Consider the following 72,089-nt stretch of genomic DNA (forward strand, 5'->3'; position numbering starts at 1 on the left):
CAAATACAATGAAAAGTATTTTTCCAGTCTCACCTGTGAAAGGTAATCCCATGTGATCTCATTTGGACGGTAAACCTGTTGGTACAGTTAAACACAGCACATGAATGAGGCATCTTTATTCTCCACTTTGACCCATACAATATGGCGGCGAGGATGACGTATGATTCTACGCGGAAGGCGGCGTCTTTAATGGTCCGGAATAAATTGAATGCTACACGTTGATGGATTAATTTGTTCTTCTACGTCCTTTTTGAGGAATGTATTGTAGGACTTAAACCAACATCTGAAGAGGTGAGATCGCTCCTTTTTTTCCCTATTTTCGCTGGCGGGATTGACTCTGCCCTAAGGGCTATTTTCTCTCTCTTTCTCTCACTTTGCACCATTACACAATAAATCTTCACAGTGAAAATATTTTGTAAGCGCGTTTCATGAACCAAGTTATAGGATTTGTTGACAACTCGCATCGAGTTCGTTACACTTCTACCCGGCGTGAAGCACATGTGGTTGTGACGTCATCGTAAACAAATCCGTTCTACTCATCCAGACGACTTCGCAACGGCAACGTTGCCAGATCTTTCCACTCTGGGACCCGTTCTCAAAAGATTGCGTTTTGGGGCACCCAAAACGCCGGTGCCGTGTGGACGCCAGGCCTAAACGATAAACAATTGTATCGGATTCACCTGAATCCATTGCCGTGTGGACAGGGCCTAATATACTGCATGCTAATACACAGTAACTAATATACTGCGAGCTAATACACAGTAACTAACCTCCTGAGTGCTAATACACAGTAACTAATACTGCATGCTAATAGATAGTTTTCACTGACGTCACGGCATTCCGGGGAACGCCCCCCAGCCGCCATCTTGGAGGGCAAACAAAACGGACCATCGCCACTACTGGCTACGTTATCTCGGACGAATTTATGAAATTATATAGTCAGTTTTCTAAAATAAAGATCAATGTTGGCAAAATCAAGCAAACGGAAGTATATAGATACATTAGACGACATCTCACGACAACGGTATGCAGCCAAACTGGCCTTGATTGGGGGAATTGACCCCTACGAAGTGGACAAAGATGCATTTTCAAGTGACTATCGCAGGGCTGCCAAAGCCTGAAACTGCCAAAGCCTGAAACTGACTTCATCAAACTTTAAAGGCTGTCTGATATATACAACTTTATATATTCACAGTGCGCCTTTTGGCGGATGCCGCCTGAATCGCGCAGATCCGATTTTTTTTTTTAGGGGGGGCGTTGGAGTGTCTGATTATAATTTCAAAGTAAATTCTGTATTAAAATTACTAAATAAGCAAATCCATTACAGTCCATGAAACAGGAAGTATAAGGATGAGAAAAAAACAGTTTAAATCGGGAAGCTGCGCACATTTGTGCAGCCTGAGCGGTGTGCAGGACTGCGCAAATGTGCGCAGCTTCCCGATTTAAACTGGTTTTTTTTCTCATCCTTATACTTCCTGTTTCATGGACTGTAATGGATTTGCTTATTTAGTAATTTCAAAATAAAATTATAAATAAAATTATAAAATGATCGGAGCAGACTTTGCTGTGTTTGGAAGGCTGATAATCCTTGCGGTTGATTCTCGCAAGCCATAGATTTCTCCTTTGTATGCTGATTCAAGTGGCATCCGCCAAAAGGTGCGCTGTTTGCATCCCAAACACAAATTAAATCATCCAGAATAGACCTAAAATGTTTTTCAAAAATGACCCTTGCGTGAGTGAAGTGACAAGTTTCAAATAGAAACGTGACAAACGAGCGATATTAAGTGTACATTACAATGTAAACGTACACTCAGCGGTTCCAGTTAGGCATTCTCCAGAGATTGTTCACATGATGTTTTGGTTTCCAAAAACAAACTTAAACACAATTGATTGTTTATTTAAACAACTTACCACTTATAAAATGATCGGAGCAGACTTTGCTGTGTTTGGAAGGCTGATAATCCTTGCGGTTGATTCTCGCAAGCCATAGATTTCTCCTTTGTATGCTGAGTTTGTTTGCTCGCCTTCGTGCTCCCGTACAGTGGGAATTCCATAAAAGCTCCGCTTGACTTCATCATCTGACCTATTACGACAGCCGTGAATACAACAAGTGTGCACCATTGCTAGCTTTAAATAGTAGTAATGTAACTATAAATGTAAATAATATATAAATGAATGTAACTTGCGCGCTACAATGTGTGCTCAGTGACCCGTACGGTAAGCTAGCCCTCCAAGATGGCCGCCACCAGGGAATCCCCGACTCTGTGACGTCATGTGAAAACTATCTATACACAGTAACTAACCTCCTGAGTGCTAATACACAGTAACTAATATACTGCATGCTAATACACAGTAACGACCTTCCTGAGTGCTAATACACAGTAACTAATATACTGCATGATAATACACAGTAACTAACCTCCTGAGTGCTAATACACAGTAACTAATATACTGCATGCTAATACACAGTAACTAATATACTGTGAGCTAATACACAGTAACTAATATACTGCATGCTAATACACAGTAACTAATATACTGCGTGCTAATACACAGTAACTAATATACTGAGTGCTAATACACAGTAACTAATACTGCATGCTAATACACAGTAACTAACCTCCTGAGTGCTAATACACAGTAACTAATATACTGCATGCTAATACACAGTAACTAACCTCCTGAGTGCTAATACACAGTAACTAATATACTGCATGCTAATACACAGTAACTAATATACTGCGTGCTAATACACAGTAACTAATACTGCATGCTAATACACAGTAACTAACCTCCTGAGTGCTAATACACAGTAACTAATATACTGCATGCTAATACACAGTAACTAATGTACTGAGTGCTAATACACAGTAACTAACCTCCTGAGTGCTAATACACAGTAACTAATATACTGAGTGCTAATACACAGTAACTAATACTGCATGCTAATACACAGTAACTAACCTTCTGAGTGCTAATACACAGTAACTAATATACTGCATGCTAATACACAGTAACTAATATACTGCATGCTAATACACTAACTAATATACTGCGTGCTAATACACAGTAACTAATGGACTGTACGCTAACATACATAGCTATCACACAACGGGGACCACCTGGGGAGGGTAAGTGCAATTTTAGTGATTTACAGGGTACGCGTTAACGTTAATCATGTCTCCATTAGCCTGCTTAATGTACAGTTTGAAATTGCAAACTGAAAAACGAGTAATGGAAACATGAATTTTGAAAACAACTCTCAAATATCACTGAGGTTTTTAGCTTGCATGACGTGGTTTTTCAGACCATTGGATAAAGTGATATTTTGCAAAATTAAAATGGAAATACATTTTTCACAGTTGAATCACATGACATGACAAAGTACAATGGACATGAAGTACCTTTCAGAAAATAGAGTACTCTCTCAGAGCTATCGCGAGAGAAGGAAACCCAGCGTTAATCACATAACATCACTCAATGGAAACACAGACCATTCACTATTGTTTTTATTTTTTTTTTATATCGCTCCTATTTTGTGCAAAACTGCAATGGAAACCTGGCTTGTACCACCATCATCCCTCCCACCAGAGATGCTGTATGGAAGAAAACAAACCACTTCAAAAATCCTGAATAGAAATCGATGTGAAAAGTCCGTAACACCAAAGATGGCGGTTGTATGCACATGTCCCGCCCCTTCTCCCAGCAAGCCAATCAGGAAGCAGATTAAACCAGTTGTGTTGCTGCACTGATTCAAGCACACAGTTGCACATGTGCAGTAGAATTATAACCCACAGGGGGAAAAAGCTTAAAAAATTATTTTAGGGAAAAGTCACCAAACCTTTAAGCATTATTTTTAATCAGTTTTAACTGGTGACTCTACACTCACCGGCCACTTTAAGAGGAACTTGTTGTTGATTCTAAGATTCCTGTTCTTGGCTGCAGGGGTGGAACCCAATGTACTTTTCTGCTGTTGCATGCTGAGATGCTTTTCTGCTCACCACGGCTGTAAAGAGTGATTATATGAGTTGCTATATTTTTCCTTCCTGGTAGTTTGAACCAATCTGTCCATTTCCCTCTGACCCTCTCTTATCAACAAGGTGTTTGTTTCCACCCACAGAACTGTCGCTCTCTCACTCAGTGTTTTTTGTTTTCTGCACCATTCTGTGTAAACTCTAGAGACTGTTGTGTGTGAAAACCCCAGGAGATCAGCAGCTTCTGAAATACTCAAACCAGTCCATCTGGATCAAACCAACACCCAGACCACAGTGAGAGAAAGTCACACTTCACTGTGAGATCACAGTTTTTCCCGTTCTGATGCTTGAACATTGTAAACATTAACTGAAGCTCTTGATTTGTATCTGTACGATTTGATGCATCGTGCTGCTGTCGAGGGATCGGCTGATTACAGAACTGCAGATAAACAGACAGCAGGTGGATGGATGGGTGTTCCTAATAAAATGTCCGGTGGTGTATACATGCAGTTTTTATGTCCCAGTGGACATTGAAAGTGCTGTTATTGTTATCTTCACATTTATTTAGACAGGGGCCTGATCTTGTTAACCTGGGCATGCTACCAAAATGGCTGCTGAGTGGTGAGACTCGCCTATAAGGACTTTGCTCCCACTTAGCATGCCCAATGCTCTCTTGGACTCCTAGCATGATTGGAACTTGCGATAAGGTGAACGATATTCAATCCATATTTGCGAAATAATATTCAACTGTGAAAATATAATTGTCCTCTAAGATAATCTCCTCTTAATCTAAACAGTCACGAGGCTTCATGGGATGCTGCGTTATACCAACCATGTGTACATACGATGTGTGTTGGCGTGTGAAAGCTCTAACTTTGACTCTTTTAGAACATGATTTAGGACACAAGGCCCCGTTTCAGAAAAGAAGTCGCCTTTATTGCTGATATATTAAAGTCTGGATGTCCATCGCACTCATACTCTTTAAGAAAGGAAAGGGAATTTTTTTAATACAGCATTTATTTACAGCTTCTATACATGTGACAGTCACTAACACAGGACAGAAGGGGACATGTTCAGCCATGTCTATCTGCTGCTTCCACTCCTCTTCGGACAAAAATGCACATATTAAAACATGGCACGCCACCCTTGGTGAAGAAGAAGAAGAACGAGAAGAATAAGAAGTAGAAGTATAGTGAAAAAGCGTAGGTCTTTGGGAATTGCTTCCATTGAAAAGACATAGTTTATTCTAGATCTAGAAGAGCTTTTTTTTCTACCATGTGGCATGGCAGCCTGGTTTAAAACAATCAGACAAACAAACAAACAAACAAACAAACAAAATGCACATCTGAAGCGAGAGAAAGAAAATACTGCAGCATGACAATTCTTTGTGTCTCCTAATTGAAATGAGTACTAGGGGAAAAAAGAACAATGGAAAATTTGAGCATGATGGCTGTATTTCTAACAGTACACGCTGAACACTACTGCTATACAGGTAATAAAAGTTGAGTGCACCTAGTATATCAGCTCTTTTTCTTGGTACTGTGGAGCAAATGAACCTTTCGCTGCCCGCTCAGCAGGCCCGCCTTGTCAATTTAGAAAAGTCCCAAAGATCCAAAGAGGGGCCAGGAGTGGATCTTCTTTATATGAACCAAAAAAAATAAAAAATCTGAATAGATAGAACCGCATTCTTTTGAAGCAAAGGACTATGTATATGTGCACTTGATTATCCTAAGTGGCCATGGCTTTTTCGTTAGCCAATAATACCTCTATAATTATTTAATTATGCTCTTCCACTTAACACAAGGTTCTAGTAGTGCTATAGGGATGAATAGGAGAAAAAAATGAGGAACAAAGCCTGATACGTGTTTAGCTATTTCTTTTCGTAACATGTAATGCGCAAGATACTTGATGTTGTTACTGTTTATTACTCGATTATGTGAGATTAGTGCCAAGTATTGCCTGTTGTGTGCCATTTTCAGTATACTCAGAACACATTTGGAGTCATCCGAGTTATGACATTGAAATTTGAGTTACACACTTGAGGTGTTTTGGAAAGGGGGGAGGGGACGGGACAAGAACAGTGATCAGGCACTCTGATTGGACCCCTTATTTCTTCCTGTAGTTGCCCAGCTGAACAGCGGAGCGGTCAAAGACGCAACGGAAGGTCATGGGTTGGACCTCCCAGTAAGGCACGGGGTTGCTGAACAGACTAATGCCAGAATACATGGCCTTCTTGGTGTTGAAGCTGGGAGGGCAGAAGTCTTCTGTTCCCACAGAGGCTATCTTGTTGGCGTGAAGATAGATCACCTACCAGTACAAGAGACCACACAGGTTTACCAGCTACTCTCAAGAAGAGCAGTGTAATAAGGATGTTCATGTTTGTATTGGAGAACATGTATCTTATGAAAGTCAATGCTCACCTGGATGTACTTGTGGTCAGAAAGCCCAGCAGGCACACTGGTTAGAGCATTGTGGTCCAGATGGAGCTCCCTCAAGTGTGGTACCTTGGCCAGAGTCCCATTCTCCACAACACTGATCTCATTACTGCTCAGGCCAAGCCTACACACACACACACACACACACACACACACACACACACGCGCGCACACACAGGATGGATAAGATGCATGTCAATCACCAGAGCTCATGCACATGCACTCATTCACACCTAGGTCCAATATAGCAGGTATTTGGGAGGTGGGAGGAAACCAGAGAACCCAGAGGAAACCCAAGCTGACATGCAAACTTACTGCAAGCTCAGGATCAAACCAGGAATCCTGGATATTCTTAGCATGATATATTCTTTTAATTATGGCATGTATTGGTGTAGCTAAATACTATGAGCTGGACTAGTGGTTAGTGTGTCCACCTCTCGACCGGGAGGTTGTGAGTTCTACTCGTGGTCGGGTCATACCAAAGACCATCATAAAAATGGTACCTACTACCATCTGACAAGGTATGCTGCAATACAGATGCAAGTGGGGAGTCAAACTCTCACGGTTACCAGAGGACCTGCTCCCCCACTGTAACACTAGCTGTATAGGCGAGAGGCCAAGGGCTATAGAAGTGGAGATTGGCAACACCCAATGCGCCTAAGGGCCTGGTTAGTACTGGGATGGGAGACTGTCTGGGAAGACCAGGTCCTGGCATGGGAAGGACTTTGATTTGTAGCAAAATAATGCTACCCTCAACCTCATTCAGTACCATAAAGAAAATCTTTTGGCTCCTTTAGTTTTTCAAATAAAAGCTGTCCATTCTGACCATTCTGTCTTGGAAGGAGATTCAAGTTAGCACATGAATAGGTTCTTAAGGTTCTTACTTGGCCAGGTGCTTGAGACCTTTCAGGCTGTCGGCAGTGACCTTGGTAATCTTGTTCCCATCCAGGTGGAGCTCTGACAGCGAGATGGGCAGACCTGCAAGGATTGGTATGCAGGATAAAGAAATGAACAGTAATGTTAAGTACAGTTTAGTCATCAGTTCAAATTATAGGATGAGGAATAACAGGAATCGGAAATGGGGATACAGTCGTGTATGATGAATGATCTCCTGAGTGACCCTTTTGTCTGGAATAGCCAATTTAGCTGAACTCTTCTACATAACTACAAACATTACTGCAGTCTGACACTAGCCAAAAATAATCGACAGAATTCTACCCCCTAAAATCCCTGAAACCTGCAGTGTGGATTCCTGACCTTTGGGAATGCTGGTAATGTTGGTGTCAGCGATACGGATATAGGAAACCCTCTTCAGATCCTTGAAAGCATCTGCGTCCACACCGGAACTGGTCAAGGGGTTGGAGCCAAGCTCTGAAAGGTCAGAATTATTGTTTTACTCATTATTTAAGCATAATTGCATGCCACAAGATAACAGTACACTCTTTCCCGTGATGTCTTTGATATGCAAAAGTGAAATGGCTGGAAATTTATTTGCATTTATAAGCCAATTGGCTGATTTGTGCAGGTGCGTCGAACACAGAGGGCAGCGGCACTGTGGCCGTAGCTGTGCTGGAAGAGTCCTCTTACACACGGCTGAGCAAGTCCAAATGGAAAATGGGTTTTTATTCTGTTCAGCTGAATAAATGCATATGAATGAGAAGTGGAAGTGTTCTGCACTGTAATGGAAAACCATGAAGTGTGTAATTATATGTAAGAGAGCATACAGGCACTGGAACACACACAATCACTCAGAAAAACTCAGAAGAGAACTCAGGAAAAACTCCATGATGTGAGGTTGTGTTAGGTTTTCATTATGCCACATGCAGCATGACTTGTCAGCGCCACTCTTTAAAGGAATTTGGATAGTTACAGGCTATTAACTGACAACAAGCTGAAAAGGGACAAGGTGGAGAAAGAAGGATTGTAGATTTACCCATCTAATTATTTCTAGATTTAGCTCTTCATACACCGAGGAAAAAAGTTCCTTCAAATGTTCTTTGGTTAATTCTTTGATTAGGGATTTTAACTTTCTTCAGCAGAGCTACCCTTGATGAAAGGAAAACCTTCTACTGTAGGGCTCTACACAAAACCATTACAGTGCACTCTCAGAAAATAAAGTACATTATTATACCTTTAGGGGTACAGTGGTGTGTCACTGGGGCAGTACCCTCTAAGGTACTTATTTGTACCCTTTATATACTGCTTGGGACCATGTACCTTTTGGGCCCCAAAAAGTTCCACATATTGCCCTTTTCCACTACCCTTTTTCAGCTCACTTCAGCTCACTTCAGCCTGACACGGCTCGCGTTTCGACTACCTCAGAGCAGCACGACTCAGCTCACTTCAGCCCTACTCAGCACCCAAAACTCGCACGGTTTTGGAGTGGGGCTGAAGCGAGCCAAACCGAGCTGAGTGGGGCTAGGGGGGTGAGGAGACACTCCCCTGTGCACTGATTGGTGAGGAGGAGTGTCCTCACATGCCCACACACGCCCCGCGAGCATGCTGGGATCTGTAAACACCGTAAACCCGGAAGAAGAAGAATTACAAATTACGAGAATTTCTGAAGCCTTATGCGCCTCGCCTCATCTATACGTTCTTGCCAGTATCTGTTGGCGTTGTCGGTGACAACAAGCCACAGCACCAAGACCAGCAACACTAACGACTCCATGTCCTCCATGTTTATTGTTTACTATCTGGGTTGTGAGACTACCGCTTAAAAGGTCACTGATGTCACTGTTTGCGCCGCCTAACGACAACACGTGACGTCCACCTACTTTCGCTAACTCCACCCAATGTGTCCACCCACTTCCAGCCAGCACGGTTCAGCGTGGTTGTAGTCGAAATGCAACTCCAACAGCCCCACTCAGCTCGACTCAGCCCAACTCAGCACGGCACGGCTCAGCCCAACTCAGCTGCGCTGGTAGTGGAAAAGCGGCAATAGTTACCTTGAGGTCCAATAATGAGTCTAGGGGGTACATTAGTCTAGATTTTACCTTGGGGGACAGAAATGGACTTCTACTGTACCCCTATTTCTGACAGTGTGGTGCTGGTTGAAAGGAAATCACTCTTACCCCATTCACACACACTAAAAACCATATATTTATACTACTACACTGTAATGGTGTCATGTTGGAATTGGAGCAAGACAGCAAAGTCAAAACATTAATCTATCCCCTGATGACCTTGTAACACTTATGGGATTCTTTTGCCATGATTCCAGTGGGAATAGGAACCAGCGGAATAACGTGTTCTGACCAGTCATGACATTGCCAACATACGCCATGACATAAATGATGACATAGTAATATTGCGATGGAACTACTCATACCACCTCAATGTAAAGCAACTGTTAGTAAACTCAAAACAACAAACAAAGAAAACACCAGCAGATATGGCTGGAAATTGGAGCGACACCAAATCAAAGATCTGTTGGCTGCTCATACGGAAGATGAAACTGCTCATCAGATATCTGGTATTATATCCCTCATCAAAAAATTCCTATGCAAGGATTGGCCAAGGATGGCTCACATGACATAAAACAGTTCCACCATCATTGACGCAATGTATCTCGTGACACCAAGAATAAAATAAAAATGGATATGGTGTAAGTCAGTCATGGTAGATCCTGGATATTCCATGAACTGATGTCACAATTTCAAGCTCTATGGCTGACTCGAGTCACAGCTGTGGCTCCGTGAGCATTTCTGTGTGTGTAGATCTATGTATCATGATCATGCCTAGCGAGGCAGGTGATAGCATGGTACATTGCACATGCGCAAGTCGAAGGTTGCACCGATGTAAGCAACAGACATGGCTGCCTCTAGTGAGTTTATGCCGAGATTCAAGCTTAAAACTTTTAGTTTGGAATTTTTTTGATGAGGGATATAAATCAAATATACCATGCATTGAGAGACACCAGGAACTATGGAGTCTCTTCAGTGACTGACATCGTACTGCGCCCCTCACAAAATAGTGCTTTGCCAGTCACCTCAGAGAATCCATAATTTCTACCGGAGCCTCTCAGTGCATGGTTAATTTGATTACTTTTCATGATGCTGCGGTATTTCTAACTAGCTCATGTCTCTGCTTGGGCTTTTCACAACAATATCGACTTGCCACCTTGTGATTTATACATCGTCTGGTCTCGCATGTCTTACACATTTCACAGAGGTTTGTGTTCTGTAGCATTCCGTTAAATACAGTCAGATGGGAATACATGATATCTGTTAAACTGTAGGTGCTAAAGAAGGCAACTGGACTTGCTTGAAATTCTTGAAGATGTTTCACCTCTCATCCAAAAGGCTTCTTCAGTTCTGTCTGACTAGTGGGGAGTTTCAGGTATTTATCCTCTAGATTAGATTAGATTAGATTAGATTAGATTAGATTAGATTAGATTAGATTAGATTAGATTAGATTAGATTAGATTAGATTAGATTAGATAAAACTTTATTGATCCCTTTGGGAGGGTTCCCTCAGGGAAATTAATTTGGTCTCTAGTAGACCAAAAGCAAACCTAAGGAGAGTCATTGAGGTCACATGGCTCATTGACCCACTCAGTCATCCTGTACAGTGGTGCTTGAAAGTTTGTGAACCCTTTAGAATTTTCTATATTTCTGCATAAATATGACCTAAAACATCATCAGATTTTCACACAAGTCCTAAAAGTAGATAATGAGAACCCAGTTAAACAAATGAGACAAAAATATTATACTTGGTCATTTATTTATTGAGGAAAATGATCCAATATTACATATCTGTGAGTGGCAAAAGTATGTGAACCTCTAGGATTAGCAGTTAATTTGAAGGTGAAATTAGAGGCAGGTGTTTTCAATCAATGGGATGACAATCAGGTGTGAGTGGGCACCCTGTTTTATTTAAAGAACAGGGATCTATCAAAGTCTGATCTTCACAACACATGTTTGTGGAAGTGTATCATGGCACGAACAAAGGAGATTTCTGAGGACCTCAGAAAAAGCGTTGTTGATGCTCATCAGGCTGGAAAAGGTTACAAAACCATCTCTAAAGAGTTTGGACTCCACCAATCTACAGTCAGAGAGATTGTGTACAAATGGAGGAAATTCAAGACCATTGTTACCCTCCCCAGGAGTGGTTGACCCGCAAAGATCACTCCAAGAGCAAGGCGTGTAATAGTCGTCGAGGTCACAAAAGACCCCAGGGTAACTTCTAAGCAACTGAAGGCCTCTTTCACATTGGCTAATGTTAATGTTCATGAGTCCACCATCAGGAGAACACTGAACAACAATGGTGTGCATGGCAGGGTTGCAAGGGGAAAGCTACTGCTCTCAAAAAAAAACATTGCTGCTCATCTGCAGTTTGCAAAAGATCATGTGGACAAGCCAGAAGGTTATTGGAAAAATGTTTTGTGGACGGATGAGACCGAAATAGAACTTTTTGGTTTAGATGAGAAGTGTTATGTTTGGAGAAAGGAAAGCACTGCATTCTAGCATAAGAACCTTATCCCATCTGTGAAACATGATGGTGGCAGTATCATGGTTTGGGCCTGTTTTGCTGCATCTGAGCCAGGACGGCTTGCCATCATTGATGGAACAATGAATTCTGAATTATACCAGCGAATTCTAAAGGAAAATGTCAGGACATCTGTCCATGAACTGAATCTCAAGAGAAGGTGGATCATGCAGCAAGACAACAACCCTAAGCACACAAGTTGTTCTACCAAAGAATGGTTAAAGAGGGATAAAGTTAATGTTTTGGAATGGCCAAGTCAAAGTCCTGACCTTAATCCAATGGAAATGTTGTGGAAGGACCTGAAGTGAGCAGTTCATGTGAGGAAACCCACCAACATCCCAGAGTTGAAGCTGTTCTGTATGGAGGAACGGGCTAAAATTCCTCCAAGCCGGTGTGCAGGACTGATCAACAGTTACCACAAACATTTAGCTGCAGTTATTGCTGCACAAGGGGGTCACACCAGATACTGAAAGCAAAGGTTCACATACTTTTGTCACTCACAGATATGTAATATTGGATCATTTTCCTCAATAAATAAATGACCAAGTATAATATTTTTGTCTCATTTGTTTAACTGGGTTCTCTTTATCAACTTTTAGGACTTGTGTGAAAATCTGATGATGTTTTAGGTCATATTTATGCAGAAATATAGAAAATTCTAAAGGATTCACAAACTTTCAAGCACCACTGTAGGTGTTAGGGTCACTGTTGCCTTCTTTAGCACCTACAGTTTATGATGACCTCGATGACTGAGAACCTTCACCGGTATGATATCTGTTACTCTTCCATTATGGAAAACTGAGTGGGAATGAACATTTGTTATCTATTCCATATTGTGGGGTCCCTTTTAAGGGTTCCCCCAAAGAACAAACTGACAAAAGAAGAGTTTCTGATTAAAAGGTTTTTCTAAGGAGCTGTTTCATGTAACAGATTCTTATTTCATCATTTAAAAAGTTAAAGGATTATTAACATACCAGTGGTGCTTCTTGTTGTACAGTTCTACATTGAACTATTAAAGTTTCCAAAGAACCTGAAAGGTGCTAGATTCAGCCCTATGCAGCTTCAGCAAATAAAGTGCTAAAACCCAGACATTAAACTGATGCTTTCGTACAGAAGAACATGTAACCCTGACTTCCTGTCTTACCCATGACAATGACGTTAACCATGCCAGTGAAGGAGGCCTTCTTGATTTTGGTGATCTGATTCTCATGGATGCGCAGCTCCTGGACGCTCTTGGGCATGTTGTTGGGAATGTCCTTCAGCATGTTCTTGGACAGGTAAAGCCTCTGAAGGCTGACCAGAGGAGCAAAGGCCTTGGCATGGATGATGGTGATCTTGTTATTTACCAGGATAAGAGCCTGTAAGAGCCAAGAAGAAGAAGAAGAAGAAGAAGAGAATTTTAAGTATTGCATGTTGTAAATGTTGGTTTTCAATGGCATTAATATAATTTGAAATGAACTGAGAAGAACATTTTAATGAAATACAGCTGTGTAATTTACATTATCACTTTGTCTGAAATTTTGGGTTGAGTAAGATAAGATCAGCATGGTAAGTGTGTTCAGGACACTTTCAAACACTTGAAATGGTCCTTAAGTTGTGTGTTAGTCCTTTGGGTATCCAAAGTCACTGAATGATGGCAATCAAAGCTGTACTTTATGAAAATAGAAGAGGAGGAGCTATAGCATCTTCCAATCTGATAAACCATCTTAAACATAAAACCTAGCATGAGGAGCTCATTGCTACTATCACAAGGAAACAACCAAATGGTAGATAGGCAAGGAAAAGTCTACACTAAATGAGTGCAAATAACAGCTCTTATCCAGTATACAGTATTGCTCTTGATGATCAGCTGCCATTGGCCATTCACAATGAGGAACACTGATTGAAAACCAATGAAAGCAAAAAATGTATTTTACTTACAACTGTATACAAGCATTTTTCCAAAGTGTAACAAACCCTGCTCTTTTCCACTGCAACAATACTCGAGCCAAAGTAAACTAGAAGGGCATTCAGTCGAGTGCATACCTCCACCAAGCCACATATTACAATATTCAGATGTTAACTATGTTTACATACATACCCAGACTTGCCTCAAAATGTAAGCAATTGTTCCTTGGCCCATGAACCACCTTTCCTCCAAATTTTACCAAAATCTGTTCACTAATTTTTGAGTTACATTGTGAAAAGCCAAAAAAATCCTGGATTCGCATACATATTTGGATCCTGGATCTGCATACATATCCAGATTTGTAACAAAACTAACCAATTGCTCCTTGGCCCATGGACCACCTTTCCACGAAGTTTCATCAAAATGTTTGAGTTATGTTGGGAAAAGTAAAAAAATAAAATAAAAAAAAATCCTGGATTTGCATGCATATCCAGATTTTCATCAAAACCTAATCAATTGTTGTTTGGCCCATGGGACACCTTTTTTCCAAATTTTACCAAAATCTGTTCACTAGTTTTTCAGTTATGTTGGGAAAAGCATAAATAAATAAATAAATTTTAAAAATCTTGGATTTGCATACATATCTGGATCCTGGATCTGCATACATATCCGGATTTGTAACAAAATCTAATCAATTGTTCCATGGCCCATGGACCACCTTTCCACCAAATTTCATCAAAATCTGTTCACTAGTTTTTGTGTTACATTGGGAAAAGAAAAAAAACTGGATCTGCATATATATCTGGATTTGCATCAAAATCTAACCAACTGTTCCTTGGCCCATGGCCCCCATGGCTCACCTTTGCTCAAAATAGAATTAAGATCTGTTCACCAATTTTTGAGTTATGTTGGAAACAGACAAACAAACAAGAGGTGAAAACATAACTTCCTCCCAAAAAGTTGGCGGAGGTAACAATGTAACTACTGAATGCGCTTAATTTAAAATCCACTCACTAACATTATAAAGAACAAACCTCACAGCTGGAGTGCATCAACATGTGCTTTTCATGGCCACTCTTTAAACCAGGGAAACATAATCAAATCTAACAGACGTTCCTGATTACTTGCTAATTACACTGCCCATTTCGGTATCAGTATCAGTGTTAGTATGTACAAGTGAACTCAGTCTGAAATATATCAAATCGGTATATTCCTCCCAAGAACTGTCATCAATTCTAATAGTCTACCTCTTTAAAACAAGCAATTAAACATTTGTTGAAAATTCAGCATTGTGGATTGTTCTCCTATTGTTTTCTTGGTATCGTGTTTGAATCCGAATGGACCCAGACATTGTTATAATATTTCTACCAAATATAGTGTGGAAGATCTCTCCCTCTCTCCACCCATGTCTGACTTTCATCCAGATCGACAGAAATGCTGGGAATGTGTTACTTCTCACAGGGAAAGTAATGTAGCGTGGGTCCATGACAGCATTCTGTAGTTATTGTGCTTAAAGGTGCACCTGATTTCCATAAGTGAGCAGTTTCTTGTCCTGCACCTGGACCCACTGCATTGTGTTAGAGCTGACAACCAAGTGTAAGGGAAAGATCTGAAAAATAAGCTCTGAACCTTCTTTTATGTGTGCGTATTTGAAGGAATTTATGGTTGAGCTGTGGCTGAGTTTTTGTTCTGGGAACCAGGCCTGATACTTAACTCCTTAATAGTTCTGGGTTTTTTTTTTTTTTTTAAACAAAATAGGTTTTCCAACAAAATGACCAGAAATGTTTTCGCTCGCTTTTGTGACAGTGACATTTTTCATTCGGCTTATTTTAAAAACCAAGAAGAAGCACATTAAAAATCCTCACAACATTCCCTGTGGTCTGGAACAGCTGAATTATATTAGATGAAGTTCTCCTCGTAAAATTTATCCTGGAGCTAAGAGGATTTGAGAAGTTTCAAAAAGCCAATTTTGAGAATTAAAGCAAAGGTTTTGTGTGAGTGTGTGTATGAGAGAGAGAGAGAGAGAGAGAGAGAGAGAGAGAGAGAGAGACAGGAGGTTTACATGAAGTCCTTTGAGGCCTTTGAAGTCGTTCTCTCTGATCTCGGTGATCTTGTTGTTTTGCAGGTCCAGCAGATGGGCGTCTGATGGGATATCCTCAGGAACGTGTTTCATCCCTGTGGAGGACATGAGCAGGATTAATGAAAACAGATGAAGGTGAAAAGTTGAAACAAATGTAGATGCTGGTCTTGCAGCTACACTGTCAGAAACAGAGGTACAGCAGGAGTCCATGTCTGTTCCCCAAGGTACAATCTACACTACTGTACCCTCAAGGGCTCGTTATTGGACTTCAAGGTAACTATGTGTACCTTTTTAGGGTCAGAAGGTACATATATGTTCCCAATCAGTATATAAAGGGTACAAATAAGTACTTTAGAGGGAACTGATCCAGTGACGAGCCATTGCCCCCTAAAGGTACAATAATGTATTTTATTTTCTGAGAGTGTTGGGTTCGGCTTCCCATACTCCTGTGTTTACTTCAGTCAATATGTAAATTAAAAAAAAAATCTGCAGAAAGGCAGTCAATATAAAACACACAGTTAAGTCAAGAATTATTGGCACCCCTTATGAGAAAAATAAATGTAATTATTCCAAACATTCCACTCAGACTACCTGGAAACTTCCCAAATTTCCTATATATCATTTACATTAAAACGTTTTTCAATAATAATAAGCTTTTATGTCAAAAACTGACATTGCAAAATGATAGAGTCTGTAAAATGTCATCATTATGGGAGAAAACCACCATTATGGGTTGTTGACCTGCACAAGTCATGTACCAGAAAAAAAAAAAAAGAAGCCAATTAAAAAATACCACTAAGTGCAATGAGGGCCGTGATAGAAAAAGTGCCAGAAGTCTGGAACAGTTTTGTTTGAGACATTTACAACAAAGTGGATGGATGCACGGGCAATAAAAACTAAGGCTAGCATTGAAATGAAATCAAAAGAAATCCAACCACATCATATTATTTGCTGGACTTTCTATAAAAGGATTAGTTTTACTGCTTACACTTTCACTGAGCTTGTTTTTTTTTGGGCCTCGAATTTATTCTGTTGCATTTCTGTGCTTTTAAACTTATTAACTATAAATTAAAACATTCAATCAAAACATACTCATTGACACAGACACCAGAACTAATCACCTTTACACATGGAGAGTTTGTGTTGTTATTTTCTTCTCATAATAAAGTAAAAGAAGAAAAAGAAGCGTGATCAAATGAAAAGAAAATCTAAGATAAATTTAAGTGAACAAAGATGCTGTGGTTGGAGTTCATTCGATGTTATTTGAACACTATAAACTTCACCTTTGTCATTTTTCATTGTGTTAAATGAGTGTGACTGGGAGACCATGTTTTTTTTTTTCTTTAAATGATAAAAAAAGTGCACATTTATGTACGGATACTTTTCAACTTTCACTGAAGTACAAGTTTGTCTTTTTTGGCTCTTTCCACTTGTAGTTGAGTAAGATTTTAATATAATATCTATAGTTTCATATAATTCTTCTGCACCCCAGAATAAATTTGAGAAAATCACATTTCAGCTCATTAGAATTTCTGCTGATTTTACATTAGATTGGTTTATAGACCTTGAGATCCTAAATAACCTGTGAGAACCCTTGCATAGTAAAAGAACATGGAGAAAAATCATTTTCACCCATAACTATCTCAGAAAATTTATTTATTTATTTATTTATTGCTCATCCGGCCAACAGGTGATGAGTTTATGCCATCATGTGTTGTCTGTCGTCTGTCCGGCATCGTCCACATTTACGAAAATCGCTTCTTCTCCCTCAATTCTTCACCAATTTTGATTCTTTTTGGCAGGAAGATAGGTCTGCCTGGGGTGTGTATAGCTTCTCCCCAAATTTGCATAATTGCAATTAATAATAAAGATATGGAGGAATCAATCAATCAATCCCTAATGAGCAGGTCCCACACAAATCGCTTCTTCTCCCTCAATTCCTCACCGATTTTGATTCTTTCTGGCATGAAGGTAGGGGTCCCTAGGATGCATATACCGGTAACTTCTATCCAGATTTGTTTAATTACAATTATTAATGAAGCTATGGACTAATTAAGCCTTAATTTTTGTTAAGCCAACAAAAATCACTTCTTCTGTCAATTCCTTGCAGTTTTGGATTGTTTCTGGTAAATAGGTTGGTATTCCTAGGGTGGATATCGCTTCTATATATAGCTTGTATATAGTGTATATAGCTTGCAACATTTATTGCGCAAGGTGGCTCATTTTAGATCGTTCCTTCTGGACTAGACGGGGCCGGAGTGAGCTACACCATCACTGACCGTCTCATTTATTTACTACATAATAATACCATTTTCCTTCTAGTATGTCAACTTATATGACCTAAAATGAATAAAGGCAATGATGTATATCCTACAAACCCTAACTTCAGCCCTGGACTGGACCATAAACTTGGTAATTTGTTCCGAGTAATTCAAGATGTCTTGAGTCATGCAAATCATAGCAAATTTGCAAGTGTGGAATCATGTTGAATCTGTTTCAAGAGCTCTGTTGGGAAGTTCAAAGGGATGTGGCTGCAATCACACATCACATACCTGGGCTCTGAGATCAGTGAACAGTACTAGCTGAAGAGAATTTTATATATATATATATATATATATATATATATATATATATATATATATATATATATATATGAAAGGAAAAAAGACACATCTCACATGCCATTAAAAAAGACATTTTGTTTGGACGACCTTGGCAAAAGAAACCCCAGTCATTTAGCCATGAGCACGTAATGTGTTTCGGTAAGACTTATTGCCAGATATGACTCATTCCATAACATCATAACTCATTTTCAAATTTGTTTGAGGTGCTAATGTGCCTAACTCTGGTCATAAAAGCTCAACAACTCTCTCTTTCCATTTCCTTGCGTGGATGTATATAAACAGTTTGGATAGCATGCCTATGTGTGTGATAAACCAGGAACAATATGGACACCCTAAACACTGAACATGCCATTATTCAGAAGAAATCCATCTCATATGTTTTTCCTCAGCCTGTTCTGTTTATTCTCATCTTCTTCTCTCTGAATCTAGAGCACTTCCATGAATGTAGGTCATGCATGGCCTGTTTACTCAAAATGGATTCTCATATTATCATCTACAAAGTTTATATCATATCAGTAACATAAGCCTTGGGTCTAGGTAAAGTCTACATGGGTGTTCTGGATCAACAACACCGAAAAGTCCCTACAATGCACGGCATTTCACAATTTACTGAAGATATTACAAGGGTTTGATAAACAATATAATACTGGAGAGAAAGCTTTCTCTTTCACGTTGAGTAAACAGTTCTTCTTCAGATGAATTGCACAACATAACTGGAGTCAGGAGAAGAGGAAATAATAGGGAATAATTCACTTCAGATTTCCAAAACAATTCGTCTTCTAATGGTAATGATACGATTTAAGGCAGAGGTCAACAGGAAAACAAGACACACAAAAGAACTGGACATGCAACAAGTTTCAGCTTCTTTACAAACTATAACATGAATCAATTATAATTCATTTTTGTTGTAGTCACTTTTCTTGGCTCCCCCAAAGAGCAAAAGCAAGTCTGTTTCACAAAAAACAACTGTTCCATTCGTTATTACAAAAATCCAGTTAGAAAAAAACTACAATTTTTGCTGTATTTGCCACAGAACAGCTTTTAATAGTCTCAGAATAAGGGCAGTTTGCATAAAGCTTCATAATACCTTCATAAATCCCATAGCTACATAACACCTTCATAAATGCCTTGGCTACATAAAACCTTGATAAATCCTATAGCTACATAAGACCTTCATAAATCTCATAGCTACATAACACCTCCATAAATCCCATAACTGAATAACACCTTCATAAACCCTATAGATATATAACACCTTCATCAATGCCTTGGCTACATAAAACTTTGATAAATCCCAAAGCTACATAACAACTTCATAAATCCAATAGCTACATAACACATTCAGAAATCTCATAGCTACACAACACTTTCATAAATCCTATAGCTACACAACACCTTCATGAACCCCAAAGCTACATAACACCTTCATAAATACCTTGGATAGCTACATAAGACCTTCATAAACCCCATAGCTACATAACACCTATATAAGTCTATATAAAACTTATTTCCACATACGTTGCTGTTATAAAGACTGCTTTCATCACTTGTGATCACTTCTGATGTCAAGAAGACAAGTTAAGTGACTTAAGATTTTGTCACTTTTGTCAAAGTTGTTGTGAGCAGCTAATGTAATCTTTATTATCACCCTAAACTCAAGTGTAAAGTGGTGTTATTCCAAGCATGTTACGTTATATACCTGTTGCATGTTGGAATAAGCTTTTATAAATAGTTCACAAGCTGTTTTGAAGTGCTTATGTACGCTTATGAGCATCTCCCTTAACTCAGATGTTGAATCCAATGTTATTTAAAGTGTAGTCTTTATTATAAATGATGCATGTTGGATTAAGCTTTTATAAATATTTATGTCGGTTAATGCCATGAAGATCTTATGTAAGCCTCATGTAGCTTTATGACCATCATCTTTTACCCAAAGTTCACACAGTTTTTCAGTACCTACAGTATAACACAGAGGAAACGTGGCTTTTGGGGAATTTAAAGCATTAACTCGGCCATGTTTACCGAACCCTTTGCACTAACCTACCCTAAGAAACTTTTAATGATAAGGTTCAATTTTATGAGTTTGTATTTGACTTCATGTTCTGTTTCCTGGTTTAAATTTTGTTTTATCAGGACAGTGGGATGTAAATAATGCTAAGGGGTGAGGTTAGATCGAGAACAGATCCATCATCTCCCTCTTCTACCCTCTCCTTTGCCCCATGATGCCTGTGGAACAGATGAGATCTGCATGCTTGTAAGTTCAACCCTCACTCCATCTTTTTACTCCCTCTTTCTTTCGCTTTACCCTCTCGGAAGCTTTCCTAAATAGAATAAACCCTTCCTCGGTGTGTGTCTTTCTTGGTAGCTTTCTGCCCAATCATCTGCTTTTCATGGTTCTTCCAATAAGTATAATCTTAGGATCAGTTTTTGGGAGGCTTATTGCTGAAACAAGCATAAGCATGACTTTCCAATTTGCTCAAAGTGTATTAGTAACGGAATAAGTTTCAACCTTTTTTTCTTTTTAAATTAAGACCAGATTCGATGTTGATCATTATTTATCCTGGATTTGAAGTTGTCCAAAGTTGCCCATTGTGTATCAAACAGCCTGAACAGTCTGTTACTTTCGAAACAAACAAACAAACAAACAAACAAACAAACAATATATATATATATATATATATATATATATATATATATATATATAATAGGCGGCACGGTGGTGCAGTGGTTAGCGCTGTCGCCTCACAGCAAGAAGGTCCGGGTTCGAGCCCCGGGGCCGGCGAGGGCCGGCGAGGTTAACTGGTGACTCTAAATTGAGCGTAGGTGTGAATGTGAGTGTGAATGGTTGTCTGTGTCTATGTGTCAGCCCTGTGATGACCTGGCGACTTGTCCAGGGTGTACCCCGCCTTTCGCCTGTAGTCAGCTGGGATAGGCTCCAGCTTGCCTGCAACCCTGTAGAACAGGATAAAGCGGCTAGAGATAATGAGATGAGATAATAATAATACTAATAAACTTTTAAAATTAATTTGCATTCAGAATACACAAACTGAAGTAGAAACATGTGAAGATGAAAAGGAAAGAAGATTTGACTTTAAGCTAAACTGGAGATAAGCTACACATCATGGCATCACATAAAACACAGAATTAAGGATCTCTAAGGTTTTGGTTGGTGCGGGACCCTTTACGTAAATATTGTTCCTCCAGGAATGATGATGTAATGGTTGCTATGACAACATAAAAATACCTTGAAAACAAAAAAAATTGTCTGACAATACTTATTTAAAATTGTATATCACATGATGAGTATCTTGAAGTCCAACCTGAAGCTATTTTTTGTTTGAGTAGGCATTGGTGAAAATTGGGGAATTTTGGGCAGGCACTAAAGGGTTAAAGATGGAAGCTCATCTTCAGGGTCAGTTTCTGTTAAAAAAAAAACAAGGAGATTTAACATCTTAAATACTGAAAACAGACCTGAACAATCGACAGTGTAGCTGTAGCATTTGTGATTTTGGACGGAATCCAAAAATTCCGAAAATGGCGGTCAGACCAAATGCAAATAAATTCACCCTGAGGAAAAGCTTCTTCACTGAAGGGGAAAGGACGCAGGATGTGAAAAGTATGCTGCTTGTAGAGGTTGGTTTTACTTCTAGGTGATCTTCAGGTTATGATTTCACAAGACTTGATTTTGCCAGCCAGTAGAAACCAAGTGGGCGGGACTGTGGTCTGTTTGCTCAGTAAAAAATGAAAGAGCTGCTCGTTATTAAGTAGCAATCATACCAGATGTTTTTCTCTGTGTTTTCTTACTGTTGCTTAGTGCACATGGTGGACATGATGGACACACAATATACACTTGGTGTTTAGTCTTAAAATTGACTTTTTCCTCTCTGTCTGCTGGGATTTTTGTGTCAGCAATGTTAGCGCCTGTAGACCTAAATCCATGGAATGATATGAAAACAATGCATCGTGCAACTGATAATAAATTATTGTTTAAAATCTCTCTGGTTCTGAAAATAAGATAGCTTTCCAGCAAGAAAGGATGTGGAAGAAGATCTTGGTCTGGAACATCCAGATCTTTCCAGACACATTCACAGGCAGAAATGTGTGGGAGTAATTAGAAAACAGGGCCATCTTTCTGCTCACTATTGAAAGGAAGTGAAGTTTTACAGATGTTTATAGAGATGGGCATGTTATTAAACTAATGACTTGAAGATGGTAGGATCAAGCAAAAGAAAATAAATAAGCTGCCTTTTTAGACAATCCATTTCTGAGTCATAAAAAGTGAAAAGTCAGAGCTTTCTCAGGCTTGAAACTCAACACCTACTGTTAGGCCACTTGTTAGGGTGAAATAAAGGCTGACAGACTTGTAAAAGCAACGATGGAGAAGAGCAAGAAAACAGCACATGAGCCAAAGTTCTGTCTTTACAATGATACATCTTATTTTTTCCTGCTTCATACTTTGGATCGTCAGCACAGCTGAGAGTCCCTGACTGTTCAGAGTCAAGAGGAAATGATTTATATCAGGGTTCCTGTCCAAAATCAGCATTCTATTCAAACAGCCAAAGTCATGTCCTATAGCATCGCAGCACTGTGTTGTGTGTTTAATTCAAATCAAATACAGTTTAATAATTTTAGAACATGTTTTGTATGGTAGCTAATGATGAATGCAAACAAGAGTATCCCCCAACCCCTCCCCCAACCCCTCCCTCCAGGATGGACCTCTATTTTATAATTTAGCTCCAAAACTTTGTGCAACAAAACTGCAAAGTTTGAAGGCAGTTATAAAGAAAACAAGGTTTAAAAACTCTTCTTTGAATGGTTCTAGTTCTTTAAAAGGGTTCTAGAAGCAACAAGAACTTTTAAGCAAAGGGAAACCCTTTGTTGTAGGATTTAACAGACAACCAGAAGAGAAGTGGAGGCCATATGGCAAAAAATATTATCACAATACTTACTTGGGATATTTGTGATATATATATATATATATATATATATATATATATATATATATATATATATATATATATATATATATATATATATATATATTATTTATTTACTTACTTACTTACTTACCTACTTACTTACTTACTTAGTGATATTTTACTCACTTTGTGATATTTATGATACTTTTACCTACTTATTTACTAACTTACAACCCCGATTCCAAAAAAGTTGGGACAAAGTACAAATTGTAAATAAAAACGGAATGCAATGATGTGGAAGTTTCAAAATTCCATATTTTATTCAGAATAGAACATAGATGACATATCAAATGTTTAAACTGAGAAAATGTATCATTTAAAGAGAAAAATTAGGGGATTTTAAATTTCATGACAACAACACATCTCAAAAAAGTTGGGACAAGGCCATGTTTACCACTGTGAGACATCCCCTTTTCTCTTTACAACAGTCTGTAAACGTCTGGGGACTGAGGAGACAAGTTGCTCAAGTTTAGGGATGGGAATGTTAACCCATTCTTGTCTAATATAGGATTCTAGTTGCTCAACTGTCTTAGGTCTTTTTTGTCGTATCTTCCGTTTTATGATGCGCCAAATGTTTTCTATGGGTGAAAGATCTGGACTGCAGCCTGGCCAGTTCAGTACCCGGACCCTTCTTCTACGCAGCCATGATGCTGTAATTGATGCAGTATGTGGTTTGGCATTGTCATGTTGGAAAATGCAAGGTCTTCCCTGAAAGAGACGTCGTCTGGATGGGAGCATATGTTGCTCTAGAACCTGGATATACCTTTCAGCATTGATGGTGTCTTTCCAGATGTGTAAGCTGCCTATACCACACGCACTAATGCAACCCCATACCATCAGAGATGCAGGCTTCTGAACTGAGCGCTGATAACAACTCAGGTCGTCCTTCTCCTCTTTAGTCCGAATGACACGGCGTCCCTGATTTCCATAAAGAACTTCAAATTTTGATTCGTCTGACCACAGAACAGTTTTCCACTTTGGCACAGTCCATTTTAAATGAGCCTTGGCCCAGAGAAGACGTCTGCGCTTCTGGATCATGTTTAGATACGGCTTCTTCTTTGAACTATAGAGTTTTAGCTGGCAACGGTGGATGGCACGGTGAATTGTGTTCACAGATAATGTTCTCTGGAAATATTCCTGAGCCCATTTTGTGATTTCCAATACAGAAGCATGCCTGTATGTGATGCAGTGCCGTCTAAGGGCCCGAAGATCACGGGCACCCAGTATGGTTTTCCGGCCTTGACCCTTACGCACAGAGATTCTTCCAGATTCTCTGAATCTTTTGATGATATTATGCACTGTAGATGATGATATGTTCAAACTCTTTGCAATTTTACACTGTCGAACTCCTTTCTGATATTGCTCCACTATTTGTCGGCGTAGAATTAGGGGGATTGGTGATCCTCTTCCCATCTTTACTTCTGAGAGCTGCTGCCACTCCAAGATGCTCTTTTTATACCCAGTCATGTTAATGACCTATTGCCAATTGACCTAATGATTTGCAGTTTGGTCCTCCAGCTGTTCCTTTTTTGTACCTTTAACTTTTCCAGCCTCTTATTGCCCCTGTCCCAACTTTTTTGGGACAGGGGCAATTGTGTAAATTGTGTAAATGTGTTGCTGGCATGAAATTTCAAAATGTCTCACTTTCGACATTTGATATGTTGTCTATGTTCTATTGTGAATACAATATCAGTTTTTGAGATTTGTAAATTATTGCATTCTGTTTTTATTTACAATTTGTCCTTTGTCCCAACTTTTTTGGAATTGGGGTTGTACTTCTTTTCTGATATTTTACTTACTTACTTAGTGATATTCATAATATTTTACTTACTGATATTTTACTTACTTACTTACTTGTATATGTAATATTTTTATGTATGTACTTAGTGATATTCATGATATTTTACTGACTTACTTACTTACTGATATTTTACTTACTTTGTGGTATTTATGATACTTTTACCTACTTATTTACTAACTTCCTTTCTGATATTTTACTTACTTACTAAGTGATATACATAATATTTTACTTACTTACTGATATTTCACTTACTTGGTAGTATTCATAATATTTTACTTCCCCCCCTCCTTCCCCCCTCCCCCTTCCTCTCTTCCCCATATCTTATTCTTTTTATATTTGTATATGTAAATACTTAATTTATTTTAATTTATCTAGAAGTTTTTCTCTATTTCTTTTCTTGGTTTATCTGTAATGATGCTGCTGGAATCTTAATTTCCCTGAGGGAACCCTCCCAAAGGGATCAATAAAGTTTTATCTAATCTAATCTAATCTAATCTAATCTAATCTAATCTAATCTAATCTAATCTAATCTAATCTAATCTAATCTAATCTTACTGATTTTACTTACTTACGTACTTACTGGTATTTGTGATATTTCTACAGTATGTACTTAGTGATATTCATGATATTTTACTTACTTATTTACTTACTTTGTGGTATTTGTGATATTTTTACTTACTTTTTCATTTTCATGATATTTTATTTATTTACTTAGTAACATTCATTATATTTTATGTATTTACTTAGTGATATTTGTGATATTTTTACTTAGTTTGTGAAATTTATGATATTTTTTACTTACTTTGTGATGTTTTTGCTTACTTACTTACATATCTACACTATATAATTGTGGTAACAAAATGCACAAAACAAGGAGCACTATAGGTTCAGAGAAATTGCATTTCAGTTACTTTTTACAACAAGTAACAAAAGAGGTCTGAAAGCACCAACATGTGACAATGCTTAGGAAAAATATATCATAGTGTATGTAATTTCATTCTTTAACTTATTTCAATATCATTATTTGACCTTTTTATTGTGCTCTTTATGAAAGTTACATCTTCCTTTGATCTTTTCAACATTGTGTAATTTCTACAACCTGGAACTGAAATAAATTTAATTGGGATTTGATGTCATACATAGAGGATATTACACAGTGGCGTGAAGCTAGGAAGTTTATATTCAAGTGCTGAACATATTCACGAGTGAGCAAAGTGAACAAATGATATATTTTTGAACACAAGAAGATAAACTTCATACCTCCACACCACCATGTAATGTTCTTTATATTATATGGACACATCCACAAAAGAAAGAAAATATGCAAGTTAATCAAAAGAATTTTAATTTTGAACCGGTTCGCCATTTTGACAACGTGCATCTAATCAACTGGAAAACACTGGAAGTGATGTCATTGAAGTGAAATATTAGGACATATGTGTAACAACCGTGGCAGGTCTGCCAATTGGTAACCTGGTGTACCTGATTACCTAATTACATCTCTGCCTTGTGGCAGGCGTTTTATTGTGTTTCAGGTGTGCCTGATTGGGAGGAGCTATAAAAGCCCCCCCAGAACATTCCAGGGGGGTTGCTCTCCTCCTTGGGTTTTTGGATTCATTTGCGTGACACTGGGACTGACCACACTACACTCCATTATTACTGATTTGCACTACACTTATTTATCATTATTTAATTCTTTATTATAATAAATTATATCATTATTTGCAAACCTGTGTGGTCTCCCAGTTTATGTTGCCTTGCTGGAGCCAGCATTGCAACATATGTCACTCAGATCCGTCATATATTTTGTATGAAAAATGTGAGTTTTTCAACACAAGAAGTTAAACTTCATATCTTCAAGCCAACATGTGATTTTTCTTTTTATTATATCGACACATTCACAAACAAAAAGTCCCCAAATTTATCAAAACAATTCATCGATTTCCTCACGAGGGACAGATAGAGATTTATGTCACGGTTTTGGTTCTCCATGTCCTGGATGGAGCTCGGATGAAAAATACCAGTGGTGTATTTCCCAGTAAAACACTTGTGTCTATATAATATAATACTATAACACATCCTGGAAAATTTCAAGGGGTATAAATACTTCTGCAAGGTACTGTACAATAGGTAATCTTGTTTCTTTTACAATGCTGCTTTAAATGATTGGCCCTATACATGACATGTAATCGTGAACATTACCTAGATCAGAGCACTGCACCACACGCAGATGGCACTGGCATCTGAATGGACAAACAGGTCCAACAGGAAACTCAGGAAACTGAATGGGAGGGTCTTCCTTTAGTGGGGTGACAGTTGGCCCTTCACCTGAGATTTGCTCGTCCTCTATCATGAAGTCCAGAAAGCCAGACTGATGGAAGGGCAGAGCCCAGCACACTGACACCAGGAGCAGGGTAAGACAGGCCAACCTCATGCTGTCACTGACCTGGAGGGTGGAGGAGACAGGGCAAAGGTCAGAGGTTGAAAAGGCAGGAGGGGGTTTTGGAGCTCATGGAATGAAAGGAATTTAGGAGAACTGTAGGTTGAGGAGTTGAGGGTTGGTCAGTTTTTTTTTTGGCACATGTATGGTGTTACTAATGCAGAATCAAACTGGACTGAGCAGGAACCAAATTCATCCCAGATATCAGAGATATCAGTGTTACTTAAACCCTATTGAAACCACGGCGCTATTGAACTCTTGATTCTGATTGGTCAGAAGGTGTTAATTTATTTCCACTAACAGCAGTAACAGGAGACAACATTAAATGCTATAAAACTATATAACTATCAGGTATGTGTTGCTCTAATAAACTGGTAAAGTGCTGTGGTATAAGAGGAATAAAGCACTTCAGGATGTGCTGTTATAGGAGGATAAGTCAGTGGCATGGTGATGTGACAAAGCAGAGTTGCTGTTACCACCCCAGTGCTGATTATTTTCCTGTAACAGCACACCACAAAGTGTTTTATTACCTAAAACCTGAGAAACACCCCTTCAAACTATCTGCAGTTTAGCCCTCAAGTATTTAAAGATTCTCTTCTAACTGGGCCCAATCCGCCTTTAGTCTCATCTCATCTCATTATCTGTAGCCGCTTTATCCTGTTCTACAGGGTCGCAGACGAGCTGGAGCCTATCCCAGCTGACTACGGGCGAAAGGCGGGGTTCACCCTGGACAAGTCGCCAGGTCATCACAGGGCTGACACATAGACACAGACAACCATTCACACTCACATTCACACCTACGCTCAATTTAGAGTCACCAGTTAACCTAACCTGCATGTCTTTGGACTGTGGGGGAAACCGGAGCACCCGGAGGAAACCCACGCGGACACGGGGAGAACATGCAAACTCCACACAGAAAGGCCCTCGCCGGCCACGGGGCTCGAACCCGGACCTTCTTGCTGTGAGGCGACAGCGCTAACCACTACACCACCGTGTCGCCCCCGCCTTTAGTCATGGGGAATAAAATTGTCTTTACACTGTAGAGACTCCTACCATAAACACACACACACTCACAAAAAAAGAAAGAAAAACACTTAACACACAAGTCTTGGGCAGAGCAACAGGCTTTTGAATGAAAGTAAAATTGCTGGTTCAGTAAATTCAAGGTTAGGTCAGGTCCAAATGATTTCACGTCTCTCATTCTTGCTCTTGGCGTATGGTATAATTATGGTATGGCGAGCAAAAACTCTGAGACAGTGACCTCTGAAGGACTTAAGAGTTTGAATCATCCTCATCAGCAAGCAAAAGCTCAATGTTTTTGAGATGGATATTAAAGAAATGACCAGAAAATAAAAGGATATAAGGATAGGAACAAATCTCTTCAAGGACTTTAGGCCATGGATCCACAAAAACAATCTAATCCATCATGAAAAGGTTGACCATGACTCCAAATATCTGACTTCATCTGTTGGAAGAAAGTCTGAGTATGTATCTCTTTTCATGATCACCAGCGATACATGTTATAATTATCCCCATGTTTACTGAAACTAAATGTTTCGGACTGAATATTTAATGGATAAAATGATGAACAACCCATAAAGTGAGCTGTACGTGTAGAAGATGGATGCTTGGTGAGCTTATCCTTCAAACTAGATTATAACCTGTGCACACATTAGGATTTTGCAATATAAAGCAATAAAATGCAATGTGACAGCAGGTGCTGGATCAAGTGCTATTTTAGAAGCTGCTGATTAATGAGTGTCGAGTAACGAGTGCCATATTGTTCATCTCATCTCATCATCTGTAGCCGCTTTATCCTTCTACAGGGTTGCAGGCAAGCTGGATCCTATCCCAGCTGACTACGGGCGAAAGGCGGGGTTCACCCTGGACAAGTCGCCAGGTCATCACAGGGCTGACACATAGACACAGACAACCATTCACACTCACATTCACACCTACACTCAATTTAGAGTCACCAGTTAACCTAACCTGCATGTCTTTGGACTGTGGGGGAAACCGGAGCACCCGGAGGAAACCCACGCAGACAACGTGCAAACTCTGAACAGAAAGGCCCTCGCCGGCCCCGGGGCTCGAACCCGGGACCTTCTTGCTGTGAGGCGACAGCGCTAACCACTACACCACCGTGACGCCCACATATTGTTCAGTTAAACCATATTTGTAGCTTAGTGATAAATGTGATCATTACAACTAGTATTATTCTCTCCACATTCCCTGGATATGAGCAATCGTGCACTCTGATTGGTTACTCTACTAGTAGGATATCAGCTCATATACCGTGAGTAGAGAAAAACAATGGCAGCGCATGTTGCTGAACCAACCAAGGACAAAATAAAAACTCTACTCGAAAACAAAACCCCAAAAATTGTTATCAAGTATTGAAAAGAAACAGAAATAGCTCAAAGAAATAGAGCGGCAGCTATAATTATTGACACTTTAACGATCTTTTGGCTGTTGCAAAAGTAGACAAGACTTTCAATACGTGAATTGTGTATGAATAATTACTCAAACTTTCACTGGGAAAAAAAATGAGTTGATTCCCGATTACTTAGCGTATCAGATCATGTGACACTGTTCCACAATTATTGATCCCTTTGTCCACAGTTATCAACACTGTTCCACAATTATCAACATCCAGATGATTATTTACAACCCCGATTCCAAAAAAGTTGGGACAAAGTACAAATTGTAAATGAAAACGGAATGCAATGATGTGGAAGTTTCAAAATTCCATATTTTATTCAGAATAGAACATAGATGACATATCAAATGTTTAAACTGAGAAAATGTATCATTTAAAGAGAAAAATTAGGGGATTTTAAATTTCATGACAACAACACATCTCAAAAAAGTTGGGACAAGGCCATGTTTCCCACTGTGAGACATCCCCTTTTCTCTTTACAACAGTCTGTAAACGTCTGGGGACTGAGGAGACAAGTTGCTCAAGTTTAGGGATAGGAATGTTAACCCATTCTTGTCTAATGTAGGATTCTAGTTGCTCAACTGTCTTAGGTCTTTTTTGTCGTATCTTCCGTTTTATGATGCGCCAAATGTTTTCTATGGGTGAAAGATCTGGACTGCAGGCTGGCCAGTTCAGTACCCGGACCCTTCTTCTACGCAGCCATGATGCTGTAATTGATGCAGTATGTGGTTTGGCATTGTCATGTTGGAAAATGCAAGGTCTTCCCTGAAAGAGATGTCGTCTGGATGGGAGCATATGTTGCTCTAGAACCTGGATATACCTTTCAGCATTGATGGTGTCTTTCCAGATGTGTAAGCTGCCCATGCCACACACACTAATGCAACCCATACCATCAGAGATGCAGGCTTCTGAACTGAGCGCTGATAACAACTCGGGTCGTCCTTCTCCTCTTTAGTCCGAATGACACGGCGTCCCTGATTTCCATAAAGAACTTCAAATTTTGATTCGTCTGACCACAGAACAGTTTTCCACTTTGCCACAGTCCATTTTAAATGAGCCTTGGCCCAGAGAAGACGTCTGCGCTTCTGGATCATGTTTAGATACGGCTTCTTCTTTGAACTATAGAGTTTTAGCTGGCAACGGCGGATGGCACGGTGAATTGTGTTCACAGATAATGTTCTCTGGAAATATTCCTGAGCCCATTTTGTGATTTCCAATACAGAAGCATGCCTGTATGTGATGCAGTGCCGTCTAAGGGCCCGAAGATCACGGGCACCCAGTATGGTTTTCCGGCCTTGACCCTTATGCACAGAGATTCTTCCAGATTCTCTGAATCTTTTGATGATATTATGCACTGCAGATGATGATATGTTCAAACTCTTTGCAATTTTACACTGTCGAACTCCTTTCTGATATTGCTCCACTATTTGTCGGCGCAGAATTAGGGGGATTGGTGATCCTCTTCCCATCTTTACTTCTGAGAGCCGCTGCCACTCCAAGATGCTCTTTTTATACCCAATCATGTTAATGACCTATTGTCAATTGACCTAATGAGTTGCAATTTGGTCCTCCAGCTGTTCCTTTTTTGTACCTTTAACTTTTCCAGCCTCTTATTGCCCCTGTCCCAACTTTTTTGAGATGTGTTGCTGTCATGAAATTTCAAATGAGCCAATATTTGGCATGAAATTTCAAAATGTCTCACTTTCGACATTTGATATGTTGTCTATGTTCTATTGTGAATACAATATCAGTTTTTGAGATTTGTAAATTATTGCATTCCATTTTTATTTACAATTTGTACTTTGTCCCAACTTTTTTGGAATCGGGGTTGTATAAAAAAATAATTGGTATGTGGTAGTAAGTTAAAAAAAACATAGTTTGTATTTAAAATGTGTTTTACATTGACATATTTAGTACAATATATCTTTTATATAAATATATGGATGTCGGTGCTTACAGAAACGAGGAAGTAATTCTAATGTTTGTAAACAAATGAACTGATAATGTTTAACCTGCATCAGGAAATCTTTTTGTTCCACTTTCTACGTATTTTCGTAGATCACATTTTGTTGATCATTCTTTGTTGTTTGTATTCATTTCTAGTTTTGTAGTTTACCAATAAACGTCAACAGGAAATTGAGATTGTAACCACATGTCACCAGGTCAAAGGTCGCACGTCATTCCTTGAACCAAATATAAAATGTCTACTGATATTGTAATATGTGGTAGATATTTACAGCAAACTGAAAAAACTATATTTTCTGAATGGAATAGAAAAATCGGAATATTTCAAGCGTGTAATTTTTTATATGCTCGGAATTTAATTCTGGTCTAATTCTATTTATTGCAGTTGGATTCCAAATACTCTATAATCATTCCATTCTGTTATGAATCAGAAAAAAAAATATTCTCAATCACAGCACTTTTATTTTTTTAAAGTACTTCATCTACTTCAACAATGTTACACAAAGATCGATCCATAACAGTTGTAAATGTCCCTTAATCCCACAGGGTGTCGATAATGGTGGACACCAGTGAAAGCGATCACTATTATCGACACCTCACATGACTCTCAAATGCGCATTTAGATACAAAATGGCGACTGTCAAATAAAAGAGTAAGAAACAAAGTAGGTTTCGACGAGGAGATCATGAAATATCGGTGAATTTGATCAGTAAAAACATGTCCATGATCTTTCCACCATGCTCACCTGCGATGATAATGTCTGGGTTTTCCTCAAATTACTGATTGTGCTAAACAAAATTCCATCTCAGGTAATGAGCTGCGTCATCAGACGACAAGATCAAAGGGTGAGGTGGGTCTTCTGGTTGATTAATTAACCAATAATAACTGTTGGAACTGAAACTCACCTTTGTAAAATTGTTTTTTTATTGGTAAATCTGAAAAGGTGTCAATAATTATGGACTGTCGATAATTGTAGCCACCGCTCTAGTTTTTTCCCCCAATATCTCATGTTCCACACTCCAACCCAGTTGGTGGCAGTAATGCACCTTTAAGTTGGTTTGTCAACCACCAAAAAAACCCTAAAGAAGAAGAAGAAGAGGAAAACCCAAAAAATGCAAAACAAACAAACAAACAAACAAGCAACAAAATATGGAATGGAAGTATTTGATGGTAAGAATGTATCTTTTTTATTTTTCAAGAATTATTATTCTAGCATTTTTCACAAATTGCTCCTGTCATTTTGCCGGTCTGTTTAAATCAAATTTGCAAAAAATACAAATAAAAATGCTCTGTTTCTCAAAATCCAGTGAACGTGGATAGAATAAAAGTTATTCCACTCAATCTTGTCGTACATGGATTATAGAGCTATCGGCTCATGTACGACTCGATTTCGTGGAATAACTGTTAATTATTCAAGCAACACTATATTGCAAAACTTTGTTCTTGCCATCTTGTCATTCATATATCACTACTGTCATCTTTTCTTTTTGAATTATCTTTTGCTTACATCGTATTACATTTGACATTAAAGAGAAAAAAAAACATGATCTGGGTCATCACTTTACATTTTCTTCCATTTCCTAGATTTTTTTCTGTCTTAAAGGCAAGCGGTTGTGTTGAAACAGTGTACACTCTGACATTATTAAAGACTGCAATATGTTTCTTATTTGACAAAAAAAAAATTCTCAGTAGGATGAAAGATGAAAGAACTCTGCCTTCAGCTTTATAGGACTCTTAGTTGGTGTTTATTTCAATGCTTGCCATCATCTCATTTATATGTACATATACAGTACTGCCCAAAAGTCTTAGCCCCCCTATTTTTTTCATACAAACTTTATCGATTTCTGTTTTATGACTTCTACATTATCAAGTCAAAACATTACAAAAACATTTTAGAGTCCAAACATTCGTCATTGTTGTTTTTTTTTCCAGCACAAAACTAAATGTTATGGAAAAAAAATTTTTGTAATATATCTGAGCAGCATATTCCATAAGAGACACTTTTCAGATGAAAAAAGAAAGCATAATGAAGGCTGCTGGGTTTTGGTGTAAAATGAAGAAGTGAGTGTGACAGTCAAAGTGTCCAGAAGAACTGTGGCTGGTTCTGTAAGATGCTCAGGAAAACCTACAGATCATTTCCACATAAAACTGACCTCACTGGACCTGAGACTACTATTATTTTGAAAGCAAAGGGTCGTCTCACACCAAATATCGACTTTGCTATATTGATTTATTATGGCTTACTGATTATTGTTTATAGTATTTTTTTTTAATGTCGACACATTTCATTTCATTATTTTTAAGCCATTTTTGGTCAACAGAATTTCTTTACATGTGCCTAAGACTTTTGGACAGTACTGTATATCATCATATTAGTTTTAGTTTTCACTTTTAAATCGTTTCTTGCTTTATTCAACCTCAGAGATGTGAACTACATGCAGGTGATTTCCATAATCAGGTGTGTAAGCCAACTCTGAATATGAGGAACTTTCTTCGTACCGTATAATGCTACATTTAATCTTTAGTCACTGACTCGATTACCAGCGATGTCTCCATTTTACAATCAACACTCAGACTCTCTAACTGTTACTCATCCGTCAAGAAAAAGAGAAATTCCCATTAAGCTGGAAGAACAAAACTCTGCCTGAAGCTAAAACACTTTTAACTGGTCTTCAGTCTTAAAGAACAGGCCAAGACAGGACTGAAGAGCTCTCGAGTGCTGTCTTACTCTAAACACAGTATTAGATTCCTGTCATGGCTATCTGACCACCCACTTAGCTCCTTTATTCTCAGCGTTATGTGTTCAGCCCAGTTCCGTCAGTGAGGCGAAGACCATGACAAAGGCCAAAGAGCTTTCATCCCTGTTTGTTGAAATGAAAAAGATTCAAGTTTGCATTCTTAATAAAATATGCTAATGGTGCAGGCAGGTTGGAACAGAGCTCGTCTGGGAATGAGATTAATCACCGTAGCCAGACAGGTGTCAGGAGAGACCATCAATACTGCAGATGTGGATAAAGGTTTTTTTTCCTTACCTGAATGAGCATTGAATCTTAATTTGATCTCAGCCTTTGTCACAGAAATGGCACCTACCTGTTTTTGCATGTTCACTTCCTAACATTGAGTCGATCAGTTGTTCAGGGTAAAGCTTTTATTATAGTGTAGAAATGATTCACAGTAACACATAGACTGTCTTTATTGGGCATTTTATGTCTTTACGTGACTTACTTTGTTGTCAGCATTTTTGTTTTTTCGCACTCTAGTGAACTGAAACACACCACATTACCAACTCTATGCAGATATTGTATTATCCTATCCACATTCACTGGATATGAGCAATCGCGCACTCTGATTGGTTACTCTATTACTAGGATATCAGCTCATATACCGTGAATAGAGAAAAACAAACTGGCGGAGCGTGTTGCTGAACCAACCGAGGACGCAATAAAAACTCTACTCCCCCCAAAATACAAAAAAGAGCAACAAAATATGGAATGAAAGTATTTGATGGTAAAAACATATCTTCCTTCAATTTTTCAAGAATTATTATTATTATTACATTGTTTTACAAATTGCTCCTGTCATTTTCCCAGTTTGTTTACATTCTAAGTGGAAATGATTTTGTCGGACGTTTTGTATAAAGTTTTTATTGATCAAATTTGCAAAAAATAAAAATGCTGTTTCTCAAAATCCAGTGAATGTGGATAGAATAAAACAGTTATTCCACTCACCATACATGGATTATGGCGATATCAGCTCATGTACGCCTCGATTTCATGGAATAACTGTTAAATATACACTCCCCAGCTACTTTAATAGGAACGTGTTGTTGGTCCTAAGATCCCTGTTCTTGGCTGCAGGAGTGGAACCCAATGTGTTCTTCTGCTGTTTCATGCTGAGATGCTTTTCTGCTCACCACGGTTGTAAAGAGTGATTATATGAGTTACTACATCCTTCCTGGCAAAAAAAAGGCGTTTGTTTCCACCCACAGAACTGTCGTTCACTCACTCGGTGTTTTTTGTTTTCTGCACCATTCTGTGTAAACTCTAGAGACTCTTGTGTGTGAAAACCCCAGGAGATCAGCAGCTTCTGAAATACTCAAACCACCAACCACCATCTGACTCAAACCAACACCCAGACCACAGTGAGAGAAAGTCACACTGTGAGATCACAATTTTTCCCGTTCTGATGTTTGAAAATTGTGAACATTAACTGAAGCTCTTGACTTGTATCTGTGGGATTTGATGTTATACATTGTGCTGCTGTTGAGGGATCAGCTGATTACAGAACTACATCAAACAGCAAGTGGATGTATTATGGGTGTTCCTAATAAAGTGACCAGTGAGGGTAATTCCAACACAAAAGCTTTTTGTTGGACACAATGGATTGCTGGTTATTAAAACTGCATGAAGGTGATGTTATCTAGAAAGGAGCAAACATGGAATATTTTATTTTACTCCAACACTGTGCAATGTTAACAAGCAAATCCTGCCAGATCATTGCACAGCCTCGGTGCTAATGGAAACTGCTTCACTTCAGTGAACCCCTGGAGGCGACCCATGTGTGTGTGTGTGTGTGTGTGTGTGTGTGTGTTCAGCCCAACAAAGATGCACTGCTGGCTTTTTCCAGGCTTTGAAACACTGCCTGGCTGAAAGCATCACCCCTGGCCTCCAATCTCTGAGAAAAAGGATACGTGGCTCTTGAAACAGCTTGCCCTGATTTTGCCTTCAACTCTGCTCGTGTGTTTCTTTTAGTTTGTGTCAGGGCAGGTTTTAGTCATGTCCTGAGGTAAGAATAAAATCACAGAGAAAACAGGGGAAGGGGTTTACACTTCCTGTCCACAACACAACCCCCCCCCCCCACACACACACACACACTTTGCGTTCAAATTTCCAGTGGAAGCAAAGTACTGACAGGAAGCAGAGTATAATTTGCAGGTGTTTAAAGACGTGTGTTCTCAACTTTACCTTCACTTTCTCCCTATAGACACGACATCAATATAGTGTTTGCGGTTCAACCACAGCGCCCACAAGTCTTGATTCTGATTGGCTGTTGATTTGATTCGGTTTCTATAACAGCGCCTCTGGTGGCAATCACAGATTCACTCAAGTACATTACTGTTTCCATGGTAATGATTTGGTTAAAAAATAAACAGTGTAATCATCAATATGGTGAAGTTTTCTGTGAGGAGATGTTTATTTAACTGTTATGGAAGGAGTCTCCAGTGTCAGCACTTTGAGGTGAAGCCGTAACTTTAAGGAGTTCAGGAGGAGGTTATGCTTTAAGGTTTCTCTGTAACATTACAAAAGTGTAGTACAAAAGTGGTTAGCACTGTCACCTCACAGCAAGAAGGTTCTGGGTTCGAGCCCAGCGGTTGACAGGTGCCTTTCTGCGTGGAGTTTGCATGTTCTCACCCTGTCTGCGTGGGTTTTCTCCAGGTGCTCCGGTTTCCCCCACAGTCCAAAGACATGCCGTTAGGTTACCATGGGACGGCTTTGGGCTGAAGTGCCCAAGAGTGGCAGCACGCAAGTACACAGCGGCTTTGTTCTCCTATGACAAACTAAATTTCGTTGTACATTTGTGCAGTGACAATAAAGGCATTCTATTCTACATTAATGGCATTCAACAGATGCTCTTATCCAATGTCACTTCAGCCATTCCCACTGGTCCAGGGAATCAAACTAGCAACCTTTTGGTCCCAAAGCTGCTTCTCTACCCATTAGGCCATGGCATGACAAGTTTTCTTGTCTTGGAAAGGCTGGTGGTGGAAAAACTATGATAATATAAGTCATATGTATGTGTTCCACAACATTAAATGTAACTATAAATGGATAAAAAAATTGCTGTGGTATAAGAAGAATAAAAACAGTTCAGGACAGGAATTCTCAGTTAATTATTTTCCTATAACAGTTTTATTCCTTCATTCTCATATAATTTTATGTAATTTGCTTGTTGTTGTTTAGGTTTAATGTAATTATAGTCACTGTGTTACTTTTATAAGCGCCCTGAAGGCATCTAACAAGTCTATTCCTTGACTTTTTTTTTCTGCTGAAAGGATTATTGTTGTGATTAGCTGTGTGTTACACAGGAAGAAATGAGACACTGTTTCTACCTTTCTATCCTGAATAAAAGTACAAAGTAAGTCATGCATTCTGCTCTAAAATATACACCGGTAAGTGTATATTACACTGATGAAGTGAATAACAGTATTTATTCTCTCCACATTCACTGGATATGAGCAATCACGCACTCTGATTGGCTACTCTACTACTAGGATATCAGCTCATATACCATGAGTAGAGAAAAACAAAATGGTGGAGCATGTTGCTGAACCAACCGAGGACGAAATAAAAATGCTACTCGAAAACAAAACCCCAAAAAATACAAAAAAAGGAACAAAATATGGAATAAAAGTATTTGATGGTAAGAACGTCTCTTTTTTATTTTTCAAGAATTATTATTATCGCATTTTTCACAAATTGCTCCTGTCATCTCACCGGTTTGTTTACATTCTAAGTGGAAATTATTTTGTCGGACGTTTTGCATAAAGTTTTCATTTATCAAATTTGCAAAAAATAAAAATGCTCTTTTTCTCAAAATCCAGTGAGTGTGGATAGAATAAAACAGTTATTCCACTCAATCTCAGTCCTACATGCCTCGTTGGCTATCAGCTCACATATGACTTGATTTCGTGGAATAACTTAATTATTTCAGTACAATGGCACCTGTCAAGGGGTGGGAGCAAGACAACAGTCAGTTCTTGAAATGGATGTGTTGGAAGCAGGAAAAATGGGCGAGTGTAAGGATCTGAGTGACTTTGAGAAAGACCAAATTGTGATGGTGAGATGACTGGGTCTGAACATCTCCAAAATGGCACATCTTGTGGGGTGTTCCTGGTATGCAGTGGTTAGTACCAAACAAAAGTGGTTCAAGGAAGGAGAACCGGTGAACCGGCGACAGAGTCATGGATGTAGAAGGCTAATTGATTCACATGGGACACGAAGGCAAGCCCATATGGTGCAATCCTACAGAAGGCTATGGAAGAAAGGTGTCAGGCATCACAAGAAGAAGTAGGTTTTATTTATCACATGCACACTCAAGCACAGTGAAATTCCTCGTCTGCATTTAACCCATCTGAAGCAGTGAACACACACAAGTGAGTAATGAGGACACACACATACCCAGAGCAGTGCTACAGCGCCTGGGGAGCAGTTGCAGGTTAGGTGCCTTGCTCAAGGGCACTTCAGCCCATGGCTGCCCCATGTTAACCTAACCACATGTCTTTGAACTGTGGGGGAAACCAGAGCACCCAGAGGAAATCTACACAGACACAGGGAGAACATGCAAACTCCACACAGAAAGGCCCCCGTCAGCCGCTGGACTCAAACCCAGAACGTTCTTGCTGTGAGGTGACAGTGTGAACCACTACACCACCATGAAATCACAACATGCTGCATATGAGGTTACATAGCTGCAGACTGATCAGAGTGACCATACTGACCCTGTCTATAGGTACATGAGATTCAGAACTGGACCACGGAGAAGAATGATGGACGAATCTGGTGTGGTCTGATGAATCATCTTTTCTTTTACATCATGTGGATGGTTGAGAGCATGTGCATCACTTACCTAGGAAGAGATGGCACCAGGGTGCACTATGGGAAGAAGGAAAGCCAGCGGGGGCAATGTGATGCTCTGAGTAATGTTCTACTGGGAAACATTTATGTGGATGTTACTTTGACACATATCCCCTATCTAAACAGTGTTGCAGACCAAGTACACACCTTCATGGCAATGGTATTCCCTGGGATGGTATTCAACAGGATGATGCGCCCTGTCACACTGCAAAAATGGTTAAGGAATGGTTTGAAGAACATGACAAAGAGTTCAAGATGTTGGGTGTTGACTTGGCCTCCAAATTCCCAGGATCTCAATCTCACTGAGGATCTGTGGGATGTACTGGACAAACAAGTCCGCTCCATAGAGGCCCGGCCTCATAACTTAAAGGATCTTAAAGGACCTGCTGGCAGTGTCTTGGTGCCAGATGTTTGTTGCACACCTTCAAAGATCTTGTGGAGTCCATCCCTCAATAGGTCAGAGTTGTTTTGGAAACCCAAGGGGGATCTACATAATATTAGGTGGGCAGTTTTAATGTTATGGCTAAGAAAATGATAATTGAACATGACATATTACATTATGTTTGTAAGATGTTCATCTAGAAATGTAGCTTTACAGTCAAAGGGTCCTTGAAAGCAATAGATGGAAAGGTCTTTCAGGTGTGAATGAGGAAGCCATCAGCAATCGTGCATGCACACAGTTCACACATATTTTACAAGCCAGCTAGCTAACTTTGGCTAACCTTACACAAATTCTCTGAGACTTATTTCTGTCATTTTCCAGAAGGTTCTTACTCTGGTGTTCATACTCACTGCTAATGCTAGTTATCTAATATAAGTTAATCAGACCATATATTTAAAGGCTATTTTTAAGTCATGTTCACAAATGTTCATAATTTTCACTGTTAATGCTAACACAATTGCTAGCAAACACAATTTCTGTGAGTTTTTTTTTTCCAGTCATATCCTTAGATCTTAAAACTCTTGACTGCTAATGATGGCTAACATTTAGCTAAAATAAGCTATTTAGTTAACATTTTTAAGAGTATCTGAAGTCATATTTACAAATGTGCATAATCTCACAAGTAATGCTCGTGAACAATTTCAATTTCTGGCAGATTTTCCACATAGCTAAAAAGGGCTAAACTGACAGAATTTCTGTGAGATTTATTTTAGTCATTCAGAGATGTTTGTAATCTTCACTACTAGCACTAGCTAGTTAGCCAACATTAGCTAACCAGCTAACCAGGGAACATTTTGAAGGTTTTTTTTAAGTCATATTCGGATGTTTCTGATCTTTACTCATCTCATCTCATTATCTCTAGCCGCTTTATCCTGTTCTACAGGGTCGCAGGCGAGCTGGAGCCTATCCCAGCTGACTACGGGCGAAAGGCGGGGTTCACCCTGGACAAGTCGCCAGGTCATCACAGGGCTGACACATAGAAACAGACAACCATTCACACTCACATTCACACCTACGCTCAATTTAGAGTCACCAGTTAACCTAACCTGCATGTCTTTGGACTGTGGGGGAAACCGGAGCACCCGGAGGAAACCCACGCAGACACGGGGAGAACATGCAAACTCCGCACAGAAAGGCCCTCGCCGGCCACGGGGCTCAAACCCGGACCTTCTTGCTGTGAAGCGACAGCGCTAACCACTACACCACCGTGCCGCCCCTGATCTTTACTGATGTTGATAATTCTTTTGCTAACATGAAACTTCTGTGAGTTTTGTTAGTCATATTTCTGCTAATGCTAGCCAGTTAGCATACACTAGCTAATCTGACATTTTGAATTCATTTTGCTCAACAATTTTGGTATTGAACATAATAATGTAGTGCCAAGTATCTGAGTAGCTACAAATGAATTGTTTGGTTTGAATAAAATAATTCAGTCAGGTCTTTTTTTTTGTTTCTTTAGAAACCGGACATGACAAATAAAAAAAAAAGCCATTTTGGCCTTGTGTCTGGTGATGGGGAGGTTGTGAAAGGCAGTAACATAATGCATATTTGGACCAAAGTTGGATGGAAAATACTACAATGTCAATGTCACATCTCCTCTTGTACCATTTTCTCCAGATTTTTTTTTTAATTAAGTGTTGACCAACCAGAAAACTATCAGTGGATGATCATGAAGGAAAACTTGGCTTACATACACATAACCTATCAATACACCTGCTTGGATCTGCCTGAAAATAAATCAGGAACTTACTTCCACTAACCCTACCCTCATGGTTCATTCACCTCAAGCCCACTGAGTGAAAATAAAATGAAGACCTTCCTCCAGAGTTTGAGAAAATTCCTTCTCTTGAGATCCACAGGATAAAAAAAAAAGCCACAGCATGCTGTTTAATAGAACAAACATTCACAGTGTTTACGGTTAGTTTGAGAGAAGGTATGTGTCTTGGTTAAACCACATCACAACCATTCCATTTGCATTAAGCATTTTCATCAAATTTGGCTTTGGGTCTGGCGAAGGAAATTCCAGCTATAAACTCCAAACGAGACGGGAATGAGAGTTGGGAAATCAGGATGATAGCCAGCATCCAGCGTGGCTCTTCTTCACCGTGTCTCAGCTCTAGCACTGCCTGGTATCACAATCTGCTGCAGGAACTCAAGAACAGTGTGAAGAAACTATCTTTCCTTTTTGTTTTATTAGGAGCTCCATCAAGACGCGAAACATTCCCATTTGCTGCTGTTAAAGCTGCATGACCAAATTTGGGAAATACTGCAAAGCCCTAAAGGCTAATGTATATTTGTCTGGCCCCTGTACCCCTTTACTCCCCCCCTCCACTTCCTCCTCCCTCTCTTGTTGCTCAAATCTGGTTGTGTTTTGAGTTAGTTGGGAATTTTGGTGGGGGTTTGATGGGAAGTGCTTTGTTGAATCAGCCTATGCTCGGAAGGAAAGCTGTGCCATTAAAGGATTTATGAGACCTTGGTGCCAGGAAGTCATCTCTTTCCCTATCTCACAGGTTTTTTTTTTTTTAACTTCAATACATATACACCTACACACATAAGTAGAGTGAAGCACCTGGGAGCTATAAGCAAGATTTTAGACACACAAACAGACTGAAACTTAATCTGTCATGAAGGGGGAAAAAATCCCAGTGTCTCTGTTGTCTCCAAATTTGCTGAATAAAATAAAATAAAATAAAATCTGGGATATCAGAAATAAATCAAGCAGAAATCAAATTAATGCTGTTTCTACCAAAAGTCTGATTCATCTACAAAAACAAAGCATACTTAAGTGCATAAATAGTATAACTATTACTTAAAAGTCCATTCCTGTGGTGCTGATAAGATTTTTGTATTTTGTATCATAAATGAGCACCTTGTAAATTATACAGTACTTCAGTATGCTGTACGGATCTGAACTTGAATACAGGCATTTCTCAACATACTTAAGTGTACTTAAACTAAAGGATATTTAATTATCATGGCAACTTAAGTATATTTAAAGAGATAAAGTTTAAAGAAGTTTAAATTATAAATCACAGATGTGCACTTTATTTACTAATCCTCAACTTACTTAAGGGCATAATTTAAAATGTGCTTAAGTATGTTTTAGTTGCAGTAGCCTATAAGTCGTACTGAAGTGTATGTGATATGTCTATCATTATATTTATAATATATGCTACATTATAGTATGGTATAATATAGTGCAAGTTCAAATTAAGTTGTTCAAGAACAACAACAATAATAATAATAATAATAAGTTATGTTGTATATTTAAACATAGCTTAAATACCATTTCAATACAAATAAACTGGTTTGCTCATAAGTTGTTTCAAAATTATACATTTTATGCATCTGTGTACGTATCAGGATTGTAAATATGTACTTTTGATATTAATTATACTTATAGCATAATTAAATACAGTTTTCTTGAACAAGAGTCCTGTTAGTTGTGGAGGGCCAGAGTCCAGGGGGTTGAGGATTTCTCTGATCAAACACACCTGGTTCAGGAGCAGCAGGTAGTTCCTGAATTTGGTAGCTGTGTTAGAGCAGAGGGAAAAGAGCTCCACTTTTTTATTTATTTATTTATTTATTTATTTATGAATGACACCAGGCCTCCAGGTGAATAATACAAGCATGTTTCAGACTTTAGAGAATCTCTAGAATGGCTTGCTTGCTTGCTTACTTTCTCTCTCTCACACACAACATTGATCTTTCAGTGTAATGAATATTAAAAACATTTTAGGAATGGTAGAAAGTGTAAAATATATGATGACATACAAATGACATGCAAAAAGCAGCATGAGCTGGTCCCAGTTGCACCACACCCCCTTATAATCTCGCTCTCTCTCAGTAACATACACAATGCATGGCTTCACTTATCAAAATGCTAACAGTAGTCATACGTCGAGCAATCTGGCCTCACACACACACACACACACACACACAGTGTATATCAATTAGTTTTGCTTTGACTGTGCATACTATTGAAATTCTATCCAAATCCATCAGGCACCAAAAAAACCTCTCTTCAACCTCCAAAGTGCTTTATGGCAACCATAGAAAGTGCTAAAGTATTCCCAGGGAGTCTAAATGATCCCAAATCCAAGAGGAATCTATAAACCAATTTCCTGTATGTTTTGTGCAAATGAAAAGGGAGAACAAGTGTGTGTAGCGTGAGTCCTACCTGTGTCGTTTGCAGGAACCGGAGAGAAAGACGATCACCCGAAAATCCAGAGAAGGATGGAGGGAAGCTGCAGAGCGGCAGGCCAAAGAGCCGATCGCTGGGAGAATGCGTGCAGCCAAGAGAAAGCAGGTGTGCTGTAGCAGGGGAGGAGGGGACGAGATCGAGAGTGGAGCAAGTCAAGAGAGAGAGAAGGAGGAAGAGAGGGAAAGGGGGGAAAAAGGAGGGAGGGGTTGGTTTCTGAGTCCCTCTCGAATTAGACAATTGGTGGAGAACTTTCCTTGCATGCACTTCCCGAAACCAGTTGGAAGACGAGAGAAAGGGAAGAGGAGAGAGAGAGAGAGAGAGAGAGAGAGAGGCTGGATATCTGTCACACTGTGTTATCTGGTAATGACATGAGTACAGAGAAGTTCAACACACATCCATCCATCTCTCTCTCTCTCTTTTTCTCTTAGTGCTTTCTCTATAGTGGAAACTTTTCCTCCTTCCCTCCTACCATGCTTTTGTTTCTCTGACAGACGTTCACTGGACCATACACTAGTTTCTCACACACACAGGCCCTGATCTTTATAAGAGTGTGTGTTTACTCGGAGAGGCTTTCAATCTAAAAACGGGGTGACTGGAGGTGAACAGAGAGGAGAAAACTAGCTTTCACTCCACCTAAGCTATGGTTCAGGTTTACGCTACTTCAGTTCACTCCTTCTTTTTAACCTTCCTGCCTCTTTCTGCTGTTTATTTCCACCCAGGTTAAAGGTTAAGACAACGTAGTTCAATTAACTTGAACTGGATCCTTTGTGTAAAAGTGTGAAAACTGGAAACGACTCATTAGACATGTTGTAATCCCGTCAACATTTATTGTATGATGTATTTAATCATTGCAAACCATTTGACTGAATAATTACTGTTATGAAGAACAGGAAAGGTGTGGAGATGATAGAGTGAGGAGGAATGGAGGATTCCAGGTACTGGATGGTTTACAGGTTAAAATGTGAGTGAATGCAGTGTGAATGTGAATGTGACTATGATGTAAGGAAAAGTTATGGCATGCTGTTGTTGGAAAATAATCAATGGTGTGGTGTGATGTGATCAAACGGAGTTATTGCTACCATCCCAGACTTTTTTTATGACAGCACATCCCAAAGTGTTTTGTTCCTCTTATACCACAGCAATTTGTCAATTATTACCATTTTGCATTAATTAAATTAAATAACATGTGCCTTTTAACCCTTTAGAGTTACACTTCATGTAAATGAATGTCTGTAAAACAGATCGGAATCTGTCCAAAAGTCACACCAAACAAATGAAATGACTGCAACTTTTATGCAGATCTGTCAGTTAGGAGTCTACATGAACCAGCCCAAATCTGCTAAACGGAGGTGATTGATACAGGGATCTCCCAGAGGAAAGGCGGAGCCATTTTAGTGGGAAACCGTAAAGCCGTCTCAAAGACATCTGAAAATGTACAGCCTCAGCTTTACCTATGTTACAAAGTGCTGAGTCTGGAGACTCCTTCCATGAAATGCAAAAATAAATAAATAAATAAAATAAAAAAGCCCTAAATAGGTCAGTTGCTGCAGATCTGCAATAAATAAATAAATGAATGAATTTAATAAATAAATAAATAAATAAATACAGTGGCGCTTGAAAGTTTGTGATCCCTTTAAAATTTTCCATAGTTCTGCATAAATATGACCTAAAACATCATCAGATTTTCACACAAGTCCTAAAAGTAGATAAAGAGAACCCAGTTAAACAAATGAGACAAAAATATTATACTTGGTCATTTATTTATTGAGGAAAATGATCCAATATTACATATCTGTGAGTGGCAAAAGTATATGAACCTTTGCTTTCAGTATCTGGTGTGACCCCCTTGTGCAGCAAAAACTGCAACTAAACGTTTGCGGTAACTGTTGATCAGTCCTGCACACCGGCTTGGAGGAATTTTAGCCCGTTCCTCCGTACAGAACAGCTTCAACTCTGGGATGTTGGTGGGTTTCCTCACATGAACTGCTCGCTTCAGGTCCTTCCACAACATTTCCATTGGATTAAGGTCAGGACTTTGACTTGGCCATTCCAAAACATTAACTTTATTCTTCTTTAACCATTCTTTGGTAGAATGACTTGTGTGCTTAGGGTCGTTGTCTTGCTGCATGACCCACCTTCTCTTGAGACTCAGTTCATGGACAGATGTCCTGACATTTTCCTTTAGAATTCGCCGGTATAATTCAGAATTCATTGTTCCATCAATGATGGCAAGCCGTTCTGGCCCAGATGCAGCAAAACAGGCCCAAACCATGATACTACCACCACCATGTTTCACAGATGGGATAAGGTTCTTATGCTGGAATGCAGTGTTTTCCTTTCTCCAAACATAATGCTTCTCATTTAAACCAAAAAGTTCTATTTTGGTCTCATCCATCCACAAAACATTTTTCCAATAGCCTTCTGGCTTGTCCACCTGATCTTCAGCAAACTGCAGATGAGCAGCAATGTTCTTTTTGGAGAGCAGTGGCTTTCTCCTTGCAACCCTGCCATGCACACCATTGTTGTTCAGTGTTCTCCTGATGGTGGACTCATGAACATTAACATTAGCTAATGTGAGAGAGGCCTTCAGTTGCTTAGAAGTTACCCTGGGGTCCTTTGTGACCTTGCCGACTATTACACGCCTTGCTCTTGGAGTGATCTTCATTGGTCGACCACTCCTGGGGAGGGTAACAATGGTCTTGAATTTCCTCCATTTGTACACAATCTGTCTGACTGTGGATTGGTGGAGTCCAAACTCTTTAGAGATAGTTTTGTAACCTTTTCCAGCCTGATGAGCATCAACAACGCTTTTTCTGAGGTCCTCAGAAATCTCCTTTGTTCGTGCCATGATATACTTCCACAAACATGTGTTGTGAAGATCAGACTTTGATAGATCCCTGTTCTTTTAAATAAAACAGGGTGCCCACTCACACCTGATTGTCATCCCATTGATTGAAAACACCTGACTCTAATTTCACCTTCAAATTAACTGCTAATCCTAGAGGTTCACATACTTTTGCCACTCACAGATATGTAATATTGGATCATTTTCCTCAATAAATAAATGACCAAGCATAATATTTTTGTCTCATTTGTTTAACTGGGTTCTCTTTATCTACTTTTAGGACTTGTATGAAAATCTGATGATGTTTTAGGTCATATTTATGCAGAAATATAGAAAATTCTAAAGGGTTCACAAACTTTCAAGCACCACTGTATAAAGTAGTAGAAAGAAGATTTCCCTAAACTCTTGGAGAAAACTGACCTAATCTCATTTACGTGTTGCTAACATGGTCACACTTCTATTTCCCATTCGCAGCATGACCATTTTGGGGGTAAAAACTTTACTTCTGTTTCAGCTCACTGAGTGAAGAGTGGGAGGATGTTAGCATTAGCTCTCTAGAGGTTACAGATGGTGACCTGCTTATCCTTGTTGCTGAATTCCAGAGTCCAGTCTGCGAAAGTTATGTGTTTTGCAGAGCATTTGGAGCTCCATTCGAGAGGGATATGGGATAAATGGTAACATAGTGTACCATAGTATACCATATATATGTTTATCTCATTACAGTGGCACCTGTCAAGGGGTGGGATATATCAGGCAGTAAGATAAGAGAACAGTCAGTTCTTGAAGTTGATGTGTTGGAAGCAGGAAAAATGGGCAAGTGTAAGGATCTGAGTGACAAACTGCTGAAAAGTGAATGCTGGCTAAAATAGAAAGGTTTCAGCTTTAACTTTTTCAGTAGTTTGTCCTACAGTAACTCTTCTGTGGGACTGGACCATATAGGCTAGCCTTCGTGCCCCATGCCAATCAATGAGCCTTTGATACCCATGATCCTGTCGCTGGTTCACTGGTTGTCCTTCAGATCCTTGGACCACTTTTGGTAGGTACTAACCACTGCATACTGGGAACACCCCATAAGATTTGCCATTTTGGAGATGCTCAGAGCCAGCCATCTCACCATCACAATTTATCCCTTGTTAAAGTTGCTCACTTACGCTTGCCCATTTTTCCTGCTTCAAACACATCAACTTCAGGAACTGACTGTTCTCTTATCTTACTGCCTGATATATCCCACCCCTTGACAGGTGCCAGTGTAATGAGATAATCGATGTTATTCATTTCACCTCTCAGTGGTTTTAATGCTTTGGCTGATCTGTGTGCTAACATAGCTTTTAATTTTATCCACAACTTTCGAGTTTGAAATTTAGATCTGTACCTATTCTGGTATATATCATACAGACATACAGCAGGGTTCAATTCCATGAATATATTTACACACATACAAACACTATTTCACTCTTTTTTTAAACTGAATTTATGTCCACCTAAAAGTTTACACTGTACATTTTCACTTTAGTTGCAGAAATAATGGCAAAACTGTTTGTCTTTAGTGCATTTAGTCTGTACAATCAATTGAGTAATAAGGGGGGAAAAAACACTTCAGGATGTGCTGTTCTCGGAAAATAATCAGTGACGGTGTCATGCGATGAAGAGGCATTACCATTAGCACTCAAAGTGGATTATTTTCTAATAACATCATACTGAAGTGTTTTATTCTGCTTATATGACATCAATTTGCTAATGATACCATAACGTTGTATTTAAGAAAGGTAGACTCAGTGTACATTTTATCCATTTAGAGTTTCATTTAATGTTGTGTAACAGGTTAGTTCCTGTTCTCACTTTCATTAAAGCAGCTATAAGTAGCCATTCCTTCACCAGGTCCATTGAAGCAGCTATAAGTAGTCGTTCCCTCACCAGGTCCATTAAAGCAGCTATAAGTAGCCGTTCCCTCACCAGCTCCATTAAAGCAGCTATAAGTAGCCGTTCCCTCACCAGCTCCATTAAAGCACCGATAAGTAGCCGTTCCCTCACCAGCTACATTAAAGCAGCTATAAGTAGCTGTTCCCTCACCAGCTACATTAAAGCAGCTATAAGTAGCTGTTCCCTCACCAGCTCCATTAAAGCAGCTATAAGTAGCTGTTCCCTCACCAGCTCCATTAAAGCAGCTATAAGTAGCTGTTCCCTCACCAGCTACATTAAAGCAGCTATAAGTAGCTGTTCCCTCACCAGCTCCATTAAAGCAGCTATAAGTAGCCGTTCCCTCACCAGCTACATTAAAGCAGCTATAAGTAGCTGTTCCCTCACCAGCTACATTAAAGCAGCTATAAGTAGCTGTTCCCTCACCAGCTCCATTAAAGCAGCTATAAGTAGCTGTTCCCTCACCAGCTCCATTAAAGCAGCTATAAGTAGCTGTTCCCTCACCAGCTACATTAAAGCAGCTATAAGTAGCTGTTCCCTCACCAGCTCCATTAAAGCAGCTATAAGTAGCTGTTCCCTCACCAGCTCCATTAAAGCAGCTATAAGTAGCCGTTCCCTCACCAGGTCCATTAAAGCAGCTATAAGTAGCCGTTCCCTTACCAGCTCCAATAAAGCAGCTATAAGTAGCTGTTCCCTCCCCAGCTCCATTAAAGCAGCTATAAGTAGCCGTTCCCTCACCAGGTCCATTAAAGCAGCTATAAGTAGCCGTTCCCTTACCAGCTCCAATAAAGCAGCTATAAAGTAGCTGTTCCCTCCCCAGCTCCATTAAAGCAGCTATAAGTAGCCATTCTCTCACCAGGTCCATTAAAGCACTGATAAGTAGCTGTTCCCTCACCAGGTCCATTAAAGCACTGATAAGTAGCTGTTCCCTCACCAGGTCCATTAAAGCACTGATAAGTAGCTGTTCTCTCACCAGGTCCATTAAAGCACTGATAAGTAGCTGTTCCCTCACCAGGTCCATTAAAGCACTGATAAGTAGCCGTTCCCTCACCAGGTCCATTAAAGCACTGATAAGTAGCCGTTCCCTCACCAGGTCCATTAAAGCAGCTATAAGTAGCCGTTCCCTCACCAGCTCCATTAAAGCAGCTATAAGTAGCCATTCTCTCACCAGGTCCATTAAAGCACTGATAAGTAGCTGTTCCCTCACCAGGTCCATTAAAGCACTGATAAGTAGCTGTTCCCTCACCAGGTCCATTAAAGCGCTGATAAGTAGGTGTTCTCTCACCAGGTCCATTAAAGCACTGATAAGTAGCTGTTCCCTCACCAGGTCCATTAAAGCACTGATAAGTAGCTGTTCCCTCACCAGGTCCATTAAAGCACTGATAAGTAGCCGTTCCCTCACCAGGTCCATTAAAGCAGCTATAAGTAGCTGTTCCCTCACCAGCTCCATTAAAGCAGCTATAAGTAGCCGTTCCCTCACCAGCTCCATTAAAGCACCGATAAGTAGCCGTTCTCTCACCAGATCCATAGAAGCACTGATAAGTAGCCGTTCCTTCACCAGGGCCATTAAAGCAGCTATAAGTAGCCGTTCCCTCACCAGCCTCTCTCCTTTCACTCTTCTTTACATAGCTCGTTGTAAAGACTTTCCTGTGTCAGAAAAGTTTACTGCCATTGGACACTCCTGACTTAAACACTAAAAAAAAAAAAATCTAAATGCAACTAAATTACAAATTAATTTTAAGATTTCTTGCTTTTCTGATCTGGAGATGGATCTCTGGAGCCTGAAATGCAAAATGACCAAGAGAAATGTTTCTTTCATTCCAGCTAAGTTGCTGTAAGAGCAGTAGTCATGTGTACACTGGTTAACATGTCAAAACAGTGTAACTTTATGTTTATAGCATTGTTGAGCAATTTACAACTTGATAATTTTCCCCAAGTGGTGAATTTGCTGCCTACTCACAGCCCACATCTCACTGTTCCATGTGCAAAACGAACACACTCTAATTAAACTGTGAGGTACACAGTACGATGCTTGCAACATGCTGTATTTTATTTGTCTTATTACTCAGGATACAGAGAGCTGAACATAAGCAGAAGAAAGCTACAGTTCAGGTTAACTCAAACTGTTTGCCCGTGTTTGTTCATTTTCACAAACATTTGTGTGGGAAGCGTAATTTAGCACAATGTGTCACTGTTATAAATGATGTAATGATATATGGATGCTTCCAGAGGTACCTATTTAGCAAGCCTGTATCTAAACAGTCAAAGTCAGTGGTAATTACATGTGAAGGAGATTAAATCCTGAATGGATTGCAGATGATACAGGTACATAAAAACAACCACCCCGTGCTTTAAAGAGTCTTTTCAAAGGCCTCGTTTCTAAACCCTGGTTAAAGTGAAGCACTTAGCCAGCAGCTAAATGCACACAGCATGTACCGGTAGAAGCAAAGAGTAAACTCAAACGCCACAGGGGGTTAAAGGCACGTGCTTCAGTCAGTGCAGGTAGAGTCTTGTCACTGCAATCAATCTTTCAGGAAATGGGCTTGCTCCTCTTTCAGAGTCAGGTCTATTCTGCTTTTTTATTATATGCTTTCTTTCACTGTCGTGTCTCTTGCCTGGAAACATTCTTAACTACACTTTTCCATTCAAACATTCCAGTATTTAAGATATATACATATACATACAGTACTGTGCAAAAGCCTCAGGCACCCTGTTTTTTTTTCTTTTCATACAAACTTTGTTATAGATATTTGTTATACAGTTAGGTCCATAAATATTTGGACAGAGGCAACATTTTTCTAATTTTGGTTCTGTACATTACCACAATTAATTTTGAACAAAACAATTCAGATGCAGTTGAAGTTCAGACTTTCAGCTTTAATTCAGTGGGTTGAACAAAATGATTGCATAAAAATGTGAGGAACTAAAGCATTTTTTAAACACAATCCCTTCATTTCAGGGGCTCAGAAGTAATTGGACAAATTAAATAATTGTGAATAAAATGTTCATTTCTAATACTTGGTTGAAAACCCTTTGTTGGCAATGACTGCCTGAAGTCTTGAACTCATGGACATCAGCAGACGCTGTGTTTCCTCCTTTTTAATGCTCTGCCAGGCCTTTACTGCAGCGGTTTTCAGTTGCTGTTTGTTTGTGGGCCTTTCTGTCTGAAGTTTAGTCTTTAACAAGTGAAATGCTGCTCAATTGGGTTGAGATCAGGTGACTGACTTGGCCATTCAAGAATATTCCACTTCTTTGCTTTAATAAACTCCTGGGTTTCTTTGGCTTTATGTTTTGGGTCATTGTCCATCTGTATTATGAAACGCCGACCAATCAGTTTGGCTGCATTTGGCTGGATTTGAGCACACAGTATGTCTCTGAATACCTCAGAATTCATCCGGCTGCTTCTGTCCTGTGTCACATCATCAATAAACACTAGTGACCCAGTGCCACTGGCAGCCATGCATGCCCAAGCCATCACACTGCCTCCGCTGTGTTTTACAGATGATGTGGTATGCTTTGGATCATGAGCTGTACCACACCTTCGCCATACTTTTTTCTTTCCATCATTCTGGTAGAGGTTGATCTTGGTTTCATTTGTCCAAAGAATGTTCTTCCAGAACTGTGCTGGCTTTTTTAGATGTTTTTTAGCAAAGTCCAATCTAGTCTTTTTATTCTTGAGGCTTATGAGTGGCTTGCACCGTGCAGTGAACCCTCTGTATTTACTTTCATGCAGTCTTCTCTTTATGGTAGATTTGGATATTGATACGCCTACCTCCTGGAGAGTGTTGTTCACTTGGTTGGCTGTTGTGAAGGGGTTTCTCTTCACCATGGAAATTATTCTGCGATCATCCACCACTGTTGTCTTCTGTGGGCGTCCAAGTCTTTTTGCATTGATGAGTTCACCAGTGCTTTCTTTCTTTCTCAGGATGTACCAAACTGTAGATTTTGCCACTCCTAATATTGTAGCAATTTCTCGGATGGGTTTTTTCTGTTTTCGCAGCTTGAGGATGGCTTGTTTCACCTGCATGGAGAGCTCCTTTGACTGCATGTTTTCTTCACAGCAAAATCTTCCAAATGCAAGCACCACACCTCAAATCAACTCCAGGCCTTTTATCTGCTTAATTGAGAATGACATAACGAAGGAATTGCCCATGAAATAGCCTTTGAGTCAACTGTCCAATTACTTTTGTGTCAGAGACCAGACAGGAGAGGAGATCAAATGCACTCGAACCACAGTTTATTAATAACAGGGGAAAAGGGAGCTGGGAGAATGTGTGTGTGAAGTTCAGTAGCAGGAAGACTGAGAGGCAGGGATGGCTGGTGGGAGCATGGTGGTGACATCTGAAGTCTCCCATCCAAGTACTGACCAGGCCCAACCCTGCTTAGCTTCCGAGCTCAGACGGGATTAGGCGTAGTCAGAGAGGTGTGGCTGTAGGCTGACAGCTCTTGGGTTTCAGGCAGTCTCCCAGCAAGCAGTCCCTCAGCAGGCAGGAGATAGAGAGCAGGCTGGAACACAGAGTCACAAATCAGGTAGCAAGAAAGGGGACAGAAATGCAGGGTCAGGTTACCAGGGCAGAAGAGTAGGGCTCCAGGCAGGGCTGCTCACACCAGGCAGATGGAGAGGCAGGCGAGCAGCAGGGCTGGGCGAGCTGGAGATATTACCTGAAGCGAGAAGCCCACAGGTAGGACCATGACAGAACCCCCCCCCTCAAGGGACGGCTCCCAAAGTCCCTAGCCACAGATCCACAAAGACGGGCGGGAGGAGGGGGAATACCGGTGGAGGGTCAGAACTCCTCTGACCGGTCAGTGTCCAAGGCCTCAGGATCTGGTTCAGAATTGGACTCGGGGACAGTAACGGTTGGCGCATCGTCATTCCGATAAGGACCCTTTGGTCGACCCCTCCGGTTGGCCGGCTGGTCCGGATGCAGGCGATGAAAGGTGCTGATGAGGGTATGGTCTACGATTCTCCTAGCAGGGACCCACATCCTCTCCTCAGGACCATAGCCTTCCCAATCCACCAGGTATTGGAGGCCCCTGCCCCTGCGCCGTGACTTCAACAGTCGCCAGACGGAGTAGACCGGGCCACCATTGATGAGACAAGGAGGAGGAGGAGAAGGTGCAGCTGGGACCAGCAGGCTTTCGTGCACTGGCTTAATCTTAGAGACGTGGAAGGTGGGGTGCACTCTCATTGACTTGGGCAGTCGGAGCCGAACAGCAGACTGGCTGATTATCCTCTGGATCGGGAATGGTCTGACCAACCGAGGTGCCAGCTTACGAGACTCCACCTGGAGGGGCAGGTCCTTGGCTGATAACCACACCTTCTGGCCCACCCGGTAGGTGGGCGCAGGCGTCCTCCGCCGGTTGGCTCCAGTAGAGTAGCTGGTGACTGACTTGAGGAGTGCAGCGCGGGCTTGAGACCAGGTGCGGCAGCATCAGCGTGCATAGGTGAGGGCGGCCAGGCAGGTGACCTCTCCCTCCTGGCTGGGGAACGGGGGGGTTGGTAGCCATACATGCAGTGGAATGGGGACAGCCCAGTGGCTGAGCTGGTGAGGGAGTTGTGAGAGTATTCCACCCACAGCAGGTGCTCGCACCAGGCCCTAGGGTTGCGTGACGCCATGCACCAAAGTGCCTTCTCCAACTCCTGGTTAGTCCGCTCTGACTGGCCGTTGGACTGGGGTCGGAATCCGGAGGTGAGGCTGGTGGTGGCCCCGAGTAGGTGACAGAACTCCTTCCAGAAAGAGGAGGCGAATTGCGGCCCCCGGTCCAAAACGATGTCCTTGAGCAGTCCATGGATGCGGAAGACATGCTGCAGGATGATCTGGGTGGTCTCTTTGGCCGACGGTAGTTTTGGGAGGGGAACAAAGTGTGCCATCTTGCTAAAGCGGTCCACGATGGTGAGTATGACCATCATCCCGTTAGAAGGGGGCAGACCCGTAACAAAATCCAGGGAAATGTGGGACCAGGGTCGCATTGGCACGGGCAGAGGCTGGAGCAAACCGGCAGGAGGCCGGCTGGAGGACTTATTTTGATTACAGGTAGGGCAGGCTCGGACAAAGTCTCGCACATCCCTGCTCATAGTAGGCCACCAGAACCATTGGGCGAGCAGGTGGTAGGTGCGAGTGGAACCAGGGTGGCAGGCTAGACGGGAGTCGTGTCCCCATTGTATAACCTGGGATTGCAGGTCTTCAGGAACAAAGAGGCGACTAGCGGGGCATGCACTGGGGCTGGGTTGGTCATGGAGGGCTTCCCGCACTCGTTCTTCGATGTCCCAGGTCAGAGCAGCAACGATACAGGGGTCAGGTAGGATGGGAGCCAGATCCTTGGAGGGGGCATCATCCTTCTGGAACTGGAGGGAGAGTGCGTCAGGCTTGGTGTTGCGAGATCCGGGCTGGTACGAAAGGGTGAAATTGAATCTGGTGAAAAAGAGGGCCCAGCAGGCCTGTCTGGGGTTGAGTCGTTTGGAGGTGCAGATGTATTCCAGATTCTTATGGTCTGTCCAGACCAGGAATGGGACTACGCACCCCTCCAGCCAGTGACGCCATTCCTCCAGGGTGAGCTTGACCACCAGCAGTTCCCGGTTGCCTATGTCGTAATTGCGTTCGGCCAGCGATAGCCGGCAGGAGAAGAATGCACAGGGGTGGAGTTTGTTGTCATCCGCTGACCTCTGTGAGAGCACTGCCCCAACTCCCACATCCAAGGCGTCCACCTCTACAATGAATTGCCGCTCCGCATCTGGCATCCGGAGGATGGGAGCAGTGGTGAACCGAGCCTTGAGGGTGGCAAAGGCTTCGTTGGCAGCCGGAGTCCAGGCGAAGGGCTGTTTGGTGCTGGTCAAGGCGGTGAGGGGTGACGCAATGGTGCTATAATTACGAATGAATTTCCTGTAGAAATTTGTGAAGCCCAGGAACTGCTGAAGCTTCTTCCTGCTCTCTGGTACTGGCCATGAAGTCACTGCTGAGACTTTGGCAGGGTCCATCTGGATGCTCCCCTCTGCCATGATGTACCCCAGGAACCCCACAGACTTGGCATGAAACGCACACTTCTCCGCCTTGATGAAGAGGGAGTTTTCAAGGAGATGACGGAGCACTTGCTGGACATGCTGGGTGTGTTCGGACAGGGTTTGGGAGAAGATCAGGATGTCGTCGAGGAAAACGAACATGAACTTGTTCAACATATCTCGCAGGACATCATTCACCAGAGCCTGGAACACCGCTGGCACGTTGATAAGGCCAAAGGGCATCACCCAGTATTCATAATGACTGGTGGGGGTGTTGAACGCGGTCTTCCACTTGTCTCCCTCCCTTATCCGAACCAGGTGGTAGGCATTCCGGAGATCAAGTTTGGTGAAGACCGTGGCTCCCTGGAGCAGCTTGAAGGCAGAGGTGAGCAGTGGGAGAGGGTATCGGTTCTTGACGGTGATGTCATTGAGACCCCTGTAATCGATGCAGGGGCGCAGGGATCCATCCTTCTTTTCCACGAAGAAGAACCCAGCGCCGGCAGGAGAGGAGGATGGACGGATGAGGCTGGCAGCCAGAGAGTCACTGATGTAGTCCTCCATCGCCTTCCTTTCTGGGGCGGACAGACAGTAGAGACGGCCCTTGGGTGGTGCAGTGCCTGGGAGGAGATCAATGGCACAGTCGTAGGGCCGGTGAGGAGGCAAGAAAGTGGCCTTGGCTTTGCTGAATACCTCCCGAAGGCTGTGATAACACACTGGGACATTAGTGAGGTCGGGGGCTGAGCTGGCAGGTGGAGTACGGGGGTGTAGAGTGGCGGCTCGTAAGCAGGTCCGGTGGCAGTCCTTGCCCCATTCTCTTATCGCTCCAGTGGCCCAGTCGATGTGAGGACTGTGCTGGCGGAGCCATGGATAGCCCAGGATGAGAGGTTGGCCGGGGGAATGGAGCAGGTGAAACTGGATGGTTTCGTGGTGGTTGCCTGACAGAGTCATCGGAACAGGGGCAGTGAGGCGGGTGACGGTGCCAAGGAGATGGCCATCCAGCGCCCTGGCTGGAATGGGAGAGGATAAGTGATGGCTTTGCAGACCCAACTGGCGCACAAGTTCAGTGTCCATGATGTTAGCCTTGGCGCCAGAGTCAACCAGGGCGGCCAGGGTGTGGGCGGAATCTGACAGACGAAGACAAACTTGGAGCATAGGTTTCTGGCTGGTGGAGGAATGGATGGTCATTGAGCTCAGCCGGGCCCCTCCTATGTCTGGTGAGCTCGGGCTTTTACTGGGCAAGAGGCAGCACGGTGACCGTCACCCCCACAGTACAGGCACTGATTGGAGGTGATCCGATGCTGGCGCTCTGCCGGGCTGAAGGAAGCACGGCCGATCTCCATGAGCTCTGACTGGTCCAGAAGGCTTGGCGGAGAAACAGCAGGAGACGTAGAAGGGGCTGGGTTACTCCATGCGCTGGTGACTGGCTGAGTCTGGCGGGCCCTCTCTCGTCGACGGGTCTGGATCCGGCGGTCAATGCGGACGGCCAGGGCAATGGCCTCATCGAGTGTCGATGGTTGTTTGTGCGAGACCAATTCATCCTTCATGTAATCAGCCAGGCTGTGCAGAAAGGCATTGTAGCGCTTACAAAGTGTGGGTGGAGCACAGAGGATGGCAGGACAACGCTTTAGCGGCAGAGAAGGCTTTTTATTCAACAACTTTTCAGTTTCAATTGCCAGTTTCTAGTCTGCGGCGTAAGCATGCACACACACACACACACTCTGCGTTCTGGTCCCGGGTTGCGCTCCCTCTGCTCTCTCTCTGCCTCCTTAAATAGGGAGTGGTTACTAGGAAAACACACAAAACACAGGTTAATCACCGTCAGGTGTAGTGATTCTGCCACTCACCTTCCCTGGCTCCGCCCTCCTGTCACAGACCGGCGCTTGACCACGCCCCCGCTGCCACATACCCCCACCGCCCGACTCAGGCCGGGCGCCTGTCCGGCCTGCAGCCGACTCCCCCCCCCTTGACGGGAGAGGAAGTCCGCCACAACCATCTGCGCTCCCGGCCTGTGGACCACCTTGAAGTTGAAGGATTGGAGTGCCAGATACCAACGGGTGATCCGCGCGTTGGCATCCTTCATGCGGTGGAGCCACTGGAGGGGCGCGTGGTCCGAACAGAGGGTGAAAGGGCGCCCCAGCAGGTAGTAACGGAGGGCGAGGACCGCCCACTTGATCACCAGGCACTCCTTCTCAATCGTGCTGTAGCGCCCCTCATGCACCGACAGCTTCCGACTGATGTACAGGACTGAGCGATCCTCCCCCTCCACCTGCTGAGACAAAACGGCCCCCAGCCCTCTGTCCGACGCATCCATCTGTAACATAAAAGGGAGAGAGAAGTCAGGGGAGTGTAAACGTGGCCCTCCACACAGTGCAGCCTTTACCTCAGAGAAAGCCTGCTGGCACTGCTCCGTCCACTGGACCGGATCTGGCGCCCCCTTTTTAGTGAGATCAGTCAGCGGGCTGGTGACGTCCGAATAATTAGGTATAAACCTACGATAGTAGCCAGCCAGCCCCAGGAACTGTCTCACCCCCTTTTTGGTCTTGGGCCTCGGGCAGGCCGCAATCGCTGCTGTCTTATTAATTTGGGGACGCACCTGCCCGTTGCCCAAGTGGAAGCCCAGATACCATACTTCCACCCGCCCAATCGCACACTTCTTTGGGTTGGCAGTGAGACCCGCCTGCCTCAGCGACCTAAGGACAGCCCTCAGGTGTTGCAGGTGCCACTGCCAGTCATTACTATAAATGATATCATCTAGATAAGCAGCCGCATAGGTGGCGTGGGGCCGGAGGACCCTGTCCATCAGCCGCTGAAACATAGCGGGCGCCCCAAACAGCCCAAACGGAAGTGTGACGAACTGGTGTAAGCCGAACGGTGTGGAAAAGGCCGTTTTCTCCCGGGATAATGGAGTCAAGGGGATCTGCCAATATCCCTTCGTCAAATCCAGTGTTGAGTAAAAGCGAGCCGTGCCTAGTCGATCGAGCAGCTCATCAATACGAGGCATTGGGTACGCGTCGAATTTAGACACCGCGTTGACTTTTCTATAGTCCACACAGAACCGGACCGAGCCGTCGGCCTTGGGAACCAAGACCACCGGGCTGCTCCAGTCACTGTGGGACTCCTCGACGATGCCCATTTCGAGCATGGCCTGAAGTTCTTCCTGAACCACCTTTTTTTGTGTTTGGGTAGCCTATAAGGGCGGCTACGCACTACCACCCCCGGGGGCATCTCTATGTGGTGTTCTATGAGGTTAGTGCGACCGGGCAGGGGCGAGAACACATCCGAAAACTCGGCCTGCAACTGGGCGATCTCCGTAAGTAGGGTCGGGGAGAGGTGGTCTCCACAGGGGACCGGAGAGGTACGTGATGCCAATGTCCCTTTTTGAACCTCCGGCCCCAGCTCCGCCTTCTCCGGAACTACCGACACCAATGCCACGGGGACCTCCTCGTTCCAGAGTTTCAGCAGATTGAGGTGGTAGATCTGTAGTGCCCCCTCCCTGTCCGTTTGCCTCACCTCATAGTCGACGTCCCCGACTCGCCGTGTGACCTCAAAGGGTCCTTGCCACTTGCCGATTGATTTGGAGCTCGACGTGGGCAACAGGACGAGTACCTTATCTCCCGGAGTGAACTCTCTGAGGCGCGTGCCCTTGTTGTACAGGCGGGCTTGCCATTCCTGGGCCTGCCGCAAATTCTCCTGAGTTAGGTGGGTGAGCGTGTGGAGTTTTGCGTGCAGGTCCATAACGTACTGAATTTCGTTTTTGCTCTGTGAAGGTCCCTCCTCCCGATTTTCCCGCAGTACATCTAAGATGCCGCGTGGCTTACGCCCGTATAATAATTCAAATGGGGAGAACCCCGTGGAGGCTTGGGGGACCTCTCGCACTACAAATAACAAGGGTTCGAGCCACTTATCCCAGTTACATGCGTCCTCACTTATGAATTTTTTGATTATATTTTTGAGGGTGCGATTGAACCGTTCAACTAAACCGTCCGTTTGTGGGTGATAAATGCTGGTGCGGATCGGCTTAATACCCAGTAGCCCATACAGTTCGCTCAGTGTTCGTGACATAAACGAGGTGCCTTGGTCAGTCAGAATCTCTTTCGGGATTCCAACCCGGGAGATGACGTGGAAGAGGGCCTCTGCAATACTGCGTGCTGAGATATTGCGAAGAGGCACCGCTTCCGGGTATCGCGTTGCATAGTCCACCAGAACCAATATAAAGCGGTACCCTCGTGTTGACCGATCTAATGGCCCGACGAGATCCATCCCAATTCTTTCGAACGGGGTCTCGATTAATGGTAGGGGGCGCAAGGGCGCTTTTGGAATGGCCACTGGATTTACTAACTGGCATTCGCAGCATGCCATACACCACTTACGGATGTCGCCGCAAATCCCCGGCCAATAGAATTGGGCCATTATCTGGGCTAGTGTCTTATCCTGCCCTAGGTGTCCAGCCATGGGATTAAAGTGAGCCGCCTGGAATACCAATTCCCGGCGGCTCTTTGGAATTAATAACTGTGTGACTCGCTCTTTTGTCTGAGTGTCCTGCGTCACTCGGTATAATCTATCCTTCAAAATGGAAAAATAGGGGAAGGACGGGGTGGCATTCGGCTGGAGCGTTTGACCATCGATTACTCTCACTTGGTCAAACACGTGTCGCAGAGTCTCGTCTCGCGATTGTTCTAGTGGGAAATCCGCGAGGGATTCCCCAACAGAAAGAGGAGGAGCCGGCGGCTCCTCGCTCTGTCGCGGAGATGACGTAGATGGCTCTGCGACCACAGCTCCAGCCAAAGCGACACCGGGACCTCCCCCTGTTAAATGGCAGGACCCACTCTTTACTAGGCGTGTTATTAAACCCTGAAATCCCGGCCAATCAGTCCCCAAAATTAAAGAGTGGGTAAGGCGAGGATTAACCGCCGCCTTCACTATAGACTTTTCCCCTCTGAAATATATGTGGACCGACACCAAAGGGTATCTGTGAACATCCCCGTGCACACACAACACCTTCACCCCCATGCTCCCCCCAATGCCTCGTCTTGCACCAGGCTTTGGCGGATCGAGGTATGATTGCAACCCGAATCCACCAACGCCTGATATGTAGCCCCTTGTACACTCACCGGTATGCGATACGCTCCGGCCCGATCAAGGGCAGCTTCTGGCGCGTTGGGGATCCACACCACCGTGCCCACCTCCATTGCTGCGCACTGTTGCTGCAGGTGGCCCGGTTCCCCGCAGTGCCAGCAAACCGGCCCGGGCCTTCCCGCTGCAGCTGTGTTCTGGGGCTCACTCACCTGAGGGGGGGGAGAGACAGACACAGAAGGGAGAAACGGGAGGGCACCACGGGTGCGGCGGGCCGGCTGGGGTGGAGCCGGCCCCCGCCTCCGTGGTGGGGGAATGGGGCGGGGACGGGACACAGAAGGGGGGGAGGAAGAGAGAGAGAAGAGACGATGTCGTCGGCCGTCCTGCTGCCGGAACAGCCGCCAAATGATCCTCCGCCAGTCCTACGGCCTGATCCAGCGACGCCGGGCGGTGGCACTGGACCCACTCCACGGTTCCGGCTGGTAAGCAGGCGATGAATTGTTCCAGCACCACCTGATCGATGATTCCCTCAGCATCGTGATCGTCAGCCCTCAGCCACCGCCAGCAGGCGTCCCGGAGCTGCTGGCCGAACGCGAACGGCCGGCCGACTCCCTCCATCCGCAGCGTGTGGAAGCGCTGGTGCTGCTGTTCGGGCGTGCGCCCCACGCGCTGGAGGACGGCCCGGCGAAGGTCTGCGTAGGCCAGCCGGCGGTCGGCGGGGAGCTGTAGTGCGGCCAGTTGCGCCTCTCCCGTCAGGAGGGGGAGGAGGCGCGCCGCGCGCTGCTCCATCGGCCACCCCGAGGCTTCGGCGCCCTGCTTGAACAAGGTGATAAACACCTCGGGGTCGTCCTGCGGGCCCATCTTGGTCATGGTGAGGGGAGACGGGCCCGCGGCCGGGGCGCTGGTGGACCCCGCCGACCCGAGGAGATGCTGGAACGCCTCATGATCTTCCTGCTGGGCCAGCACCAGGGCTTCGAAGCATCGCTCCTGCTCCTTTTGGAGCGTGACGAGTGCCTGGTGCTGGCTCTGCTGAGCCGTGGCGAGGGCGTGGACCAAGTCCGTGAACGGGGAGGATTCCATGGGGCTGCAAAGTTGGTGCTCCACCGCTCCCAGGTTTCGGCACCACTGTAGCGCTTACAAAGTGTGGGTGGAGCACAGAGGACGGCAGGACAACGCTTTAGCGGCAGAGAAGGCTTTTTATTCAACAACTTTTCAGTTTCAATCGCCAGTTTCTAGTCTGCAGCGTAAGCACGCACACACACACACACACTCTCTGCGTTCTGGTCCCGGGTTGCGCTCCCTCTGCTCTCTCTCTGCCTCCTTAAATAGGGAGCGGTTACTGGGAAAACACACAAAACACAGGTTAATCACCGTCAGGTGTAGCGATTCTGCCACTCACCTTCCCTGGCTCCGCCCTCCTGTCACAGACCGGCGCTTGACCACGCCCCCGCTGCCACAGGCGTCCACCAGCACCTGCATGTTCCACTTGCTGCGCCGGGCCAAGGTCCGGAAATCGATCGAGTAGTCAGGCACTCTTCGTCTTCCTTGGCGAATACTCATCAGTCCTCTGGATGCCTCTACTGACGACGAGCCCAGGTCAAAGACCTTAGTCATCTCCGCTGCAAACAGGGAGAAGGAGGCACACACCGGTGTCCAGCGTTCATACTCAGCAGTCCCCCACAGGCGGGCGTGGCCAGTCAGACGAGTGATGACGAAGGCCACCTTCACCGCGAAGGTTCTGGGCTGCAGGTCGAACAGCAATTGGCAGCTGGTCAGGAAAGCACGGACTTGGGAGGGATCACCGTCAAAACGCTCCGGACTGCCGACCTTGGGTTCCGGGGCATCGAGTGCAGCAGGAGCACCTCCCGGAGCTGGCACATCAGCGGCAGGTATGACAGGGGCTGATGCAATGAGGGGCGGTGGTGGTTGACTCAGAGGAGCTGGGGGTGCTAGGGCAGTGAGCAGCTGGAGTGCTTGGTCCAGTCGTTATTGCTGCTGATGATGACCAAGCTGGATCAGGACTGCAATGTCGTCAGACATCCGACTGACATCTCCTTTGGTGCGCTGCAGCCGGTCTAGGGCAGAGGGTTCGGGCACTGACTCCATGTCAGGTCAGATCGTTCTGTCAGAGACCGGACAGGAGAGGAGATCAAATGCACTCGAACCACAGTTTATTAATAACAGGGAGTTGGGAGAATGTGTGTGTGTGAAGTTCAGTGGCAAGAAGACTGAGAGGCAGGGATGGCTGGTGACATCTGAAGTCTCCCATCCAAGTACTGGCTGGGCCCAACCCTGCTTAGGTTCTGAGATCAGACAGGATCAGGTGTAGTCAGAGAGGTGTGGCTGTAGGCTGACAGCTCTTGGGTTTCAGGCAGTCCCTCAGCAGGCAGGAGATAGAGAGCAGGCTGGAACACAGAGTCACAAATCAGGTAGCAAGAAAGGGGACAGAAATGCAGGGTCAGGTTACCAGGGCAGAAGAGTAGGGCTCCAGGCAGGGCTGCTCACACCAGGCAGATGGAGAGGCAGGCGAGCAGCAGGGCTGGGCGAGCTGGAGATATTACCTGAAGAGAGAAGCCCACAGGTAGGACCATGACATTTTGGTCCCTTTAAAAACAGGGTGGCACATGTTAAGGAGCTGAAACTCCTAAACCCTTCATCCAGTTTTAATGTGGATACCCTCAAATGAAAGCTGAAAGTCTGGACTTTATGTCCATGTCCATTATATAACTATAACTTGAATATGTTTCAGTAAACAGGTAAAAAAACAAAATTTGTGTCAGTGTCCAAATATAACTGTAGCTATTTTATGATTTCTACATTACTGAGTCAAAACATTACAAAAACATTTTAGAGTTTCAAACGTTAATTTTTTCCAGCACAAAATCAAATTTTACAGAAAAAAAAGTTTGTATCTGAGCAGCATATTATTATTATTATTATTATTATTATTATTATTATTATATTCCACATTCACTGGATATGAGCAGTCATGCACTCTGATTGGTTACTCTACTACTAGGCTATCAGCTCATATACCATGAGTAGAGAAAAACAAAATGGAGGAGCGTGTTGCTGAACCAACTGAGGATGAAATAAAAACTCTACTCAAAAACAAAACCCCCAAAAATGCAAAAAAAAAACCAACAACAAAAAACCCAAACCAAGCAACAAAATATGGAATGAAAGCATTTAATGGTAAGAACATATCTTTTTTTATTTTGCAATAATTAGGGCCCGAGCACCGTTTGGTGCGAAGACCCTATTGTTTTTCGAAGGATTATTATTAATATTATTATTATTATTATTATTAGGGCCCGAGCACCGTTCAGTGCGAGACCCTATTGTTTTTCGAAGGATTATTATTATTATTATTATTATTATTAGGGCCCGAGCACCGTTCGGTGCGAGACCCTATTGTTTTTCGAAGGATTATTATTATTATTATTATTATGGCCCAAGCACCGTTCGGTGCGAGACCCTATTGTTTTTCGAAGGATTATTATTATTATTATTATTATTATTATTATTATTATTAGGGCCCGAGCACCGTTCGGTGCGAGACCCTATTGTTTTTCGAAGGATTATTATTATTATTATTATTATGGCCCAAGCACCGTTCGGTGCGAGACCCTATTGTTTTTCGAAGGATTATTATTATTATTATTATTATTATGGCCCGAGCACCGTTCGGTGCGAGACCCTATTGTTTTTCGAAGGATTATTATTATTATTATTATTATTAGGGCCCGAGCACCATTTGGTGCGAGACCCTATTGTTTTTCGAAGGATTATTATTATTATTATTATTATTATTAGGGCCCGAGCACCGTTCGGTGCGAGACCCTATTGTTTTTCGAAGGATTATTATTATTATTATTATTATTAGGGCCTGAGCACCAAACGGTGTGAAGACCTTATTGTTTTTCAAAGGATTCCTCTTCCTCTTCTTATTATTATTCTGCTGCGTTTGGCCTTATTTGAGGCATTTCCCATGCACGAAAACTCATGAAATTCGATACACACATCAGTCATCGCTACTCAGCCACAGACTTTTGGCCCCGGGCGTGGCCCAGGGACTTCATAGCGCCCCTTTCTCCATTTCCCATTGAAATGAATGGGTAGAACTTTGGAATGATGATGTCATAAGGCCATTTGGAGTGAAATTACACATGGTCATTTTTAGCGTACTCCTCCTAGACGGTTCATCAAATTCATGTCAAACTTGGCAAACATGATGCCAAGATATTGCTGAAGTTGAATTGCTAAGGGATTTTTGATATGTTGAACTTGATGTAATATGATTCTGATTCTGATGCTCTTTAGCCGTTATGGGCCTGTCTGGTACAGGGCCACCAACTGGCCAAGGAAAGAATAGGGTTTTGAATATGTGTGTTTTGACACATGATGAATTTTAACATGCTCCTCCTAGACGGTTCATGAGATGCATGTGAAATTTGTTATACGTGATGCCAAGATGTCGCTGATATTAAATTGCGAAGGGATTTTTGATATCTTGTAATATGTTGAAATGGCCTTATGATATTAATATCTTTCCACATAAACAGGAAACGTGTCAGAAAGCCACAGTGCATTGACTGTATGGTTGGACACTTCTTACTTCAATAGATATTATGATTATTATGATAACCTGACACCCAATGGGCCTGCCTGTTATAGCGCCACCACTTGGCCAAGCAGGAAATGTGCCAGAAATTGGCAATGCCTTAACTGATTGATCTGACACTTTACAAAATATTGTGTATTATGATTGTGATGATATTCACATGTGTAATTCAGATGCCTAGCACAGCGCCACCATCTGGCCAAGCAGGAAATGGGGAAAAATGCTCAATTCATTGATGGATTGATCTGAAACTTTACAAAATATTGGATATCATGAGTCTGATGATATATACAATTCTGTGCACACTCAGACACACACTCACAGTCATATGCATATTTATGCATACACACATACACTCACAAGTATGCACTCACATGCACACGCAACATCTATGAGCACACTCTCTTTCACACACTCTCTCTCTCTCTCTCTCTCTCTTTATCTCTCTCTCCCTCTGACAAACATACACACACACGCACACACAATAATAGCGGAGCTCCAGTGGAGCTCCATACCTAAGAAAAAATGGTAAACCCATCGAGTCGATTTTTTGTGGTTTGTCCGTGTACCTGTACCACCAGTCATACACACCGCCTAATAGTCAGTCACTACGTTTACATGCACATAGAGAGAATCAAATTTCTGCCGTTGCTCGACTGAAATCGAAGTTCAAAATGCCATGTATACACCTTAATTCGGCTGAAATTGAACCGAACTTGATTTCTCGGAACCGAGCTACACGACCTAGTTTATGCGATTTCTGCCGAGCTACTTTGTGCATGTATACCCTATCGAGCTAGTTGTCGAGCTACTTCCGGAAGTGACGAGTGACGAGACCACAAGCGGGAAACACAACAGCCTCGGTCGGCATGACAACAGTAGTAGCGAGCAGCAGAAGAGGTCAGGAGGAACAAACAAAGAAGAGAAAATGGCGATGTAGAGCTCTCTGAAGTGTGGGTGGAGCACAGAGGACGGCAGGACAAAGCTTCTGGTACTAATAGGCTTTTTATTGTCAGACTTTTCAGTTTAACAGCCTACTTTTATTCTTGAGAGAAAAACACACACGCGCGCACTGTGTTCTAGTCCCGGGATGAGCTGTCCCCTCTGCTCTCCCTCTGCCTCCTTAAATAGGGCGCGGTTACTGGGAAGACACACAAACACAGGTTAATTACCGTCAGGTGAAGTGATTCTGCCACTCACCTTCCCTGGCTCCGCCCTCCTGTCACAGACTGGCGCTTGACCACGCCCCCACTGCCACAGGCAAGCAGAAACGTGCACTTCTGGAGCAATGAGGAGACAGAGTTCATGTTCATTCAGCTTAAGGAGTTGAATATATTAAAATTCATGGACGGGAGAAAAACGCGCAATGGAGAACACGGAACTGATAACTTTGTTTACACTCTTGAATAGCTCTTCTTCATGATGACAACCAGAAGTGTACCAACACGATGGGGCGTGTTGCGCCACCTGTGGCTCGGGTGCACAATGCACCTCACACAATAGCCCGATTTCATTGTGTGCATGTAGGATTGGATTTCTCTGGCACCCTGCTGGGACCTTCAGCTCGATTACCGACAGCAGCTTGATTTGGATGTGCATGTAAACGTAGTCAGTGTTAGTAATTACCAGTCATACACACCGCCTAGTGGTCAGTGTTAGTAATTACCAGTCATACACACCGCCTAGTGGACAGTGCTAGTAATTACCAGTCATACACACCACCTAGTGGCCACTGTTAGTAATTACCAGTCATACACACTGCCTAGTGACCAGTGTTAGTAATTACCAGTCATACACACCGCCTAGTGGACAGTGTTAGTAATTACCAATCATACACACCGCCTAGTGGTCAGTGTTAGTAATTACCAGTCATACACACTGCCAAGTGGCCAGTGCTAGTAATTACCAGTCATACACACCGCCTAGTGGCCAGTGCTAGTAATTACCAGTCATACACACAGCCTAGTGGTCAGTGTTAGTAATTACCAGTCATACACACCGCCTAGTGGCCAGTGCTAGTAATTACCAGTCATACACACCGCCTAGTGGCCAGTGTTAGTAATTACCAGTCATACACACCGCCTAGTGGACAGTGTTAGTAATTACCAGTCATACACACCGCCTAGTGGCCAGTGCTAGTAATTACCAGTCATACACACCGCCTAGTGGCCAGTGTTAGTAATTACCAGTCATACACACCGCCTAGTGGACAGTGTTAGTAATTACCAGTCATACACACCGCCTAGTGGCCAGTGTTGATAATTACCAGTCATACACACCGCCTAGTGGCCAGTGCTAGTAATTACCAGTCATACACACCACCTAGTGGCCAGTGTTAGTAATTACCAGTCATACACACCGCCTAGTGGCCAGTGCTAGCTAGTAAAGAAATAAAACAAAAGAGACTGGCGAGGATGTAAGAAAATTCTACAACCAAGAAACAGATGGGAGCTCCGCTTTTAGGCAGTGCCTAAATCTATATATTAGTGACCTGCCATCATTGTGCATTTTGTTGCAGACATATGAAAACTCTGCATGTACACACACACACACTGCAGACACAGGAAAGCTAAGATGGCTTAAGATTACAGCATGAGATAGAAATAAGGAGGAGACACATGTATAGTTTTGTACATATATAAATGTACATTTTCACACCACAGAAACACACACACACACACACTTACAGTCTTTGTCTGTCTATCTCTCATCTGTCAAGCAGTCATGGCATTTGCAACATGCACATCACCTTTGAACATTTGATGAATATATGACATGTGAATGTTTTGTTGGGTGGCGGGATGTCCTGGGTTGCAGAACCACATGTGCGAGGGCCCGTCAAGGCTGCTAGTGGCTTTAATTATTATTATTATTATTATTATTATTATTGCATTTTTTTCACAAATTGCTCCTGTCATTTCACCAGTTTGTTTACATTCTAAGCAGAAATGATTTTGTTGGATGTTTTGTATAAAGTTTTTATTTATTGAATTTGCAAAAAATAAAAATAAAAATGGTCTGTTTGTCAAAATCCAGTGAATGTGGACAGAATAAAACAATTATTCCACTCAATCTCGTCGTACATGGATTATAGAAAACTCTGTGCAACGCGCCTCATCGGCTATCAGCTCATGTCCGATCCCATGTTAATTATCCTGAGGTTAGGAGATTAAATCCTAAAAATGCCATAGCCACTGGTCACACTTTCTGGGTGGGAGAGATAGCAGTACTGTATACTCGACTGTCAATAAGGGAGAAGACAAAACACTTAAACAGTACTCCCAGTACTCCCAATCTACAACCATGGTCAGGCAGAGCTCCATGTTGGCAGATCCATTACCAGAAAACAGGCAGATTAAACTCAACATCGTAATGAGCAATAAACAGAACTTAACCTGTGCCCTACTGACTCTTCCCTACTAACTCTATAAGAACTGCAGGTAACACAGCTGCCATGTTGAGTGTCACAATGCTACATTCAGATTTCAAGCAGTAGTCTGTCTCTGCTGAATACTGACATGACTAAGTATGAGGAACATGTGGAATAAGACTCAGGTGCTAGCAATGATCAGGGCAGAACTGGAGCAGGAAATGAGCACAACAGGAAGCTGAAACATGACACCAATTTGACAAAATGCAAAGGGAATTCTTTGCTTGCTAGTAAAGTGCATACAGTGGTGCTTGAAAGTTTGTGAACCCTTGAAAATTTTCTATATTTCTGCATAAATATGACCTAAAACATCATCAGATTTTCACACAAGTCCTAAAAGTAGATAAAGAGAACCCAGTTAAACAAATGAGATAAAAATATTATACATGGTCATTTATTTATTGAGGAAAATGATCCAATATTACATATCTGTGAGTGGCAAAAGTATGTGAACCTCTAGGATTAGCAGTTAATTTGAAGGTGAAATTAGAGTCAGGTGTTTTCAATCAATGGGATGACAATCAGGTGTGAGTGGGCACTCTGTTTTATTTAAAGAACAGGAATCTATCAAAGTCTGATCTTCACAACACATGTTTGTGGAAGTGTATCATGGCACGAACAAAGGAGATTTCTGAGGACCTCAGAAAAAGCGTTGTTGATGCTCATCAGGCTGGAAAAGGTTACAAAACCATCTCTAAAGAGTTTGGACTCCACCAATCCACAGTCAGACAGATTGTGTACAAATAGAGGAAATTCAAGACCATTGTTACCCTCCCCAGGAGTGGTCGACCAACAAAGATCATTCCAAGAGCAAGGCATGTAATAGTCGGTGAGGTCACAAAGGACCCCAGGGTAACTTCTAAGCAACTGAAGGCCTTTCTCACATTGGCTAATGCTAATGTTCATGAGTCCACCATCAGGAGAACACTGAACAACAATGGTGTGCATGGCAGGGTTGCAAGGAGAAAGCCACTGCTCTCCAAAAAGAACATTGCTGCTCATCTGCAGTTTGCTAAAGATCATGTGGACAAGCCGGAAGGCTATTGCAAAAATATTTTGTGGACGGATGATGCTAAAATAGAACTTTTTGGTTTAAATGAGGAGCGTTATGTTTGGAGAAAAAAACATTACATTCCAGCATAAGAACCTTATCCCATCTGTGAAACACAGTGGCGGTAGTATCATGGTTTTGGCCTGTTTTGCTGCATCTGGGCCAGGACGGCTTGCCATCATTGATGGAACAATGAATTCTGAATTATACCAGCGAATTCTAAAGGAAAATGTCAGGACATCTGTCCATGAACTGAATCTCAAGAGAAGGTGGGTCATGCAGCAAGACAACGACCCTAAGCACACAAGTCGTTCTACCAAAGAATGGTTAAAGAAGAATAAAGTTAATGTTTTGGAATGGCCAAGTCAAAGTCCTGACCTTAATCCAATGGAAATGTTGTGGAAGGACCTGAAGCGAGCAGTTCATGTGAGGAAACTGACCAACATCCCAGAGTTGAAGCTGTTCTGTACGGAGGAACGGGCTAAAATTCCTCCAAGCCGGTGTGCAGGACTGATCAACAGTTACCGCAAACGTTTAGTTGCAGTTATTGCTGCACAAGGGGGTCACGCCAGATACTGAAACCAAAGGTTCACATACTTTTGCCACTCACAGATATGTAATATTGGATCATTTTCCTCAATAAATAAATGACCATGTATAATATTTTTATCTCATTTGTTTAACTGGGTTCTCTTTATCTACTTTTAAGACGTGTGAAAATCTGATGATATTTTAGGTCATATTTACAACCCCGATTCCAAAAAAGTTGGGACAAAATACAAATTGTAAAAAAAAAAAACGGAATGCAATGATGTGGAAGTTTCAAAATTCCATATTTTATTCAGAATAGAACATAGATGACATATCAAATGTTTAAACTGAGAAAATGTATAATTTAAAGAGAAAAATTAGGTGATTTTAAATTTCATGACAACAACACATCTCAAAAAAGTTGGGACAAGGCCATGTTTACCACTGTGAGACATCCCCTTTTCTCTTTACAACAGTCTGTAAACGTCTGGGGACTGAGGAGACAAGTTGCTCAAGTTTAGGGATAGGAATGTTAACCCATTCTTGTCTAATGTAGGATTCTAGTTGCTCAACTGTCTTAGGTCTTTTTTGTCGTATCTTCCGTTTTATGATGCACCAAATGTTTTCTATGGGTGAAAGATCTGGACTGCAGGCTGGCCAGTTCAGTACCCGGACCCTTCTTCTACGCAGCCATGATGCTGTAATTGATGCAGTATGTGGTTTGGCATTGTCATGTTGGAAAATGCAAAGTCTTCCCTGAAAGAGACGTCGTCTGGATGGGAGCATATGTTGCTCTAGAACCTGGATATACCTTTCAGCATTGATGGTGTCTTTCCAGATGTGTAAGCTGCCCATGCCACACGCACTAATGCAACCCCATACCATCAGAGATGCAGGCTTCTGAACTGAGCGCTGATAACAACTCGGGTCGTCCTTCTCCTCTTTAGTCCGAATGACACGGCGTCCCTGATTTCCATAAAGAACTTCAAATTTTGATTCGTCTGACCACAGAACAGTTTTCCACTTTGCCACAGTCCATTTTAAATGAGCCTTGGCCCAGAGAAGACGTCTGCACTTCTGGATCATGTTTAGATACGGCTTCTTCTTTGAACTATAGAGTTTTAGCTGGCAACGGCGGATGGCACGGTGAATTGTGTTCACAGATAATGTTCTCTGGAAATATTCCTGAGCCCATTTTGTGATTTCCAATACAGAAGCATGCCTGTAT

The 72,089-nt window shown here is 42.2% G+C and overlaps 1 protein-coding gene across 1 annotated transcript; it reads right to left on the bottom strand.

Moving 5' to 3' along the window:
• Positions 1–4,888: 4,888 nt before the first annotated feature.
• dcn (decorin) lies at positions 4,889–44,618 on the bottom strand. The gene is made up of 8 exons (XM_060903460.1): positions 44,370–44,618; positions 27,471–27,714; positions 15,847–15,959; positions 13,041–13,254; positions 7,667–7,780; positions 7,294–7,387; positions 6,395–6,533; positions 4,889–6,281 (listed from the first exon to the last, which is right to left on the bottom strand). The coding sequence occupies exons 2-8, from the start codon at positions 27,700–27,702 to the stop codon at positions 6,081–6,083; spliced, it is 1,107 nt and encodes a 368-aa protein (XP_060759443.1). The 5' UTR covers positions 27,703–27,714; positions 44,370–44,618; the 3' UTR covers positions 4,889–6,080.
• Positions 44,619–72,089: the final 27,471 nt, after the last annotated feature.

Source organism: Neoarius graeffei, chromosome 21 (assembly GCF_027579695.1).
Source record: "Neoarius graeffei isolate fNeoGra1 chromosome 21, fNeoGra1.pri, whole genome shotgun sequence".
Lineage (NCBI taxonomy): Eukaryota > Metazoa > Chordata > Actinopteri > Siluriformes > Ariidae > Neoarius > Neoarius graeffei.

What these genes read in the sequence shown, in the direction of transcription:
- dcn (XM_060903460.1), bottom strand. Translation starts at nt 27,702, where the DNA reads ATGAGGTTGGCCTGTCTTACCCTGCTCCTGGTGTCAGTGTGCTGGGCT. An exon ending in GGTTAACGTCATTGTCATGG is followed by an intron (nt 7,781 to 13,040) that starts GTAAGACAGGAA and finishes CTGACCTTTCAG; the next exon opens with AGCTTGGCTCCAACCCCTTG. An exon ending in CATTACCAGCATTCCCAAAG is followed by an intron (nt 7,388 to 7,666) that starts GTCAGGAATCCA and finishes CAATCCTTGCAG; the next exon opens with GTCTGCCCATCTCGCTGTCA.